Here is a 72,089-nt window from a genome sequence, read left to right as displayed (position 1 = left end):
CATCATCCTACTAGCCATGCCTTCGGAGCCGATGGAAAATGAAACCCTTCTATTTTCCCTTGGTGTCTACATTCTTCTTCCCTGGCTCCCATATCTGGTCTGTTGGGATAACGGAAACAGCTACCCTTTATTGAGCACTGTGCATGTGCTACCCATCATCCTCTTGTATCTGTACAGAAGCCTTGGGAGGTAGGTATTATTATCTCCATTTTACAGACTAGACAACTAGGTCTTTGAGAGATATGAGTGGCCCAGGGCTACAGGGCTGCTGAATCCCAGAGCCCAGGATGCAAACCCAGATCTAAATGTTTCTGCACTCTTTACTATCTGCTGGAGGCCAGAGTCAGTGCCTGTCACCAATGCATGTTCCCTGTCACCAGTTGTAAGTCACCCACAGACAGTGGGCTCGGTGGGTCCCTTTCATCCTCGTCCAGGTTGCTGCCTAAAGTTTTGAAGTCCCCCAGGGCTCCAGATCCAATCTGGTAAGGACAAGTCTGACTAGGCTGGGTAGAGAGAGCTTGGGGAGTGGGGATCGTTGAGTGACAGAAGTCACAGAGGAGGGGAGGAGAGGGACTGGGAGGGACTGGGAGGGAGTCTGAAGCCAGACTGTCTGGCATCAGGACCACCACCCACTGGCTCTGTGACCTCCAGGTCTCAGTTGCTTTCGCTGTAAAATGGAGAATCAAATCATGGAACCTACTTTATTGGCTGGTTGTGAAGATTAAGTGAGAAATATTATAAAGTTTTTGCTGCAGAGCTCCATCTAGGCTAGCCATTACTACTACTACTACTACTACTACTGCTACTACTATAGTTTCCCAAGCATGGTCAGTGACTGCTTTTCCTTCATCAAAGGCAGAGCTAAGGCACAGACTGCCAGCTAAGGGAGAGCGGGGGCTGGCAGCAGAACCACCCCCCACTCGCCTTCTCCTTCCCTGCTCTCACCCACTCAGAGTCAGGCCTCAGCTCTCACCCCTGCTTCTCCAAGCCCTGGTCAGGCACGCGCGCCTCAGAAATGCCACATGCGTTGCCAAGAAACCACCTTCCCCGTCTATTTTAAAACCTTGTCAATCTTTCTGTTTAATGTTTTAAAAGGCTGTGTTCTAAAGAGGGACGTGGTTAGGTAACTTATGGTACATCAACCTGATGGGATATTAAGCAGCCATTAAAGTGATAATTATGAGGATTGTGTAGCAAGATGGAAAATGCTTATAGATTAATATGAAATGGAAAAACAGGATAAAAAAGTGGATCACACAGTGATTGCAACTAATCAAAACTACATCCCTATGAACAGACACAGGAATATAGTAGCATCCCTTGTCCTTCTTTTATTGCTGTTTTCCCTTCATTTCTCCTTCCCTCCCTCCCTCACTCCTTCCTTCCTTTCTTCCTTATCTTTCGCTTCCTTTCATTCAACAGCAGTTTACTGAGCTCCTACACTGTGCAGACACTATGCTCATTACCCAATTTAGAGAGGTGAAGAGACAGTTTCTGCTCTCTAGAAGTCTAACAAGAGAGATGAATCTGCAAACAAATAATCTCGACAGGTCAGAATATAAATTATTCAATGTGACAAGGAAAGTAATTAACTGCTGAGGGGAATCAACAAAGCTTCCCTAATTGGTAACCCACTGGTTGAATTGGAAAGCGTTCAGTTGGAGGGGAAGAGGGTTCCAGGCGGAGGGACCAGCATGTACAAAGGCGAGGAGATGTGGGAGAATGGGGTTCACATCTCTTTGGACCTGTGGTCCACTGGCTCCTGGGCTCTGTGTCCAACAGGGAAGTGAAGGGATTGTACTTCCACCTGACATTACTCTCATGGGTCAACCCCATAACTGTATTTAGGATCCCATCATAACCCTGGCATTCAGGAATTTATCAGAATCATGTGAATCCACCTGATAGTTTCATAAGCTCTGTGGATGTGAGCATGAGCTCCTAGACCCTCTGTACGTCCCCATCACCCAGGAAGCTAGTTGGAAATAGAAGTTCGCCTCCGTTCAGAGTGTTTGGGTGCTACAGATCAGGTTCATCAGCCTCATTTCAGGAGCGAGGAAACTGTAGCCCAGGGAGGAGAAGTCAGTGATTTATCAGTCACCTAGCAATTGACTGGCTTGAATTCGGTTCTTCTGGCTCCAAAGCCAGTGCTCTTTATTTCACCCATGTCGCCCTTCCTGCGGAGAACAGCCTAACCTTTTCCCTCCCGTGAACCAGCACTTCCCTGCTTGCTCTATTCTTACCTCTCCTCAACTTCAAGGTCAAGCAGCCCTTTCCCAACACTGTAAGGTGTTGTAGACAAGCCCTCCTCCTTACTCACAACCTTCATGCTTCCATCCTGCCCAACTTCCCCTTTGTAGGCAGTCCAATGCCTGATCCCTTCCATCTGCTCTGAGGAGCCACTTCTGGGTCCCAAGGTCACGTGTTTTGTCCCTCCTCTGCCTCCATCTCCCTGCTCCCTTGAGAAACCAGATCTAAGTAAGGCATTCGGGCTAGAGCAAGGAAAAGTGGCAAACTGGGAAAAGCCTCCAGAGCTCCCATCCTCCTTCCTTACCAAGAGAAGATCTTCCTGAATCTGCATCTCAACCTCTTCATCTGGCGATGGTGGGGCACTTCCTAGTGTTTGAACGCAAGGACCTCGAGTCTCACCAGTACTGGAAGTCATGTGACTACATTTCCGAGAGTCTGCATGTGGAGTGGTGAGGACCAGCTTCTGCAGATGACCCTGCCATCTTCAGTGTTGACCCCCATGCTCGGGGCGGGGCGGGTCACACAGCAGGGACCTGGGGGCATGATGTGGGCCAGCCCTCAAATGTCCTGGTGGAAACTGGGCTGTGAGGCAAATGAACCAACTTGGACCACAAAGAGTCTTTGGGCTGTTTGCCACTTGTTTTTCTGTTTTTCCACCTAGAAATGTGTTCCCTTGCTTTGGCATTTATGTGATGTCAGAACGCTATTATCTTGTCAACATTGTTCTACAACATCAACATTATCTCTTAATTACACAATTACCGTGTTATGTACTGTAGACCTAGTAATAAAATAGTTGAAGTGTCCAAGCACAGATTGGATTTTGAAAAATATAATTTGAGTCAAACCAGCTTGTAAAAACCACTAATAAGTGTCACAGTCAAAAGAGACCTTGTGATGTTGTTTATTCCCCCATTGAAAGGAGGGAGAGACCGAGTTCCAGAGAGGACATGGGGCCTGCTGTTGGCCACACGGGGAGTTATTAGAGTGAGTTTGCAGACACAAGAGCCCGTGAGAGACCCTAGATCACAAAGCAACTGAGCAGAGTTGGTGGCTGCAGTTGAATCCTGGTAATTCCTGGGCCACCTCATTCTTCCCATTTTCAAGAGTAGGTAAAGCAACTTTTCCAGGTCAGCCGGTCAACATCGAGTTTGGAAGCCAATTCCTAAAGAACAGGTTTCCTCTGAGGACCAGGTCCCACTTCTCACAGATGCTCAGTGATTGAAGGAAGGAACACGGTAAAGTCCCAGGGGGCTCCATCTTGCCTCTGTGTCAAGGAATTGTATCTCCAGGAAGCTCCTGTTAAGAGGCTAATCGCCAGTTGCAGAGGCGAGGCATGAAACCAATTGTGCCATTGGCAACAATTAGTCTATCAGGGAGTTAAGCCTGAGGGCACATCACATGGGACAAGTGAGGGCGGTTGAGGGAGGAGGAGAAAAAAGATGCACAGGGTGAGGTGCCCTGGGGAAGGCAGGCTGAGTTGGAGGGTAGCTGAAGATTTTTTGGAGCTGGGAACAGCAGAAGAATAGTCCCCAAAGGGACAGGATTTACCCTTTGATGAAATTCATATTTCATCCCATCACTTCCCGTTACTTGTGTCCCAAGACTAAACCAGGCATGGCAGACACTTGGCATAATTCCCCTGCCATGACGCTGGAGGACCTTGCAGATCCTTTCTTTCCTCTGAGCTTGGAAGCAGCCCCAGAATTCTCCTGAAAAGAAATCTCTGCGGTCTCCATCTTATTTACCATCGGTCTTGAGCTGAACTGTGTTCCCCCAAAAAGATATGTTGAAGTCCTAACCTCCAGTATCTGTGAATGTGACTTTATTTGGAAATAGAATCTCTGCAAATGTAGTTAAGTTAAGATGAGGTCATATTGGATTAAGGTGGGCCCTAAATCCAATGACTGGTGTCCTTATAAGAAGAGGGAAATGTTGACATATGAGAGGTTTGCCATGTGATGACAAGGGCAGGGTTTTTGGAGTGTCTACAATCTCAGGGACACTAAGGGCTGCCAACACCCACCAGAAATTGAAAGGAGCAAGAATGCATCCTCCCCTAAGTCTTCAGAGAGAGCGTGTCTCTGCCAACACCTTGAATTCAGGCTTCTGGGCTCCAGAACTAGGAGAGAATTCACTTTTATTGTTTTAAGCCAACCAGTTTGTGGCACTCTACTATAGCAGCTCTAGGAAACAAATATACCACCTCTGGAAATCGTCTCATTCTGTCTGGGAGTTCTGTCTATTTGGCCTTCTCTCCCACTAAATGCCTCCCTGTTTTCCATCCTTGGGCCACTTCTTTTCTGTCCTCCTTTCCTAACACTCATTCGTGTCATCTCCCTGTCCCCAGCTGTCCTCTTCCTAAACTATACCTAAGACCCTCTTGCCCACCCAGGTCCAGCATAGATGGGTCTCTTCCATCACGTCTTCCACAAGTCTTTCCGAAATGTATCTGTCTTTCATCTGAACTGCTGGGGCATAATCGCTTGAATCTCTATTTAGTTCCCATTTCAGAGGGGGATCCCAAGAAGCGGAAGGTGGGGGAATGCAGAAAAAGACTGTTCTGGTGTCAGAGTTCTGCCTGGGAGGTGATGTTGGGGAATGTCATTCCTTCAAAGCAGGGAGCTGTTTCTTCAGATCCAGGCCCTGAAGTATCACAACAGTATTTTAAGAGCACAGGTGGCCTGTCTTCTTTCCCTCAGTTCAAGGTATTTCGGAGTGAATCAAGCATGGCTGGGTCTACCTCTGAGCCCAGTATTTCTGTTTGGCATTTTCCAGGTGGATTTGGTCAGAAGGATAGACTGCTCTCTGGTTAGGAACCACAGACGTGATGCTTGCCGACATCAGGGTTCAGCCCGCGAAGATTTTCTCTGTGCATCCTCACACCCGGGGTGTGGAGAGGCTCAGGGAGATCACAGACACACATACACACGCACACGTCTTGTTGGCTCATCCTGCATCAGATCAGCCTGTTCTGTGTTGTATCATCCAAGTGTATGGTGTACCGTGACTTTTCTCAAGCCCTTTACTGCACGAGGCGTTCTCTGCCTGGAACGTTGTTCTTCATCAAGCATAATCCTATGCCCCCCTCAAATCTCAGATCAAATGATTTCTTCTCTATCAAACTTTCCTGGGGCTCCTCAGACTGAACCGGTCACCCCTCTTCTGTGCCCCAGGGCGCTGGATGCCCACCTCTCTTTTGCATCCATCACGCTGCAGTGCTGGGTCTTCACAGCCTCAGGGACTGCACCGCGGCCCTCCCGCAGAACCGGCACAAGGCGCAGGGTGGAGGGTAGATCAACTTGTTGAATAAATGAATGAATGAATGCATGCATGTGTTACACCTTTCACTCCTCTGCTCAAAACTCTGCAATGATTCCCTACCCCACTCAGAGGAAAACCCAAGGTCTTTAAAGGCCTGTGGGCCTCATCACGCTTGCCCCATCAGTCCCTAAAGCCACCTCTTCCTCTCTCACTGCCATTCTCTCTGGTCCAGAGAGAATGGCTTCCTCACTCTTTACCATTTTCCTTCCGTCCACAATAATAAAATACATTGTTTTGCACAATTTTATGAATGTCTTATAAGTAAAGTCATACTGTACAAATTCTTCTGCTATTCTCTTGATCCATTTTATATTCCCAAGATTCATCCATAATATATGTAGCTATAATTCATTCATTTTCACTCTTGTATAGTATTCGAGGGTATAATTACACCATATTTTTAAGGATAGTGTCCTGCTGTTGCTTCAGTTGGTTGCTTTTATTTCCTGTTTAAACAGGGCCACCATGAACATTTTGTCCAGGTCTCCTGGGGCACATGTACCTGCAGGAGGGCCATAGGTGTGCACGTCAACCACATGCCTTTTCACACTCAGGGCCTTTCTATATGCTCTTCCTTGAGCTTGGCCTTTCCTCCTCACTGTCCTTCTCTTGTCTGCTAAACTTAAGGCCAACTCCTATCACATCTTCTTTGTGAATCTTCTTCCCCAAGTCTCCATGTTATTGCTTTGTCTGTGCTGCCACTGAAATGCTGCTTTGTCCTGGTCTCAGCCTATCAAGAATCCATGTTGTGGTTGGACGGGTCCTTCTGGTTCTTATTATGATTGCAAGATACCCTTCAGCAATAACCACCAGGAAACTTTGAAAAAATAAGGGTTTATTACTTATAGGACCACAGCACACCTGGGGCCACACAGTGAGGTCGCAAGAAGTGGGGGCAGAGAGCACACACATGGGGCCTGAGGTCTGGCCTATATTGTGGTTGAGGGTTGGGGGCTAGGGCTTTGCAGGCTCACTCTTTATTGGTGAATTTAAAACCTAAGAGCAGAATTTAAAGCACGGGAAGAGGAAACACAAATGGCCCAAGTGGTCAGTTATCAAAATCAACCAAGATCTAGAAAACAAACAAATGTCTCAGTGCGGGGAGGTGGCCTGGCTCTTTTTCTAGTTGTGATGCTGCATCTCTAGTTGTGTGTTTATTTGAGATCATCATCTTTGAAGTGGATGCCTCTTTGAAGGCAGTCAAAGTTTAAGTCAGGCACTTGCATGATAGAAAAGAAAAAAAGCTAACGTTTATACTGCAAATAGCTCTCACTCTATACATTAATTATAGTGATGCCTCTCTTAACCATCTCTGCTGGACTAAAGTAGACTTTGATCCCCTCTGTGACACACACTAATCAGTGCCTGAGGCCCCCTGAGCCCATCTGCCTGCGAGACTACCCTCTAGTTCTGCCTACTGATTTACACACTTACCAGGAGCTGGTTGTGTTTCCTCCAAAACCCACTTAGGCTAATTCTACTTGTTACAGTAGTTACAGGAATTAAGCAAGTATGACACGAACCAATGAAATACATGTGTGAGAGGAGGGAGAGTCTATGTTGAAAGCTTCAGAAAGATATGAAGAAGCTGATGTTTGAAGGGGTTTGAATGAACTGATGTTAATGAAAGGCTGTTATCTGGTCACATCTGTGTCCACCCAAGATTTAACTCGAGGGCAGAGACCCCATCTTTGTGCCTTGAGTTCCAACCCAAGGCCTGAGATAGAGTAGGAGTCAATGAATGTAGTTTGATCAAAAAAAAAAAAAAAAAAAAGAAGAAGAAATAAATGTTGAGGTTTTAAAAGGGAAAACAAGGGTCCCTACAGGTGAGTCATGAAAACAAGCTGCTGGAAAATTAGGTGTGGGTGAAACAACTATAGATTAGAAAAAGACCTGTAAACATCTGGAAGGATTCTGCACTTGGATGGCTTTAACAAGGGTCCTTAAATTCTTGGTCCAATTGAAAGAAGAAGAAACTGGCAAAATCTTAGTCTCTATGTGATGGATGTTGTTTATACATGAAAGATGATGTGGAACTTCAGCCAGCAGACCCACACTCTGAGAAAAGGGCTTGGCTTCCGCACTGAATAAGAGGAGAATTAGTACACTTGTACGTTTTAAGATAAAAAAGGAAGTGTGTTGGTTGGTTTCAGCAGGAAAAAATTGGTGTGCTCAAATGAGATACTTTGAAGAGATTTTAATAAAAGGACTGTTTATAAAACTGTGAGCAGAAATTAGGGAAACCACAAGGGAGAGGGCCACAGGTTAGAGGCACCCAGGGTTCCTCTGGACAGCAGCTGGGTTTGGGGTTAAGAGAGGGAGCTAGGGAATAATACCCTGGTTTCTAATTTCTCCCTCCCTCCGATCTCCTGCCAGTGTCTCCCATTGGCCAAACCCAATAGAGAGAAAGAAGGCAAAGGAGTCCATTGGTATAGTCTATGCAGGTAAAACTCCCAGGGTGGGCAGCAGATGGGGAATGGACAGTGGATCAGGGGTCAAATGGAAGACATCCAGCATGGTATCATTTTTTAAAACATAATTCTCCACTTGATATTTTCAATTTGTTGACAAAGGGTGACTCCCAGTCCTGCCAGATTGGAGGGCTTCTACTTTATTTGTTTACATATTTATCTCCTCCACTAGATGGTGAATACCTAGAAGCAGGGGTTCTGTCTTGGGCAGCTTTGGATCTTCAAGCCTGGCCCAGGGCTTGACATGTGGAAGAGGTTCAATAATTCATTGAATGAATGCTGGTGACACTGTAAGAAAAATTATTTGTCAAAAAAATCAGTGATCTGCATGCTTATTCATTTATTTAACAAATGTTTATTGAGTGACTACTATGTGCCATGTACTGCTCTGAACAAAGAGGACACAATAAACAACAAGGTTACAGCTTAGGGAGGAAGGCAGTCAACGAATTCTTTCACCCATTCAACAAACATTTATTGAACTATGTGCTGGGCACTGTCCTAGGTGCTGGAAGTTAAACAATGAACAAGATAGGACTCCGCCCTCATTAAACTTGCATATGAATGGGCATTGGGCATGTTCTGCCCTTAAGTAGCCATCTTTAAAGCTGGATGGAAGCAAATGGGCACTGCTTTTTAAAAGGTAATGAGAGGCTGCCCTGGTGGTGCAGTGGTTGAGAATCCACCTGCCAATGCAGGGGACACGGGTTTGATCTCTGGTCTGGGAAGATCCCACATGCTGCAGAGCAACTAAGCCTGTGCGCCACAACTACTGAGCCTGTGCTCTAGAGCCTGCGAGCCACAACTACTGAGCTCATGTGCCACAGCTACTGAAGCCCGCATGCCTAGAGCCCATGCTTTTCAACAAGAGAAGTCACCATAAAGAGCAGCCCCTGTGTACCGCAACTAGAGAAAGCCCCACGCGCAGCAACAAAGACCCAGCGCAGCCAAAAATAAATAAATAAATTTATATTAAAAAACCAAAGCTAACGAGGTCTGTGGCTTCAGATAGATGAAAGGCAAGCAGGATGCCATTTTAGGTCATGGAAAGACAATCCTTGGGGCTGGAGGGAAGCCAGAGCTTGGGGTGAATGTCCTTATGGGGGAAGGATGTCCTTGTTGAGCACATCTGATCCTCTGGTTGGGATGGGTCCCAAGTAAGAAAATCTGAGCTCTTCACACTCCTCCAATAGCAGGGCCTTACATGGTAAGTCTTCAAGTAGTTCCAATTTTCTGTGGAATTAAGTAGACTCTTACCAGCCTCTTATCAAGATGTAGTCTCCCCAGAAGGTGTGCTTGGGAGAGGAAGGGCCAGCTGGCAGCCCAGTGGAGCCCTGGCAGGGAAAGGGGGATGACATTGCCTTATTGAGCTGCATGGGATTATTTTAGAGCCTGTGTCACTTGGCTCTGTACGCTGGAGCCAGCCTTTTCTGGGAAGCTAGCGTGGCTCAAACCTAGCTTATCTTATTAATACTCCCCAAACTCCTACACTCCCGAGCTTCGGGAGTCTGAATTCCTCTGATGTGTAAACACCAAATTGCGGGGGAAATGGTATTTCTCAAGGGCTGGAAGGCTGGGTTCGGGTGCCACATTCCTCCCATCTTGATGTGAGGCCCTTGGAATCAGCTGAGTGCAACAATCTCTTAGGGTCCCTTTCAGCTTGGCCATTCCCCCTTCGAGAACGATTCTCTCTTGCAGGACTTTGGCTGCCACAGATAGGCTGCCCCCTCTAAGCATCCTTGGCCATCAAACGAGCTCCGATGAATCAGCAGGATCGGCCTTCAGCACTGGTCTTTGGAGACAGCTGCCTACCCAGTGTGTTTTCGCAGGCTCCAGGGAAGGGACTTTCTCCCCTACGCATGTCCCAAAATACCTCCTCTATCAGGCTTGTGATGTCTGGGATTGCTTTCCTGTGGACAAAGCCTTCCATTCCACAATGAAGGCCCTCAAAATAGAAGTGAATGCACATGTGTTTGGCATTGCCTGCAACAAGCTGTTCTTGGCCTTGTGCTCCTATCTGTGCTGTTCCCTCTGCCAGGAATATCCTCCCCGTGCCCTCATTTCCCTTACACTGATCCTCTAAGAGGCAGTTCAAACGTTTCTTGCCCTAGGGGATGTTGTAATTGGTTTCTCTAGGTTGCAAGAAACAGACTTACTCAGACTTGTTCAAACACAGGCTGGTGACGGATGGATGTGGCAAGGATAAAAGCGGAAGCAATAAGGAGGACTGGACTCCTGGACATCTTGGAGGAGAAGACCTAACTGTCTGCCCCGCATAGACTGACTGTAAGAGCTTGAAAGTAGGGACTATGCTTTATTCATGTTGGAAACCTCAGACCTAGCACAGAGCCCAGTACCTAGGATATACCCAATAGTTGTTTGTTGAATAAATGAATGAACAAATAATTGAATCCCAAGTATGGGTAGAAGATGTCAGCTTTGTCCTTGAGGTACTTATGGTCTAGTTGGGGAACTAGAAATCAATGAAAATGAAATAATACTAAGAGAGAAACAGTGCAAAACAATGGTTAAGACCTGACACAAAGCTTGTAAGATGAACACATCAAGGGTGCCTTAGGGACAATGAGATTTAGTTAGCAAATAGCCTTGACAAAGACTTTAATTCACACTAACATTCCACTGGCTGATGTTAAGACTTTTTCTGAGTGCAGACTTATAATGGGGAAATTTAGAGTGAACATTGAGCTAATGTACAATTTCATATAGGGCCCCACAAAAGACAGCCAGGAATGGTGCTGGAGAAGGCAGGAGGGACACAGAGATAAATCTCAGGAGACCTTGTAATTTGGCTGAGGGCTGGTCTGCAATATTGGGGTGCATTTTAGAAGGTACCATCCCGACTCCCTTGGGGTCCATGAGCGACACTGGGTGGTGGATCAGTGATCCCCATTGGTCTAATTGGATTGGTGGATCCAACAGAAAGAGCAAGGCTGTGCCCCGTGTCTGCTGAGTTAGTGCCAGCTGCTGGTAGTGAATAAACGGGAAGGCCCCTGGGTGGCCGTCAGGACTCCACAGTGAACCAAGAGAGCCATCCAGATGCTTCCTGACTTTATTGATTTAAATCAAAGGCCAAGACGGAGGAGGTCTTTGCAGCTCTCTGTTTTACATAGTGGCTCCGGGGTGAGTCCCGTACCATTCCCTCTTCTGTTTGGATGTGTTTCTCTGAAACTTCTCATCATATTTGTTGCCCCCAGACAAGCTCTGCCAGCTTGCCAAGGATAAGCAGTGAACAGTTGTGAGGGATTCCTGGGGTCTCTCTCCCAGGAGAGACCGTCCGTCCCATGTATCTGGACCTTCATCTTTTCTTGCACTTACAATGGAGTAAGTGGCAACCCATCTGAACCCACTGAGCCCAACTCCATCTGTGAGAAAACAGCCTCAGAAAAATCCATCTTTCTCTATATTCATCTTTCTCTATATTGAGTTTAACCTGTTTCCTCACATATGCTCACTTTCTTTTTTTTTGCATTTCACTAATTAAATGGCCCTTTATGGAGGGCTTATCCTGTGTGGGCGGTGTTCTAGGCATTAGAGTGTATGGGATGGACTGCAGGTAATAAAATGCTCACCTGATCGTGGCTTAAACAATACAGACACTCATTATCTCATGAAATAAGAAAAAATCCAGGGCTGGGGTCTCCAGAAGCTGTCAGCTCATCAGCGCAGCAATGTCACCAAGAACCCAGGCTTTTGCCATCCTCCTGCTCTGCTAGTCCTGATGTGTCAGTGATGTCTCCCATCAGATAGTGATGGCTGCCCACCCCCCGACAGCATCCTAATGTCCAAAGACGGAAGGCAGGTCGGGGGCCTTCACCTCCCTCTTTTTTTTTTTGGATGTTTAGAGCAGCTTTATTCATAATTGCTAAAAACTTGGAAGCAGCAAAATCTTCAGTAAATGAAAGGATAAATAAACTGTGGCACATTTGGACAACAGAATATTACTCAGTGCTGAAAAAGAATGAACAGGGCTTCCCTGGTGGCGCAGTGGTTGAGAGTCCGCCTGCCGATTCAGGGGTCACGGGTTCGTGCCCCGGTCCAGGAAGATCCCACATGCCGTGGAGCGGCTGGGCCCATGAGCCATGGCCGCTGAGCCTGCGCATCTGGAGCCTGTGCTCCGCAACGGCCCACATACAGCAAAAAAAAAAAAAAAAAAAAGAATGAAGGAACAGAAAAGTTTCTTAGGAAGTCACTGGTTGACATTGATACCTTCCTTCTGGACTATCTTAAAATTCTGCGTATTTTTATTTCTTTGGGCCTGTTTCATTTGGGCTAAAAGTAAGTGGTACAGAAGACAATAGTATTCATAAGAAATATTAAGAACAGCTTCACCCCTCTTTTTTATGAGGAAAGAATATCTTTCCTAGAAATGCCCAGCTGACTTCTTTTTTGTTGTTGTTGTTGCTGTTTTTGCGGTACGCAGGCCTCTCACTGTTGTGGCCTCTCCCTTTGCGGAGCACAGGCTCTGGACGCGCAGGCTTAGTGGCCATGGCTCACGGGCCCAGCCGCTCCGCGGCATGTGGGATCTTCTCGGACGGGGGCACGAACCCGTGTCCCCTGCATCGGCAGGCGGACTCTCAACCACTGCACCACCAGGGAAGCCCCAGCTGACTTCTTTTTATGCCCCATTGGCCATACCCTGACCACACGCCCATTCCTAGACCAATCACAGGCTAATGGGAATGTGATGCTACCAATGACTGCCATGAGCTAATTATGACGCACCACTCACAGGAAAGGCAGTATAGCATCTCCATTAAGAACACAGACTCCGGAGCCAGATGGCTGGAGTTTAAATCCTGACTCCACCAATTCTTAGTTACATAACCTAGGACAAGGTGCTTAACTGCCTCTCCTCAGTTTTCCCATGTGTAAAATGATGACAATGACACCTTATAGGTTAATGTAAAAAGTGGTTGAGAGTCCGCCTGCCAATGCAGGGGACACAGGTTCGTGCCCTGGTCTGGGAAGATCCCACATGCTGCGGAACGGCTGGGCCCGTAAGCCATGGCCGCTGAGCCTGTGCTCCACAACGGGAGAGGCCACAACACTGAGAGGCCCGCGTAACGCAAAAAAAAAAAAAAAAAGTGCTTGGCACAGTATTTGGCTCACAGTAAGTGTTAACTATTAATACAACAGGCCTCCCCAGGGCCGAGCACTTCCCTGCTTGATAAAATCAAGACAAGGGGTAACAGATGTTTGATAGGTAACTCAAGTTTCTGCCACATGGGGTTGCAGACAGTAAACAGGCAATGTTAAAAAATCCTGTGAATGATGCCAGGTACAGGATAGTGAGGGCCCTGAGAAGGGTGCCTGGGTCCAGACTCTGGGGGCGTCAAGGAGGGCTTCTCAGAGGAGGTGGCGCTGATGGACAATTTCAGGATGGGTAGCAGTTACTCAGGCAAAGGTGGGGTTAGGGTGGGGTGGGAAAGGAAGGTTTTCCAGGCAGAAGGAATAACGGGCTTAGCGATGCTCAAATGTGATAGTCCATGGGATCTGCAGGACAAGTACAATTTATTGTGCTCAGAGAATTAAGTGGGGCCGGGGTTGGTTCCAGAGCATGTGCTGCCAGGCTGGGGAGGGCCCTGAATGCTGAGATAAGGAGATCCAGTCTTCCTACAGGCTAGGCTTGTAAGCTGGAAGTAGCCCTGGATTTGTAGTTTTGGTCCATGACTTTGGTCCATGACCCAGGCTGCGGTGGGGAGGGTGGATGGGAGGGGATTGGGACCTAGGTTGGAGGCTATGGCCATATTCTAGGCGGCAGGGTAACAGCCTGAACTAGGGAAGCTCTCAGAGGTGGGAGAGGAGAGAAGTATTGTCAATCAGCAGGATGCGGTCATTAGATGGGGAGGGAGAGAGGACAGCACAGTAAGACCTTAAGATTGTGGCTTGGGTGAGTGGAAAAGAGAAAGAGAGAGATGGGGGGTGGAGAGAGAGAGAGAGCGAATACAGGCAGGAGGATGCAGAGAAAAAGGGGGTGGTGCATTCAGGTTGGGCCATTTGGGTCTGGGGGCAGCTGGAGATGTTAGCATACCCTCCAATGCACAAGGTCTGAAGCTCAGGAGACAGACCTAGGCTGAAGACGGCAGATTCAGGAGTGACCAACACAGAGGAAGTAGAGAAATACTTGAGAGAGACAAAACTGTCCCAGGAAGACAGAAATACAAGCCAGGGGCGGGCAGAGCTGCAGGTCTGAGCATCTGTGGATTGCCAGTATTCTGTTTTGTTTGGGCACTTTGTTGGGCCACGTGAGGGTTCAAGGCCTGTAGCCAGACAGGGGTTTTCCTTGGTTGTCACACTTGCAGAGACGGTTTAACATGCAGCCTGCTGTATGGATTTCTGCACACACCCTGGCTTACGCAAATTTGCAAGCCCTGGTGTAGAGTGACAAGAGAAGTGGGCTGAAGATGGAGCCCTGTTGAACCCCAACATTTAGGGACCAGTGGAGACCAAGAGCTTGAGAGGGAGATTGAGAGGAACATGCGGAAGGAGGAAGGGACACACTAGAACGTCCCAAGACCCAAGAGAGGTCACGGAACCCAATTCATGTTGAAGGCATATTAATATTTCTCTTCTGTCCCATCAGAGTGCCAGTGCCAACTATCTTCTCTATATTAAATTAAAAGAGTCGGGCATCCAGAGTGGAGAGGATGGGGAAGGAGGTTATCTTCCTGTTGGTACCCCATAGGTGGGGTTAACGTCACAGGCTTTGGAACCACACGAACCTGAGGCTGAGCGATGGGCAGCTTGCTCGGTGACTCTGCGCCTCAGTTACCTTGTCCATGAGACAGAGGCTCTAACATCTACCCTAAGCATGTGGGGCGGGGTCAACGGCATACTGTGTGCTCATAGGCAGCACATACAGACCCTGTCCAGCAGTGAGCGCTCGGTAAGTGGTGCCCGGTATGGGCCCCAGGCCCTCATTCAGCCCCTGGCACACAACTAGAGCTCAAACATCACGTTTTGAATGAAAATAGGAACATAATTTTGCTAGTGGAAAAAAATACTTAGAGCTGCGTAGGGTTGCCGAGAGCCAAGGGAGCAAGTTAGGCCTAGGATATAAAAGGTAAACAGATCACGTGGGCAGGGAAACACTTTTACAAAGAAGCCAGCAAACAGACTCTCAACAAAAACCAGCCTGACTTCAGGAGGCTTGTTATTATGGAGAGCTCCAGAATGGGTGAAGAAACCAGTATGAACACACTCCAAGTCTAGGTTTTAGAACTGTTCTGTATCTTTGCCATTTCCAGGCTTTCTGGAGTCTGCTTCCTTGAGCATCCTCCTGCTTTCAGGTGGTTGCCATGGTGGAAAGAACATGGATACTAGAGTCAGGGAATGTCAGATTCTGCTGCCTGCCCTGTCACTTTACCACCTGTGTGATCTTATAAAAATGACTTAACCTCTCTGTGCCTCAGTTCCCTCATCCGTAAAATGGGGCTAACCCACTTCAACTGGTGATTATGTGGAGTAAATGAGATCAGTGTACGTAAACCAGCTGGCATGGCACCTGGCACATAGTAGGTACACAATTACTATTTTTGACTTGTTTTTCCTTACATCCTAAGTAAGGCGGATTCTATTGCCCTCAAGTAGAGGGGCTTAAAAGTGTATCTTGACCAGACAAAGAAGCCCACTCTGAGGAGGGAATAGTTGTGAGGAAAGGAGGACTTGGAAGGATCTTGTCTTCTGTCCCAGGGCTGAAAGAAAGAGGCCCAAGCTCAGGGGGAAGGGAAGGGTCCAGGACCCCACCCCAAGGCAGTGGTTACCAGCCGCAAGCAGCAGGCCCAGCAGGCCTGTGAAACGCCGGCATCTATCTCTCCAGCTCTAAGGCGGTGTCATAACACAGCCTCAGCCCTTGGCCCTCCTCCCCCGTCTATACCCAGGGATCTTGGGGCTGGGAGGTGCCCTGAGTCTCCAGGGTATCAGGGCTCCAGAGCACCTCCTCTGCTGCCTCTCGGAGGGCACCTCCGGGATGGCTGCCTGGCCAAGCGCTCTCCTTCCAGGACACAGATGGCTTTGGCCCCTCTTGTCCCACCTGGACCTAAGTCAATCCTAGAGCCTGGGGGGTCTGGAGGAAAATCTCTCAGGCAGTTCCTCCTTCCCCTCTTCCCCCCAGTATATTTGTGGCTCACGACTGTATAGCACTCGAAAATTCTCAGAAAGCTCTTACATCCCATAATGCAGGCAGGGAAGCAATTTCACAGAGAACGGAAACGAAGGCTCAGAAAAGTGACCTGCGTAAGATGGCATGGCTAATAAATGGTGGGACAAGGACTGAGGGCCCATGTCCCATCCTTTTGGGTTTGCTGGGTATGAGCCTTACTCAGGTTTTGGTGCTGGCCGGGTGTCTCTTCTCCCCTATCATTCCTCCCCCACTCCCACTGTTTCCTTGAGTCCCTAGAAGGTGTCTGAAGGACACAACCCCACCCTAATCCCCCCACCCCCTACCTTCCCCGCTGCATGCCTCTGTCTAATACTCAAGTTCCAGGAAATGAAGCTGTTTCCCGGCTTATTTAATGGCATTGCCTGGAGCTCAAGAGAGCCGCACTTTCAGGTGACTTATTGTTATACCCATCTACGCGGACGTCTCCTTCCCCTCTAACTGCATCTTCCACAGCAGCAGCCCAGCTCCAGTGGCAGGCAGAGAACGTGTCTGTTGCTTTCCATTAAAGAGCAGGAAGAAGTCGTCAGCACTGACTGAAATTCTCAGGTAGAGTGGATCTGGGTGGCATTTGAAGAGGGGAATTTAATTCGATAGTTTATATTCCACTGAAGTCTTCCTCTGCCTGACTGCTGGTAAACAGCTATAAGCTGCCTGAGCTGTCTTGCGGTAGAGAGGAAATAGTCTGGAGAGTAAAATGGTGATGGCGGGACAGGATGTCAAGAAGATGGACCACCCCAGGGAATCAGGACTAGATGGCCTGGTACGTGCATAGGGCCGGGCCCCAGGAGGAGGGGACCCCATTCACTTCTTCCTTCCTGGGCCTTGGCTGTGAAGTGATGGGCTCAGAATAAATGATCTCTCAGGCCCCCTGCTGCTCTGAACTTCGCACTCGCAGAGGGAGCTCAGTGGTGTCGTGGAGGGAACGAAGAATTCGGAATTGGGAAGTCAGGGCTCGCATCCTGTCTTGTCTCTTACTTCCTACAAAACCATGGGCGGGCAGGTCAGCTGACCCTCTCTGAATCTCTGAGGGTGAAGTGGCATTGCACGCTGTTTCCCTCCAGGGGTGCGGGGAGGTCAGAGAGGAAGTGGGAGACAGTCCCGTGCGCCCTGGAGGCCCGGGAGATGTTGCCATCGTTACTGGAACAGAGGAGCGCCACAGCCTGCTTCTCACTGGTCCCTGGCCCAAGGGCTGCAGCTCAGATTGTCTGGGCAGGAGCTCCCTCCTGGAGGGGGGCCAGGCCTGTGCTCAGTAAGCTAAGTGGGCAGTTATCCTGAGATTTGAAAAGTGCTCACACTATCCCCGACCAAGCCCCCAGCAAAGCTCGTCCTCAGAAGATACCCACCAAAGAGCATCAGTGTGTCGCCTTGAAGGGGTATAACACCCATAACCCCCAGGCTTCCTTCTCCTGGCCATTGGTCAGGAAGCGCTCACCCGAGGAAGCAGAGAGTAGACCCTTGGTGGGAGTGGGACCCAGGATGGACAGTGTCATCATTGTGGCGATCCTCGGTTACTTCCTCTGTGTCCCGGGCACCGTGCTGGGTGGGGAACGGGGCAGCCATCCTCTTGTGTCTCCACTTATTCCTGCGTCCATTTGGCAGACGCTGAAATAGCGTCATCTATGTCAGGAGTGTGGACAGAGAAACGATGACACGGTGGGAGCTTGGGAGCTTTACGTCCAGGTGAGGGGACAGACACACACCAAGGGTCTGAATCCCCAAGCTGGGCTTAGCAGCTACACCTAACCCACAAGCGGGACTGCCCACTGGCATTTCAGCAACCTTGCCATGATCCGTATCCTGCTCACTCCTTTAGAAAAACATATAATTGTAAAAAGAAAAACCCCACGATCTATTTAATACAGCTTCTAGTTCACTGCCATATAATTATCTCCTGCTCTTCACTACCATCGGTAAACCGTGATGTCTTTCTTCCATAATGGCGGCCTATATGTTGACAAGGTCTCTGGTTACTTTTTTTTTTTTTTTGCGGTACGCGGGCCTCTCACTGTTGTGGCCTCTCCCGTTGCGGAGCACAGGCTCCGGACGCGCAGGCTCAGCGGCCATGGCAAACGGGCACAGCCGCTCCGCGGCGTGTGGGATCTTCCCGGACCGGGGCACGAACCCGCGTCCCCTACATCGGCAGGCGGACTCTCAACCACTGCGCCAGCAGGGAAGCCCTCTGGTTACTTTTTGAAAGTGTCATTCTGGCTAAATGTGAACAGAAAGGGGAGGAGAGGAGCACACAGCCTCTCTCACTTCTGTCCCGAGGATGTTCTGGCAGCCCTGATCTGGGTGTCTGGTGTGTGAGAGAGGTGTTTGATTGAGAGAGTGTGACATGATTGGTCCAGCACCGCCCCCTGGGGACTCAGAGTCCCTGATCATAAAACTTCCAAGCTTTTGCAACAACGAAGGGGCCATGCCAGCTTCCGTAGCTGATGGGGGTTGAGGAGGGAGATGAGGGTGTGGGATGGTCTGACCCTCCTCTCCCACCCATCCACTTCTTGCCACCCTGGCTGTGGTCCCTCTGTGTCCTAAGCATCCTGTGTCATCTGTGTGGCTACTCTTGCCTACCCATCCCCATGGACATTGACCTGATCCCCCCTTTGCCCACACCCACCCTGCTCTCAGCTCCTGGAAGCCCACCCTGGGTCAGACCTCTGGGCCTCCCACCTTCCTGGATAAGCACCTGGGAGAAGCAAGGGGAGTGTGATGGTGAGAGACCTTCTCACATGTGGATGGCACTAAAGAAACTCTTCATTACTCTGTGAACGGGACAGACAAAACCTAGATGGGGAGAAATCTCCAAGGAGATGATGAGAGCTGAGGTCAGAATATATAAAATATAAACTCTTTAAATGAAAGACTCTGAACACTTCTCCCACCCTAATCTCAGCTACCATCATTATACACCGGGATCATGGGACTAGCCTCCCAGCCTGCCTCCCTGTTCCCACCCTCATACCTCACAACCGGTTCCCTGAATATTACTTTGACCTCATTCCCCACCATTATCCCCTTCCTCATTCTGCTCCACCACTGGGTCTCCCTTGGCATATCAGGCACACTGCAGCCCTGCCCCAGGCCCTTTGCACCTGCCGTTCTGAGGGCCTAGATTCTCCCTCCCTCTACTTCATTCAGGTTCCCGCTCAAATGTCACCTCCTCAGACTTTCTCTGAGCACTCCACCTAAAATCAGACCTGTCACCATTATGTCCTCAGTGTCTAGAAAAATCCTGGCACATAGTAGGTAGTTAATGAATATTTGTTGAATGAATGAACATGTGAATGAGTGAATCGTGGTAGTCTGAGGGGAGTGGAGAAGAAGCCCGCAGTGCCCAGGAGCACAAGGTTGCGGCAGGATGGAGGACTGGGGCAGTGGGCATTTGTCTGACTGTCCTCTGGGCGCTGAGCAGGGAGCTGGGGTCATGGGTGAAAGGTGGGGAAGGAGGGACATGGGGTGCCCAGGTCAGCCTGGCCCACTCTCCAGCTCTCCCCAGGGCTCTCCTAGCTGAGTTCCTTCTCGCTTCCCCACTTTCCCTTCATGCTTCTTTCCTTTCCACCCTTGCCAGTCCCTCCGAAGGACTAATGAATAATGGCAGGCCTGTAATTAGACTGACATCCGAGCCTTCCCTGTCCTAGGCAGTGAGCTTCCCGAGTCAGAGATCTGGTCTCCCCTCCCAGCCCCGGCCCAGTGGTCTCTCACTCCACAGCCCTGCTCACGGCCTGGTTGAATGTAAAGCGACTTGCTTTCCAGGCTCCTGAAGAGTCAGAAGGGAACCAGATGGGATGTGCTGGGGACAAAACTGGGGAGGCCTGGAGCGCCTTTCAGCTGGTGGCAGCCTATTGTGGAGAAAGACTGAACGGGGAGCCCGGGCTGGGGTCCCGGGGCTGTCATTTCACCTCCTGGGTTTCAATTTTCTCCTGCACAAACCCTCAAAGAGCTGGACAAGATCAATCGTTTTTACACTATGTTTGGAATACCCTGGGGAATGCAAATGACATTTGGATTCTACGTGGAATGAGAGAGGAATGAAACCATGACCATCACCTGGCCGAGAGCTCCTTGCTGGGGTCTGTAAACACCTGTGGGGCTTCTGAGTGGGATGGAGCAGAGAGAGGGCCTAGCACCTCCCCTGCTTCAACCAGGGCAGCCCTCCTTTGTCTGTTTCATGCCCCATATTGAATAATGATTGACATTTCACTTGAAGAAGGGCTTCTCCCAGGTCCACAGGCCTGTTTTGTTTCTCCTGCTGAGTGGGGTTCACAGTTGGTGCTGCAGGTATACTTTGGAAACGGGGGGGTGCAAGACTGTCAGGTGCCCCCAAGGGCAAGTCTGGCCCAGGGCCTGCACAGAGCAGGTGCCCGCTCGCTGCTGGCTGAGCCAACCTGGAGAGCCAGAGCCACAGCCTGAAACAGCATTGCAGCTGGAGGAAGGCGACAAGGCTGCTGGAAGCCTGGGGCCTTTCTGCAGATGGGCAAGTGTTTGGCTTGACTCCCTGACCCCGAAGGCATCTCTTGTGTCCCCTGGGAGAGGCTTTTAGCAAGAGCAGCAATTAGCCAGAAGTCCTGGAATGCTCCGTCCCAGCCACACCCTCTCCCCAGCCCAGGGCTAGACAGCTCCTGAGTCTGAGTGAAGGCTCACTCAAATGGGAATGAGGCCTCGGTCTCAGCCAGAGCCCCAGGAAGCACTCATTATCTCCCGCTCCCGCTATCAAAGCCTTTTCAAGTCTCTGTTGAGCTCCCCTGGTCTTGGCCTTGGTGGAAAAGGGGCTGGAGTGCAATGGCCAGCATAGTAGCGGAGGCTGGCGGGGAGCTGGTGCTGCCAAAAGCCAAGAGGGAGAGATGGGGAGGAGGGGCCAGAGTAAACCCCGCTGGGAAGAAGTGTTCACAGACACGAAAATGTACCCTGTGGGAAAAGGTGCCTCCCTGAGGTGACGAGAACTTCAGAACTTCGAGCGCTACCCTCTTGTGTGTGATGGACCTTAGGTCATGTATCTGTGTGGCTGCAAGTTACAGAAGCTGAGTCAAACTGCCTTAAACAACGAGGAGACCACAGATTTATTGATATCTCCCATAAGGAGACGTGCAGAGAAAACTGGGTTTCAGAGTCACACCGCTGTGAAGGAGCAAAGGCAAGATCTGAACCAGAGCTTGTGACTGGTCTGCAGGGAGTTCTCAGCTCACCCTTCCCAGCGAGCTCCTCCCTCTGGGCCCGGTGAGGAGAGTGCAGCATCTTAGCCTCTGGGGAGGTCAGGCTGGCCTGGGGTGGCGGTGGTGGTGGGGGCGGGGAAGGGTGGGGCTGGTGGTCTGGCCTCCCAGCTGCAAGTCTGGCTCAGAACGAGGGCGTGATGGGGGCAGTGAGGGGGAGGCAGCCTTCACGGAGGTCTGGGGTGGGAGCAGAGACCTAGTCTTGAAGGGAAGCCCTGTCCAGAACACGGAATAAGAGGGCTATTGGGACAAAGGGTGGAGAACCCAGGCCTTAGGGCAGGACAGGGGCCTTACACATCTGAGGACCAAGGAAGAAGGAAATGAGTTAATCTTCACAGAAGGGCAGTCATTTAATATCAACCACTTCCTTTAATCCTTAAACAACCCCGTGAATTAACAGAGGCAGAAACAGGGAGAGAGAACCATTGACTAATTTGTCAAAGGCTATTCAACTACAAGGTAGGAGAGCTGGGATTTGAACCCAGGTCTGTATGGCAGCAACATCCACAGTTTTCCATTTGCCAGATTGGTGAGGGGCTCAGGGGAGGAGGCTGCTCAGTGAATGTGGGCACCTTTGAAACTCGTCCCAGGTGCCTTATGTGCCATGGCTGCAAGATTGACTGCACCGGTGGCCAGGTGGGAGCCTGATGCCGCGTAGGCTGCCTGCCTCCCCACACTGGGCAGGGCTGGTGAAGGTGGCAGGAGCTATCAGAACCATTCTCTTTGTTTCAGGAAAGGGGTCTGTGCATTTTGTGAGCTCCTCAGCAAAACAGAGACCTGGATCAAAGGTGGATTTTCATTTCTTCTCACAAACCGTGATCCAGTTTCTATTTAATTTTCGTCCAAGTGCAACCTTTTCTCAGGCTGCTTACACAAGCGACATCCGGCCTTTTGGGAGTTGCGGCATGCTGTCACTGTTTGCTTGATTTCTCAACACCATTCTCTTGCCTGAAGGGTCGCCTGACAAGGATTTTTAAAAAATTATATTACTGTGATTTCCCCTGCTCTTTTATTCCTCCCTCTTCCTGCATGAAAGGAACTATAATGTCTTTACTTTGTGTATTTCCCCCCACCTCTCGCCTTGTGGGCTGCTCCTTGTCAAGTCACAATTGTCTCACACCCCCAGGGGCTTCACCGGAACAGCAGGAGGTCGAGTCCCTGGATCCCAAGAGCCCTCCAGTTTGACACGAGAGGCTAGAAAACATTCCAATATAAACAGAAGCCACCTCGCCGCTCTAACAGGAGTACCTACAGCACAGACACGCTCTCCAACACGGAGAGATCAACGCACAGAAGAACCCGAATTCTCAAGGGTAGACGATGCTTTTAGAAGGAAGCCGTTTACTGTTTACCGTATGCATTTTAAGGATTTGCAGGGAAATGATGCTTCTCCAGCAGTTAGACTGTAAAACCAACCAGAGCACGTCTCTGTCATAGGACTCTATGGGATGCTCCCCGGAGCAGAGGAAGCCTAAGTAGTTGTGAGTTTGGGGGTGAGGGAGAAGGAGAGAGTCTGTGATCATTTGTACCAAAGGTGTCCAAAGAATTTAGGATTTTAATAATTTTACGGTAGTAAAGAATGTATTAGTTAGGCTACAGGCTAAGCTGCTGTAACAAAGCGACCCTAAGAATTCAGTGGGTTTACTTTTCTCTCATGTGATCATCCTGAGATAGGAAGATGGTCCATGGTGGGTAGGTGGCCCAATTCTGTAAGGTCATCAAGGGTCCCAGATTCCTTTTCTAGAATACTGCCCTCTCCCACATGGTCACTGCTGATTCATGGGCGCTATGTCCAGGTGATAAAGGGGCATGAACATCTAAACATTTTAAGGGCAAGATCCAGAAGTTGTGGCATCATATCTCCTTAAATCCCCTTGGCAAGAACTCGGCCCCATAGCCCCACACAGCCAGCTGCAAGGGACACTGGGAAATATAAGTCATTGGAAGGCCAGACTAAAACACTGGGATCGTATCGCTAAAAGGTGGAGGGGAGAATAGATACTGGGCACTAATTAGCAGATTTGACCACCACCAAAAAAAAAAAAAAAAAAAGAAATCTTCCAGATGATTCAGTCAATCCCGGACTTCAGGTTAGTCTTCAAAAACAGCCACAACCCTCTCCCTGCAAACACCACTTTAAATGAACCATTGCAGTGAATTGAGCTGGCTTCGGAAAAAAAGACGTGTCATGCCCCCTCAAGCTAATCACTAAAATGTGCAGCCCCTCCCCTCAGTTTTTCATTGCCCCAGGAGGCCGCGATCTGAGTTTTCCCCTCCAAGGAAGCAACAGAAGCAATACATAGCACACCAAACAATGCAAGTGTTATTCTGTAAAGGCATAGAAATTTTACCTGGAGGCCTCGCTGACAAGTCTTCCCAATCTCTCCTGAGATTTAATACAGGAAATAAATTAAATTTCAGCATTTAGTGCCTGCCTTGTGGTGGGCTCCCTGTAAACGGCTCTTGAATAAATGCTTTAGAAAGTGGCCGTCTCCATAATGTCTACGGATAGCTCGGAGGAGAGGGAGGCTATTTTCACGAACCCAATGGCTTTTCTTATCTTGTTTTTGCCAAGAGAATGGGAAGTGTGGCTTTGTTTGCTCTGGCCAGGCAGCCCCATCCCCAGGGGTGAGTCCAATCCCTCGTTGGAATCACTGCTATGCTCATGAGGGGGTTACAGGGGGCAGTATCTCTGCAAAGTCTTCCTTTATCTCTCAATCACTTTAGTAGCTGAAAGGTGGGAAAATCAGTATCACAAACATTGCTGTGTTCTGTCAATTTTTTGACAAGTATATGGAGGGCCTTGAGATCATTGGACACTCTTTTTTTGTGGTACGCGGGCCTCTCCCTGTTGTGGCCTCTCCCGTTGCGGAGCACAGGCTCCGGACGCGCAGGCTCAGCGGCCATGGCTCACGGGCCCAGCCGCTCCGCGGCGTATGGGATCTTCCCGGATCGGGGCACGAACCCACGTCCCCTGCATCGGCAGGCGGACCCTCAACCACTGCGCCACCAGGGACACTCTTTAGGTCCTGTTGGACCACGGTTCTCAGAAGGTGTTGGTTTGGGGCAAGGAGGATGCCAACATTTAGAATTAGGCAGGGGAGCCAGAACTGCGAGTTGCCAAGAGATGCCCAAGAGATAGGGGAATGTCACCATGAGAGGGGAGGGCCAGCCAGGTGCTCAGCTCAGGAAAACAGGGACTAGGTGCTGTCTGCAGGTGCTCCTGGGGCAGAACAGGGGCTGCTCAGGTGTCCGGGAGACAGGTCTGTGAGAACACGAAGGATAATAATAACAAGGGAAACCACATTTGTCAAGCATCCAGCTGGGCGCTATCCATGCAGTATGGTACTTAGGAGGTTAGTATGATTACCACCCCCATTTTACAGGTGAGGAGAGCTTAGAGAGGTGAAGTAAATGTCCAATTTTACACAAAAACCTGGCGGCTGAGCCAGGACTTCACCCCAGGTCTGGTGAACTCTAGAGCGTGAGGAAGGCTGGAGCAGAGAAACCATACATGGGCGAGGACCGCTGAGCTGACAGCAAGAAAAAAGGGCTTTGGACGTGGAGGCATCCCTCAGCTTCCTGAACAAGAGCGGGTCCACAGACAGGTGCGGGAGTCGCCTGGCAGGAATGGTGAGGGAGGGAACTGCGACAGTCAGCGTTAACCCAGCAAACCTGGAAACTTGAGTGGAGCATCACTAGGCAGAAGTTGTAGGAGGGCAGCTGGTGCAGAACAGGCAGGAGACCGGGATCATGTGTGGGCTCTTTGTGCTAGCAGCTCCCTTAGACATCAGTGCTTTGCCAAGACACTGACCTCAGCTTCCTTCTCTTCCCTTCCCTCCTCTCCCCTCCTCCTCTCCTCTCTTCTTCTCCTTTTCCTCAGGGTGATCTTGTCCATCCTCTGGTTTAAACCCCTCCTTGGAGCTGCAGTCTTGCACAGCCAGCTACTTGTGAAACATTTCGCCATGGCTGTCCCACAGTGCAAGGTGTCCAGATGAATCTCTCCACTCTCATCCCCCTAGTCCTCTGACTGCGTGCCCCATCGTGGCTGAGAGATATTACCAACAGGAAACACAGGAGTCACCCCGAACACCTCCCTTCAACCCGACCCTAAGCCCTAAATCTCTCCAGAGACCCCTTCCCACTGCCGTGCTTTAGTTCACACGCTTCTCACTCCCACCTGAACCCTTGCAATGGCTGTAACTTGCTTTCGCTCATTTGGTCTCCCCATCCCGGTCCAATCTCTACAGAGAAGCCCAAGGGAGCTGAGCAAAACGTGTGTTTCCATCTCTCCACGCCTCCCTTGTCTGAGATTCTTTGGTTTCTCCCCTCACCCCCCAGCATCCTGGGCTCCTGAGAACAGCACTGCCAGCTCTGGACGATCAGGTCTCTGTTTCTCTCTCATGGCCTCCTCTATAAGGAGGGATCCCACCTTCCCTTTCCTTGCTTCCTGGCCTGGCCAGTGCTTATCCTTTTCTGAGCTGAGCCTGGCCATCAGAGCAGGACACCATCCCTGAAGCATCCTGTCTGGTCAGCAGTCTACGATTTCATCCACTACTTACTTGTCACCTGCATTTCCTCCCTCCCTCCACCCCTTCCTTCCTTCCTTCCTTCCTTCCTTCCTTCCTTCCTTCCTTCCTTCCTTCCTTCTTTCTTCCTTCCTTCCTTCCTTCCTTCCTTCCTTCCTTCCTTCCTTCCTTCCTTCTTCCTTCCTTCCTTCCTTCCTTCCTTCCTTCCTTCCTTCCTTCCTTCCTTCCTTCCTTCCTTTCTTTCTTTCTTTCTTTCTTTCTTTCTTTCTTTCTTTCTTTCTTTCTTTCTTTCTTTCTTTCTTTCTTTCTTTCTTTCACTTCTATTGTGAAGATTTCAAACATACACAAAATAGAGAGAATAGTATAATGAACTCCTACATACCCATGATCAGCTTCAACAATCGTCAACTCACAGACAACCTTGACTCTCTCTCTCTCACACACACACACACATGCGCACACACACACACACATACACACACACACTGGGTTAGTCTGAAGTTATCAGCTCATTCATGAACATTTTAGTATCTATGTCTAAAAGATAAGGACTGTTTAAAAAAATAAGCACAATGTAAGTACCTTAAAATTGCTTAAAATTATCGAATAGCCACAAATGTTCACATTTTTCTGATTATCTCGTAAATGCTCTTTTTAACAGGCAGGTTGTGCAAATCAGGATCCAGATGCGGTCTCACATTGCAAGTGATTGATACGTTCGTCCAGCCCACTTTAATCTGTAGCATTTCCCTCCCTCTTATTTTTGCCCCTGGCAGTGTATTTATTGAGGAAACCAGGTCTTTATCCGATAGTTTCCAACTGTCTGGATTTTGCGGGTGGTGTTCACCTAGTGTCTTTGAACATGACCTCCGTCCCACACACCTCCTATAAGCTCTCCCACTCAGTATTCTAACCGTCCACATCTCAAAGGTGGGAGTCATCTTCACCTCTGCATCCCTGGAACCTGGGATGATACCTTCCTTAAGGGAGGCACACAACGACATGTTCTGGTGGGAAGGAAGGAAGAAAGGAAGGAAGGAAGGAAGAGAAGGAAAAGGGAAGGAAGGGAAGAAACAAGAAGTTACGGAAGGAAGGAGCAGGTGTGACTGTGGGCCAGAGTTTCTCAGTGTAATCCATAGGCCAGAATCACCTCTGGTCAACCTGTTAAAAATGATGGTTCCTGGGCCTTATCCTAGCTCCACGAAAGTCAGAACCTCTGAGTCCTGGGCCCAGGAATCTGCATTTCGAACAGACTGCATTCTTCTCTCTCTGTGGGTCTGAGTTTCCCCATCTGTGCAGGGAGGGACCCCTTCACCAAGGCCCCCCACAGCCCAGCACTCTGAGCCCAAGTCAGGCTTCTACGGTTCTGAAGAATGGGTGACTTCGCTTCAATTGCTCTGCATTTGTAAAAGCAAAAACTTAGCTCAAGACTTGGTACCTGGCTTTGTTCCTGAAGTCAATCGTATAAACGTATTTATTTTTTAATAAGTTTACCCCATCCAGGTTGTGGGTTTCTTCAGGGTACAGCCTCCAGTTTCCCAATCTCTCTGGGTAGGCGATGTGACCCAAGAGGTGGAAAGCCAGGGTGGACCCCACTGCCTGTCAGGCTCCTGGTCAAACCCTTCGCCTCCTGAAACAGACACCCAGCTCTGTTCCTGCACCTCCATGCACTTCTGAGTCTGACAGAAAAGTCAGGCCTTCCTCATCTCACATCACGCCCCTCCTTTCCCTACCTCTGGGCTGTGGGCTTTGGTTTTCTCCTTTAATCATTATTTGTTTGTTTATCTTTCCACTGGTTTTCAACCCCAGGGACAATTCTCCTCCCCAAGCCAGTTTGAATTAATTTTGCAGGGACAATTCCACAAAACAATGTATCAATTGCTGTATTAAAACCAAGATGTATTGCATCTCTCCTATCCTTCCCGTCCCTTAATTTCTTAGTTCCCTCAAAGGCACAATCAAGTGTGTCTGGCATAATTTGTTCTTCATAAACCCAGACTGCTCATTGCACGCACTTGCAATTTTAGAAAGATTTTTGGCACTGTTTTATTTCCATAATACTTCTCTTTATTGTATCTGATGATTGAATCTCAGTGATTAAGGTGACAGCGAGGTGGACCTCGGGACCAAGCCCTTTCACTGAGACCTTCTCCCAGATTTCTTCCACCCCTCTCAGTCCTCTGCCCTCTGGCTGTGACCTAGTCACACCCACTGCTGATGGGTAGGGCCACCAAGAGCAGCTGGGGACATAAGCTAAAGGGTGCTCTGTCCAGGATGCAGTGGACAAGCTCAAAGGATGAAAAAAGGACATGCAGAACAAGGGCCCGTGGAGAATGGAGGGCCAGCAGCGAGCATGGTGGTGTTATGGGATGAACTGTGTTCCTCAAAATTCATGTTTTAATTCATATTTTAACGTTGCAATCCCCAGTACCTGTGAATGTGATCTTATTTGGAAGTAGGGTTCTTGCAATGTAGTTAGTTAAGATGAGGTCAAGGGAGTGGACCCCAATCCGATATGACTGATGTCTTTATGAAAAAGGGATATTTGGGGAATTCCCTGGTGGTCTAGTGGTTAGGACTCCACGCTTCCACTGCAGGGAGCACGGATTTGATTCCTGGTCGGGGAACTAAGATCCTGCAATCTGCACGGCATGGCTGAAAAAAAAAAAAAAAAAGGAGACATTTGGACACAGAGACAGATGCACAGGGAGAATGTCATGTGAAGATGAAAGCAGAGAAGAGGGTGAGGCCTCTACAAGCCAAGGAACCCCAAAGATTGCCAGAAATCACCAGAAGCTAGGAGAGAGGCATGGAAGACTCCTTCAGAGCCTTCCAGAAGGAGTCAACCCTGCTGACACCTTGATCTCAGACTTCTAGCTTCCAGAACTGTGAGGCAATACATTTCTGTTGTTTAAGCCGCCTAGTCTGTGGTACTTTGTGATGGCGGCCCCAGGAAACTAATACAATGGGTAAGAATGTGGGGCTTTGCCCTCAGATAGGCCTGGGTTTGAATCCTGGTTCCACATTTCATTGACCGGTGGCCTTAGGCAAGTTGACGTAACCTCTTCCAACCCCTATTGCTTCATTTAAACTGGAGTCATCCTCATGCCTTCCTTAGTGGATTGGGAGATGGGGCAGATGCTCTTGGTATGCTGCCTACCTCCCCTCAGCCTCCCTGGAGGTTACCTGCATGTGGTGCCCCTACCTGCCCCCTGCTTTCGGTGTCTCTCTGCCTGACAGTGTTCTCTTGGGGCTGGAAGTGTCTGGGCTGCAGGAGGCGGGAGATGCCAAGGGGTTGATGTCCTGTGAACACCCCGCAATGAGGGACAGAAACTGGTAGCTAAACATCCCAGCTTCCTCTCCTCAGGGTGAGACCCTGAGGCTCATTGCACGTGGTCTCACAGAGGCCCCTGTGGGCACCAGCCCCCGCTGCCTGGAGCAGTAACTCTGTCATGAACACAGTCCATGGGCTCCTCTCCCTTTGCTATCATACTTCCCCATTCCTGTATAGTCATTGTTGGACCACTTACCAACCAAACTACTTGCTCCTAAATTTTGGCTTCCAAATTTGGCTTCCAGGTTTGCTTTGGAAGGAAACCAAATAAAAAGATGATGTATTGAAGTGCTTAGTATAGTGGGTGGCCCATGGGAAGCGCTCAATCCATTCTCGTGGGTAGATGAGCCACTTGTGCTCAGAAGACGTGCCACCTACGGCGCTGGTAAGTGGGACTGCTTCACGTGCACCAAGCGTCTCCAAAGCCTTGTCCATCTGGGTAGTGTGAGTGGGGCGTCTCCATAGCCACGTGCACCACGTGGTTGGTGGTCTGCTCCTGTGACCTCCTGCAGCATGTGGGAACAGTGACTATGCAGGCATTGGAAAGGGTACACGGGTGTGCAGCAGGGATGATGTGTTCAGATGTCACTGCAGGGAGCAGACCACAGGAGCAGACGCACCATATGTGAATATAGTTGTGCAGAGCGTAAGGGGCAGAGGGTCACCCACCAACATTCCCAGCCCCAATGGCCAGACGTGAGCATTGGGAGGAGAGCTCATGGACTCCTCTCTATCAGCGGGAACTGCTTGGTGTATTGTCCCCTGTCTGGCTGCTTGGGAACTGGGAAACAGCACAAGGCATGCTGCCTGCTTTGAAGAACTGTCTCCGAAGAAGAGAACACATATTAAGAGAACTGGAAGGAGCCTCAGATTTCATTTGAGTTGACCCGTCATCACACTCAAGAGAAAATGAAATGACTGTGCTAGTCCCTATAGAGTAGTATTGACATTTTGCATAATTCTTTGTTGAGGGGCTGTCGTGCACATTGTAGGATGTTTACCAGCATCTCTGGTCTCTACCCACTGGATGCCAGCAGCAGCCCCACCCCAAGTTGTAACAACTAAAAATATCTCCAAGCATTGCCTATAAAAAACACATTTACCGGGCTTCCCTGGTGGCGCTGTGGTTAAGAGTCCGCCTGCCGATGCAGGGGACGTGGGTTCGTGCCCCGGTCTGGGAAGATCCCACATGCCGCGGAGCGGCTGGGCCCGTGAGCCATGGCCGCTGGGCCTGTGCGTCCGGAGCCTGTGCTCTGCAACGGGAGAGGCCACAACAGTGAGAGGCCCGCGTAACGCAAAAAAAAAAAACAAAAAAAACCACATTTACCTGTAAAAAATACAAATATATGGAGGCTAGACAGTGCGGTACTAAATAACTAAGAGATCACTGAAGAAATTAAAGAAGAAATTTAAAGATACATAGAAACAAATGACAATGAAAACACAATGACTCAAAACCAAAAGCAGTTCTAAGAGGGAAGTTTATAGCAATTCAATCTCAAGAAAAATCTCAAATAAACCATCTAACCTTACACCTAAAGCAACTGGAGAAAGAAGAACAAAGAAAACCCAAAGTCAGTAGAAGGAAAGAAATCATAAAGATCAGAGCAGAAATAAATGAAGAAAACAATAGCAAAGATCAATAAAACTAAAAGTTGATTCTTTGAGAAGGTAAACAAAAGTAATAAACCTTTAGCCAGACTCATCAAGAAAAAAAGGGAGAGGACACAAATCAATGAAATTAGAAATAAAAAAGGAGAAATCACAACTGACACCGCAGAAATACAAAGGATTATAAAAGACTACTACAAGCAACTATATGCCAATCAAATGGACAACCTGGAAGAAATGGACAAATTCTTGAAAAGGTACAATTTTCCAAGACTGAACCAGGAAGAATTAGAAAATATAAACAGACCTATCACAAGTAATGAAATTGAAACTGTAATTAAAAATCTTCCAACAAACAAAATTCCAGGACCAGATGGCTTCACAGACGAATTCTATCAAACATTTAGAGAACAGCTACTACCTATCCTTTTCAAACTCTTCTAAAAAATTGCAGAGGGAGGAACGCTCCCAAATTCATTCTACAAAGCCACCCTGATACCAAAACCAGAAAAAGACATGACAAAAAAAGAAAATTACAAACCAATATCACTGATGAATATAGATGCAAAAATCCTGAACAAAATACTAGCAAACAGAATCCAACAACACATTAAAAGGATCATACACCATGATCAAGTGGGATTTATCCCAGGGATGCAAGGATTCTTCAATATATGCAAATCAATCAATGTGATATACTATATTAACAAATTAAGGAATAAAAACCATATGATCATCTCAAAAGATGCAGAAAAAGCTTTTGACAAAATTCAACACCCATTTATGATAAAAACTCTTCAGAAAATGGGCATAGAGGGAAACTACCTCAACATGATAAAGGCCATATATGAAAAACCCACAGCAAACATCATATTCAATGGTGAAAAACTGGAAACATTTCCACTAAGATCAGGAACAAGACAAAGATGTTCACTCTTACCACTCTTATTCAACATTGTTTTGGAAGTCCTAGCCATTGTAATCAGAGAAAAAAAATAAATAAAAGGAATCCAAATTGGAAAAGAAGAAGTAAACCTGTCACTGCAGATGACACGATACTATACATAGAAAATCCTAAAGATGCCACTAGAAAACTACTAGAACTAATCAATGAATTTGGTGAGGTTGCAGAAGACAAAATTAATGCACAGAAATCTCTGGCATTCCTATACACTGACAACAAAAAAATCAGAAAGGGAAATTAAGGAAACAATCCCATTTACCATTGCAGCAAAAAGAATAAAATACCTAGGAATAAACTTACCAAAGGAGGCAAAAACTTGTACTCAGAAAACTATAAAACACTGATGAAAGAAATCAAAGATGACATAAACAGATGGAGAAATATACCATGCTCTTGGACTGGAAGAATCAATATTGTGAAAATGACCATACTACCCAAAGCAATCTACAGATTCAATGCAATCCCTATCAAACTACCAATGACATTCTTCACAGAATTAGAACAAAAAATTTTACAGTCTGTATGGAAGCACAAAGGACCCCGAATAGTCAAAGCAATCTTGAGAAAGAAAAATGGAGCTGGAGGAATCAGCCTCCCTGACTTCAAACTATACTACAAAGCTACAGTAATCAAGACAGTATGGTACTGGCACAAAAACAGAAATATAGATCAATGGACCAGGATAGAAAGCCCAGAGATAAACCCACGTACCTATGGTCAGCTAATCTATGACAAAGGAGGCAAAGGATATACAATGGAGAAAAGACAGTCTCTTCAATAAGTGGTGCTGGGAAAACTACACGTAAAAGAATGAAAGTAGAACACTACGTAACACCACACACAAAAATAAACTCCAAATGGATTAAACACCTAAATGTAAGACCAGACACTATAAAACTCTTAGAGGAAAACATAGGAAAAACACTCTTTGACATAAACCACAGCAAGATCTTTTTTGACCCACCTCCTAGAAAATAAAAACAAAAATAAACAAATGGGACCTAATGAAACTTCAAAGCTTTTGCACGGCAAAGGAAACCATAAACAAGACAAAAAGACAACCCTCAGAATGGGAGAAAATATTTGCAAATGAAGCAATGGACAAAGGATTAATCTCCAAAATATACAAGCAGTTCATAGAGCTCAATATCAAAAAAACAAACAACCCAATTAAAAAATGGGTGGAAGATCTAAATAGACATTTCACCAAAGAAGACGTACAGATGGCCAAGAGGCACATGAAAAGATGCTCAACGTCACTAATTATTAGAGAAATGCAAATCAAAACTGCAATGAGGTATCACTTCACACTGGTCAGAATGGCCATCATCAAAAATCTACAAACAATAAATGCTGGAGAGGGTGTGGAGAAAAGGGAACCCTCCTGTACTGTTGGTGGGAATGTAAATTGATACAGCCACTATGGAGAATAGTATGGAGGTTCCTTAAAAAACTAAAAATAGAACTACCATATGACCCAGGAATCCCACTACTGGGCATATACCCTGAAAGAACCATAATTCAAAAGGACACATGTAACCCAATGTTCATTGCAGCACTGTTTACAATAGCCAGGACATGGAAACAACCTAAGTGTCCAACGATAGATGAATGGATAAAGAAGATGTGGTACATATATACAATGGAATATTACTCAGCCATAAAAAGGAATGAAATTGGGTCGTTTCTAGAGATGTGGATGGACCTAGAATCTGTCATACAGAGTGAAGTAAGTCAGAAAGAGAAAAACAAATATCATATATTAACACGTATATGTGGAATCTAGAAAAATGGTATAGATGAACCTATTCGTTGGGCGGGAATATAGACATAAACATAGAGAATGGACATATGGACACAGTGGGGGAAGGGGAGGGTGGGATGAATTGGGAGATTAGGTTTGACATAAATACACTACCGGGTGTGAAATGGAGAGTTAGTGAGAACATGCCAATAGAACAGGGAGCTCAGCTCGGTGCTCTGTGATGACCTAGATGGGTGGGATGCGGGGTGGGGTGGGAGGAAGGTCCAAGAGGGAGGGGATATAGGTATACACATAGCTGATTCACTTCATTGTACAGCAGAAGCTAACACACATTGTAAAGCAATTTTACTTCAATTAAAAAAAAAAAAAAGGATGTTTACCAGCATCTCTGGCCTCTACCCACTGGATGTCAGCAGTAACCACACCCAAAGCTGTAACAACTAAAAATATCTCCAAGCACTGCCTAATGTCCCTGGGGAGCAAAAATCACCCCAGTTGAAAAACAGTGCTGTGGAAGCAACACACACATGTGTAGACACAGAGAATAAACATGGGTGAACAGAAATAGACAGGGTCACTTCCTAATTAGTCCTGGATGGAGTCAGCTCACAGCGTCATTGAGAACAGAGCTCTGTAGTGATCAGTATCTGACTTCAAATTTCATTTCTCATTCACCAGCTTTGTGACCTTGGATACAAAATGAAAATCAGATCATTCCACTCCTCTGCTTAAAACACTCCACTAGTTTCCCATTGATCTTAAAATGAAATCCACACTCTTTACCATCCTCTACCAGACCCGAATCTCTTTTTTAACCACTCTCTGCTCTCCGTTGCTCTGTTGCAGCCACACGGAACTCTCTTTTGTTCCCTGAGGGTGCAAAGCTTCATTCTCACCACGAGGCTTTTGCACTTGCTGTCCTCTGGCTAGAACATCCTTTCCCTAGATCACTGTGTGTCTGGCTCCCTGTCATCTCTCAAGTCTCAGCTCACATGTCACCTCCTCAGAAATGCCTTCCCTGACCTTGGATCACCCTAACTAAAGTAGCCACTTCTGCCCCGTAACTCTCTCTAGCACCCTGTCTCTTCGTTACACTTTAACATGCCCCGAGTGTGTATTTTTCTTTGTTTCTTGTCTGTATCCCCACAACAATGTAAGATGCATGACAGCAGGACCTACAACAACATTGGACCAATAATACGTTTTCATTCATTTATGGGGAAGATTAAGTGAGATAATGATAGTAAAATAATAACAATAGTAATGATAAAGCATTTACATGCACATGTCTGGAGTAAATACTCAGTATCTGTTGATTTTAACTTATTATTTTTATCATGCAGTTTAGACATGATCTGTCATTGTGGCTGCCCCAAGTCACCTGAAGTCCTCTTCATGTTTTGACAGATTCCCAGTGTAGAATCCCAAAGCACCACATTTCCTACCTACAGTGACCAACACATTCTGGTTTGCCTGGGACTTTTCTGATTTTAGTACTGAAAGTCCTGCATTTTGGAAAACCCCCAGTTCCGGGCAAACTATGATGGTTGGTTACACTATTTCTAACTCCAATATGAGTGCTAATTAGGTGCAATGGCAGCTTTGACTGGGGACTGAGTTAAGTGAGAGATGGGGTGGGGGGGACGCCCATTTTGCTGGTGTGGTTTTGTGGTTCAAGGTGATGGCCGCTTGCCAATTGTTACAGAGACATAGATCCCCTTAGCAGGCCAGGTCTAAGGTTTGTCCCAGGGTTTGTTTCCAGCAGCTGAGTTTAAGACTGTTTCTTAAGCGCTCCTGATTTTGTGAGCTTTCCATATCCTTACTAAACTGCTCTCTGTCTCAACTACCTAGAAAGGACTCTGTTGTCTGCAACTAAGAGGCTCCATCAACACATACAGTAATTATACAAGTCTCTTCAGTGAGGTCTACACTAAGAGCCTCTTAAGGGATGCTCGAGAAAATCAATATCTGGACCATCAAGGGGACTTCTCATTGCCAGCCCATTCATTTGATAAGGCAAATGCCAGTGTCCACCATTCCAAATGCCCCAGACATAGTCTACTGCACTGTGTGGCGAGATGTACCTTCTATCAGTACAGTGAGGCCATGAACACAGCCCTCTTGAACCCTGGGCATCTGTGCCTGGGCCCCAGCAGCCTAGGGTATCAATTACGCTGGATCCTGAGTATCTGTCAGCTAGCCAGGAGGGTGGAGACACACTCCTCAGGCTGGGAGTGGGCTTGGGAAACGGGTTGCCCTGGAGGCCAGATGGTCCTGGTTTACATGCCCACAGGGCATGCAGATCTCATGGAAAGTTTGGACAATCACATGTACCAGGATATTTGGAGTTAGTAAAAAATATTCCAAGAAAAGATTCAATTCAGAAGGCAAGTGGGGCATCCGGTCACCCCGGGAGCCTTGTTCACGGACAGTGGGGAGGACTTCAGGGACCTGAATTCAGCCCAGGGAAATGAGTTCAGTGGGTTCTGGGTAGGAATTGGGCCCAGCCCAATTGGGCCCAGACACCCCATGTCTAAGGCTTAGAGGAGAAGTCAAGTCAGAAGCAGAAATTAGGATTCCCTGAGGGGCGATCTAGTTTCCTTAGGTTAGCATGAATCCTTATAGAAATGCAATGTTGCTCTGTATGCATACGATTTTATACACAGAGTACAGTGTTATGGACTTGTGTTTCACTTTTTTAACTCTTAGCCCTGATTTTTTTAAACTTTTGCTTTTGGGTAAATTTATTTAGTGATGTATATGGTAACATGCAAAATCTTAAGTGTACATCTCAATGAATGTTTTATAACAGCTTTATTGAGATAATTCACATTGCACAAATTCAGTTTCAAAGTTTCAGTAGTTTCAAGTATATTGTTGTGCCACTGTGCAGCCATTGCCACTATATAATTCAGAACATTTTCATCACTCCAGAAAGAAACCCTGGGCCAATGAACAGTCATTCCCTGTTTGCTCTTCCCTGCCCTTTGCCCCCTGGCAACCATTAAGCCACTTTCTGACTCTATGGGTTTCTGTATTCAGGATTTTAAACTTCATAGAGGTGGAGTGAACTCTTTTATTTCTGGTTTCTTCCACTCAACACAATGCATATGAAATTTGTTCACGATGCTCTTTTCGTGGTTGTTCTTTTTCGTTACTATGCAGCGTTCCATTACCTGAATATACTGCAATAAGTTTACTCATTCTACCACTGAGGATGTTTCTAGTTTTTGGCTATTAAAAATAAAGTTTCAGCACTTTGAAGAGTCTGTCCATACAGCTGGTCTCTCCAGCACTGCCGGTCAGCAACCTGGGTCCCAGATCTGGTTGGTCACAGAAACTCGACGGTGGAGACACACCTGAGACCCCAATAAGACAAAGAACAGAGTCTATAATGCAACCACCTATGTGCAAATTCAAATGACATAAACACGAATACAACTCCAGGGTATACCCCGAAGGATGAAGCGATGGCCTATGAAGGATGGGGCGCGGTGGGAGTGGGGAATGTGGACAAGAGAGAGGCCCTGCATGGGCTGATGATGGTGAGTGCGCTGTGACTGGTAATACACACGCACACACACACACACACACACAAGCACACATGGCAAGCAAGGGAGGAAGGGAGAGAGAGAGAGAGAAAGAAGACGCTTCCTTTCTCTGATTTGTTCGAAGACAGTCCTTGAGTTAGAGGCAGCCAGTTTAATGGTTAAACTTGAGCCAGGACTTTCTTTGGGGGTGGGGAAGGCCAAGCTCCCCAGTTCCCACAGCCCAAAGAGAAAGGAGGGAGCTATGCTCTCCTCCTGCCACTAATTGAGCCCTCACTGGGCTGGTCTGGGCTTTATTAAGTTTCCACTTCATCAAGGTTAGGATGAGATTTCTCCTCCTTCCTGTGGAGCCAGTCGAGATTTATACTCTGTACCGAGCAAAAAAAATCTCTCTGGGCTTCATTTTCCTTTCTGGAGCTCATTTTCTTTAAATAGGTGGGTTGGGCTCCATTCCCCAGAGAAATTCCAAAGCTGAGAATCCTCCTGTATTCCAGGCTCCAGGCAAGAGTGTCTCGTAGAAAAGAGCTTCCATCTCATGTCTCTGCCTCCAGGTGCCCCGTCCCTCAGTCCTGCCCCGCCTCACCAACCCTCAGCAAGGTCCCCACTCAGGCCCCCCGCCATCCAGGGGTGCTGGGCTCGAGAATGGGGGACAGCACAAATGCTTTTCCAGGGCCACAGGCAGATTCTTGCAAGAACACGTGCATAGCTGGTCATGCCTACCAGTGAAGTTCTGCCCAAAGAAAGTGGGCTACGGAGCCACAAAAACGGGACGTCAAACGTGAGCCACTAAGAGAGCCTCGGACAGGCTGCAGTGCTTGGAGCGCTTGGAACCTCTGCCAGGAGCCCCCAAGAGGCAGAAGGAGAGAAGAGGGGTCTGTGGACTTGCAACCTGGAGGCTCTTCCTCTCCCTTAAGCCCATTTCCCTAGAATGACAGAGTGTTGGTGCTGGGAGATGACATAAGAGCATCTATTCCAGTACATAGGAAGTAGAAAAGGAAGAAATGTCCCCGAGGCGTGTCCCCAGGGTTAGATGCAGAAACAGAGCAGAGCCAGGTCTGCTGTGGTGGGCAGGCACCAAGGGCTCCTGTTTTGACCTGACCCTGGACTGGTCCTGCTTGAGGGAGGTGGGAGGGATGTTCTAGCTCACAACCCAGTCCTAGAGCCCAGGGCTGCTGGGATTTGTTTAGGAAGAAAGCAGGTGAGGGAGAGAGATAAAGAGACAAAAAGACAGAGGCCGAGCCTTCTTGGCAGAGGTAGAAATTATGGCAAGATGAGGAAAGAAGAGTGGACACAGGGATGGAGAGAGTAAAGGAGAAAGAAGCGAGGAAGGGAGGGGTGAAGGGTGACCAGCAGAGGAGGCGGCCCCCCCCCCCCCCGCTCACCCTCGCAGGGCAGCTCTCTGGAGGGACTGTTCTTTCCACCCTCACACCTGCCCCTGGTCCACAAGCCCCCGGCCCAGAGTGGGTGTCAGCCAGCCCAGGGCTGGTGCCCCCCTCCAGTCTGTGCTGGGCCTTCCTTGCTGCAACCCAAGCTCTGTCTGGTCACATGAAGGCTTGGGGAGGGGCGGGGGGAGGCCTGTGGGAGCCAGAGGCTGGAGATGCAGCAGGAGATCCCACCTTCACTGCCTTCCTAAGTCTGAGACTGAGCAAGCCAGTGTTTGCTCTGCTCCCAGAATCCCAGCTGGGGCAGCAAAGGAGACATGAAGAGAGAGCTGGGGGAAGTGTGGCCCCGTGGCTTCAGCACCCTGTGTGATACATAGATCACAGCTGGCTCTTGGAGAATGGCCAAGAGCTATTTCCTGCTGGCCTGCTGCATTGGTTAAACCGGTTCACCTGAAATGGCAGAAACAGAGAAACCGGGAGCAGTGCCCCTGCTGCCACCACCTCCAATACCCCAAGAGTGAGGACCGGACGTAGCAAGGCTGCTCAGGCTGGCACTTGGGCCCAGACACAGCACCAGGTTCACAAGGGCCAGATGCCTGCATGACTGACCCAACTCCACCACTTATAAGCCATGTCAAGGTAGGTGAGGTACCTTGATGCCCTGGCCTCAGTTTTCTCGTCTGTAAAATAGATTGAATAGTAATAGCCACCTCACAGGTTAATTGTTATTTAACAACATTTTCCAGCGATGTTCCTGTTATATAGTTGACATTCCATCCATAGTCTTTCCCCCATTTCCAATGAGAAGGCACTGAGTTTTCTAGACGCTGTGCAGAAGCCCAGACATAGCAGCCAGGATCCTCAGACAGAGAAGCAAAGCCCTTTAAGTTCTCCACTGCAACTAGACTTACCTGGGTGTTCAGAGGGTAGCCAGGACTCCCCAGACACACCTGGAGACACCCAGGGTCACGACCGGGAAAGCACATATTCACCTTTAAATTTATGTGTTATTAGTTTCCTAGTTTAATGGAAGGGTAAACTGAGGCAGTCCATGGGGAAGCAACAGATAACGCTGGGTGGGCAAGTCTCACTTTGAAAAACACGGTTTCCCTGCTTGAAGAGGGTCAACGTCAGGCAATCCCACACTGGATGTGGTCAGGGAAAAGGGGGGAAGAACCTCGGGTGGGACCACGCAGCACAGAACACCTGGGAAGGTCTCATAAGCAGCTGTCATGACTCCCCCCAGCTGCACCCCCAGCCCTGAGGCTCCTTCACACGCTCCTCTCTTGTTCACTGCCTGTCTTCATCCCCAGCTGTCAATTTGTGTGTCTCAAAATGACATAAGTTAAACATCTTGAAGAACTAGGGATTCATCATGTGACAATGTCGACTCAGAAAGCAGTACTTCTTCGAGCCTGTCACAAACCCAGGGGTTTTTATCTTGATAGTGGATGATTACAGGGTCTTTGGTGCTATTAAGGACCTACATTCTTATGTGTTACCGTCTGATGAATAGGTGATTTTATGGGTTGAATTAAGTCCCCCCAAAAGATATATTAAGTCATAACCCCTGGGGATCTGTGAATGTGACTTTATTGGAAATAGGGTCTTTGCAGACGTAATCAAGTTAAGATGAGGGCATTAGGGTGGGCCCTGATCCAATGTGACCAGAGACCTTATCAGAAGAGGAGAAGACAGAGGGAGGAAGGTCACTTGAAGACGGAGGCACAGATTGGAGTGATGCTGCCACAAGCCAAGGAACACCTGGAGCCCCAGAAGCTGGAAGAGGCAGGAAGGACCCTCCTCATAGGTGTCAGAGGGAGCGTGACCCTGCCAATATCTGTGTGTGTGTGTGTGTGTGTGTGTGTGTGTGTGTGTGTGTTCTGCGGTATGAGGGCCTCTCACTGTTGTGGCCTCTCCCGTTGCGGAGCACAGGCTCTGGACGTGCAGGCTCAGCGGCCATGGTTCACTGGCTTAGCCGCTCCGCGGCATGTGGGATCTTCCTGGACCGGGGCATGAACCCGTGTCCCCTGCATCGGCAGGCAGACTCTCAACTACTGCGCCATCAGGCTGCCAATATCTTAATTTCAGACTTCTGGCCTCCAGAACGGTGAGCGAATACACTTATCTTGTTTTAAACCACCCAGTGTGTGGCACTTTGTAACAGCAGCCCTAGGAAACGAATACAGGAGGAAAAAGAGTGTACCATTTCAGTGGAGACAGCTGGGGGGTGGTAGGAAGGAAAGTACTTGATTTAAGGGGACCCTGGAACCCCCTGTCTTTGTCTACCCAGCAGGTCTTCCTCTCTTTTCTTTCCTCTACCTCCCTTCAACTCTGTAGCCAATGGATCCACCAATCATTAATGACCAACACTGGCAACCTGCCCCATGCACCTGGCTTTGTGCTGGAGGCCGAGAGGGACACAGCAACATCACAGCTGAACTCATGACCTCCTGGGCCCCTGGGGGGCGTGGTAAAGGGTGTGGCCTCCAGGGTTAAGCACTAAGGCACCAGGCCCTGATGTCAGGGGAAGGAGTCTGGTCTCTATTCTGAAGACAGTGGCCCTCGTGGAATTTAGAATAATACCAGGGGCCTCCAAAACCTGGGGGAAGATGCTTCAGAGCCAGGAAGTTGAGCAAGGGCTCACTAATCCACTCCAGTGACAGCGAGGGTCTGAACCAGGATGGGGTGGAGAAGAGGATGGGACAGATTGGACAGTCATGGAGCTAACATTGAGAGCACTTGATACCTGGGGGAGAGGGGGCTATGGAGAGGAACATGTAACATGATTCCTTGTTTTTTTGCCAGAGTTACCTGGAAGGACAGTAATGGGAGGGTGTTAGACTCCATCAAGGCAGGGGCTCCCCACGTCCTTCCCCAGCCACCTCCCCAGCACCTCGCAGGCCTGCAGGAGGTGGGCGCTCAATAAATGAGCGGCAGGGAGGGAACCACAGGAGTGATCGCAGGTTTGGAGGGGTGCTAATTAAGCTTAAGAGACCGTGTGGCAATCATGTCAAACTGTCCAGAGGGCTGCTGGAAATGCGAACTTGGATAGAGGAGCAGAAACTTGGGGGCCAACAGCGGCAAAGTGAAAATGATAGCCCCACCCAGGTTTAAAGCCCAGAGATGGCTCAGATCTTCAAGCAGCCTGCGGGTTCTGTGAGATTTGTCAAAACAGTGATTTTAGAGACAATATCAGTGGCTGGTGGGGAGGGAGCACAGTGATGGGCTAAGGTAACCAAGGATTCTCACGGCGACCTTGAGGAATAGGAGTGGGCAAGTCCATTTCCTGCTGGAGTCTCACGTGCCCCAACCTCGCCTGCACGGCTGGGGGGAACACCGGGAATTCCGTCCTCCTCTATCGCCGCTTTGAAATGTCAGCATGAATACTTTTCTCATAGAAAAAATGATTTTAAGACTTTAGTTTTAAAATCAAAAGGGGTTTTAGAGCTGGGAAGCCGTGCTGGCCATAATGAGACGTGTGTTTTTTGGGGCCATTAACGGGCACTTGGAGGTCAGTGATGACCTATAAATGTATTCATGCATTCAGGCCCCGGGCAGCTTTCCCCGACTGCTTCCAGGTGCCCTGGAGACAGCGTCTGCAGTCAGGAGACAGCCGGCCATGCCCACCAGCCACAGTGACACGCACCTGCACCTCCCCACCTGCACGCTCCTTCACGCTCACCCCTGCTGCTGTGGCGTTGACCCCGGTGTTTCAGTATCTCTCGGAAGCTCTGAGACACCTTTCAGGAACACCACGGGTCCTAACCCAGGTTGTCATTTTCTCTGTCTCCTCTACAGGATGCCCCCAGGCAGCCCAGCACCCCAACCTCCTGGCTCACCCCATCCCCCCTCCATAATCGCTTCATGCTGAGGTTGTAGCATCTGGAGTCAGTCTGACCTGGGCTCCAGTCCTGACCACTTAGATCCTGACCATACACAGCCAGACTCTCAGGCCTCAGCTTCCCCATTTGTGAAAGGTTCTCTCCTTGTCTGTACCCTCCTGGGCCCGGCGTGGTGCCTGGCCCGCATCTCATGCTCCACAGACACCGAGTGGGTGTGTGAATGTGTGCTTCCTGGGAGTGCTGTATGGACGGACGCACACGAACGCGTATTGCTTGCTCAGTAAACGTGCTCAGTGATGTTTAAGTTGGCTTGCAGATATTGGTTATATTATACCAGCCTCCTCCTGGTGTCCTGCTTGGTTCCCCTCTGAAAAGCCTTTGCCCATCTTCACGAGGACCAATCGGCCTCACTCTCCGGGTCCTGGAAGACTTCCGCCTTCCTCGTGCAGGCTTCCCTGGCTGTCCCCAGCCTGGGTAACTTCCTCACCCGGCTGACGTCTGCCTTTTGGTAAGTTCCTCTGAGTTTGGGACTTGCACTAACACTGCAGCACCCACCCGAATTCTAAGCCCTACAAGGTGCTTTGTTATCTGTCTTTGCTTAGTAGATACTCCCAAAGACAGGTGGGCTGGTCAGTGGGTCACTGATTCAGTCACCAGAAAGGAATCCTGGATTAATCACATTGGGGCATAATCATAAGACACTGACTGTGGCCTGAGACCGATCCAGGCATTGGCAGTACACACAGGCCTGCACACACATGTGCGCACACTTGCACGTGCCACGGCATACTTGAGGAGGTCGTCTTTGCTTTCCAGTAAAGCTCCACGGAGCTGTGTCCCAGTGGGGAGGGCCCGGGTCTGAGCATGGAGGTGGCCCACACCACACGATGCGAGGAGGCTCTTATAGGTCCCGGGGCTGGTTCAGTGAGATATGGCTGCTGCTCCACTACTGAGAGGGCTGTCCTGGGAAGAAGAGAAAAGGGACAAAGTTGTGCAGCCCAAAACCAGGCGGGGACGCTGCTAAGCCCGGGAGGTGTGGGGATGAGAGGGGTGCACAGGGGTCCCAGCCTGGGGTTATTTCCTAAGGCAGGTGGGCTGACATCTGGCAGTAGAGTTTGACTTCAGGTGAAAATATACTCACACACACGGACACCCATTCATGTCACACACAGACACACACACACACCCCTGAGGTAGTAGGTACATAGTTTCCTAACACACCCTGCTTACACGCTGGTAGAGTACAGGCTCTAGCTGGTTTCTCTTGACAAAGAAGTAGGAGCAGGGAGGGGATGTGCCCTTAGAAGGGAAGTGGCACATACACAGTGTGCAAGCTCGCTGAATGTTGAGTGATTGGTACACTAGCTCAGCAAATATCTACGTATTTACTGAGACCACAGTGTGCCAAACACTGAGCATACCAGACACACACACACACACACACACACTCACTCATATATCCACAGACGCCCAGGAGTGGCCAATGAACTCTATCCTATCCCCCCTAAGAATAGCAAAATGGGAAGCTCATAGTCTTAACGGCCAGCTCCAGGCCCGATACTATTTCCCTAGTTACCTCTCCTGGGGCTGGGGGCCAAGTGTCATGTCACCCACACAGCCTCCCATGATGTAGGTCCTATTATTAGGCCCATTTTACAGATGAAGAAATAGAGGCATGGAAGGCAAGTTGCCTGAGACCATACAGCTAGATAGAGCCACTCAGGTAATAAATGCTGGCATCTGGGAGAATGTGTGATTCGCTTGCTGGAGTTAATCATGCCTAAGTAATAAACTGACATCACCTTTTGTACCTCGATCTCTTCATTAGTTGCTACCACTCACTTTCCCTAGACCCAGCAGAAGAGGAACCCCAGAACAGAGTGCTGGACTGGCATTAGGACAGCTCCATTCTGCAGCCAGCTCAGCCTGTCCCTCTGTGTGTGATCTTGGGCAAGACCCTCCCTGACCCTGGCACTCAGTGTACACATCTGTAGGAGGAGGAATTGGGACTAGCTGGCTTCCAAAGTGCCTCCCAGTCCCGCCATCCTGTGGCACATCAGTCTGCTGACTCCACGGAGGGTGGGGGATCATGTAGAAGCTGCTGTTTGTGACTTTTCCAGGGCTCCTCCTACCTGGGCATCGCCCCCAGGTTGGTTCTGTTTTGCAGTGAAGCCAGCCGTGTAGGAGTGCCTAGCTGCCTGTCTCTTTTGAGTTGTCCCTTTTGGGATGTCTTTTCACACCTCCCAGTGCTGGGTGGGAGTAGATGAATGCCACATGTTTGCTGGGACGAGGCCCCTTCCTTCCCCTCCGTGGGATGCTTTCAGCACAGAACCTGGGGATGGATGCCTCTGATCTGACCTTCTGTGAGCTGCTAGGGGTTGTCTGCATGGCAGCAATCCATCACTGTCTCTGTGTGAGCCCTTCTTCTCCGATCCCCAAAGGCCAGAGGAAACGCCTCCTTTGCCAGAGCTGGTTCCTGACTAACGGAGGAAGTGAATTAATTACGTAGCCTCAGGCATGTCATGGTCCCTCTCTGGGCCTCAATTTTCACAGCTGTACAATGAAAGGATTGGACCAGACAGTCCCCCAAGATACTTCCACATCTGATATTGTACGGTTTATTTCATTTCTGTGTTTGTTTCACGTTCCTCCCAGTGCCCTCGTAGTTCCCATGTCTTACATACATCATATCTGCTGGTTGGGCTTTTAAGCTGCTTCCAACACTCCACTGGAGGGACATAGCACACTGGGCTAAGTGCTGTTTTGTCGGACTAACTTGCTATTCAAACATGGTTAATATTGAGGTTTTGTTTATGAAGTAACACTGCATGGAAAAGGCAGAACAGACAAGAGGATGCACATGTTGGTTAGAACGTGGGGAAAATGTCTAACGTCACTTGAGAAGGAACTCCGAGAGATGCGGTGTTTGAGTTTCATACTCAGTGGATTATTCTGCCTGTAATGTTGCTTGAAGTTAATAATTTCTAAAAAATGTGGCTGATGAGACTAAGTGGCCTTCCAGATTTCGTCAAGGAGCCTATGGGGCTTCCCTAAAATTTCATTAGGAAGAGACTAATTTAAAGATTAACTAATGGAAGAGATGCAGTTATCTAATTAATTGTAGCAGGCGCCAGAGGTAATGTAGAGAGAGAAGTTCCAGGCAAATGATAGAGACCAAAAAACAAACAAACAAAAAGAAAAAAAAAGAGTAGAGCTGACGTGTAAAGAATCGTCAGTGTTTCTGTGGCCCAGAGTGGAAGGTTCCCTTTCCAAATGATGAGTCCCAGTACCCAAAGAGTGATGCCCTTGGAATCTGGACCCCTCTATACCTATGGGATGAAAATAACCTTGAGATGACATTCAACTTCCTTTCACTTATTCAAAATTCCTCAGCAGCTTTTTAATCAAATTTAGTCTCTATGCAAACCTGCCCAACAGGAAGAAGCACGTTGCAAATATCACTGCTAAACAGCCAGATAAATCTCTCAGTATAAATAATAACAGCAGCTATGAGTTACAGTGCCTTCTACGTAAAAGGTACTTCACACACATCTAACTATAATTTTTATAATAACCCCGCATGGTGAGGATTAATATTGCAGGGCTACCATGTACAATCATGTAGCTGGCACACTGCACAACTCTGGGGACACCATTCACACTGGAGTCTTTGTGAATGGTAGCTTTGGAAGTTGTGCAGTGCACAACCTGTACTACTGTACAGGTTTAATCATAATATAACAAGACTTCTACGGTGTTCTGTTCTGTTCTAAGCACTTACATGCACATATGTCAGGTCATTTAATCCTCGTGCCCACCATGCAAGGTGTCTGGGTTCAAAATATACCTTTCTGTCATCCCACATTGCCACTTGGGCAATTATTTTAATACACTGTCACATGGTCTCTGGTCAGCTTCTCTGCCTGTGACTAATATGCAACTGTCAGAGGGTGACTGTATTGAGTTCCTGAACCTGAGAATCTGAGAACCAGGCCCTCGATCTCAGTGACCCACCAAGGCAGACATTCTGGGAGGCCCTCCCAAGGTGACCGGGGAGCCATGTTCATCGATCACTACGTTTACCATGCACCACTGTCCCTTCCTGAGGAGGGGGCACATGCTCCACATTTTTGTAGAATAAGAACACGAAACATTTTGAAAGACTGAGTTGACTCCATAAGAAGAAAAAAGTAGAGGAACAATCTGATGACCACTGGTACCCCAAACCCTCACATCTGAGGTACCAAGGAGGGTGACAGGACAATGCTCAGATCAGTAGGTTTCTAAGACTGACCTCTGGCTGGGTTTGGCACATTGTGTCCCAGAAGGAGAGAAAAAGACAATGGTGGTCCTGTCGAGAGCCCTGGTCCTAACTCCTCCTTTTACTCACATGCTGGTATGATGTGTCTGGCCTCACAGATGGCTAGAGAAATCCTTTTGTGGTTAAATGGGATGAGGTATCAAACAGTCCCTCCATGAAAAAGGTGTACCAGTTCACAGACATGAATCGTGAGGGCCACAGCTCACCCCCTGTACATACGTGTGAGGTGGCTGCCCCAGGTCTTTCTTCTCTGCAACCCCTGTCAGCCAGTTTTCAGTACAACCGTCACCCTCTCTCCCTCGGGTAGGGAGGACTTCTGTCCTCCACACCCGCATAGCCCCCGTGGATTTCAAGTAATCTTGCTGTTGCCATAGTAACTCGACCCAGCCTGCTTGTTGCAAAGAGCGGAGATTGCATTCTGTCATCTTGTCCACATGCCTGGGCCAGCTTGACTAGGGAGAGGGAGAGAGGGATGGTGGCGTTCAGTCAGACTGGACAACTTCATGTCCCTCGGTCACTTGGGCTTGGTGGGAAAAAGCAGATCAGCTCAGCGTGGTTTCTCACACCCGATTGCCCTTTATATCCCATCTACACTGTGGAGCATTTCCTGCTTAACTTCCCCACATGTTCTTCCTCTTCCAGAATGTTCCCCAGGCCCCTCCCACATGTTACTGTCATCCTTAACACCAACCCATTTTCCCAGAGGCCTCCAGTCCCTCCCATGGATCAGACCCAGAAGCAGGTGTGGGGCTTTGTGTCAAAAGAACTGGAGAAAGAACCCAAGCCAGAAAACCTGGTCCTTTGGGCAAAACTCCAAACTCCTCAGCCCAAGATCCTCTCTTCACAGGGTCAACGCAAATGGAATATACAGGATATAGGAGTCACCGTCTTTAACTTATCCCAAAAGGTTAGGGAGAGTCCCCCAAGATCTCTAATTTTCCTTCAGTCATTGCCAGGATTTCTCTGAGCTATCTATATTAATCCTGATTTTTCTCCCTCAAGGTAAGTATTTTGTCATAGTTACCTTGCTAAAAATTATTTCTTTTTTAAAAAACTCTTTCACTGCGATATTCAATTGTTATGATTCTTATTATAGTCTGTGCTTAATTCCTTACCACTCCTCAGAACCAAGGCAAGTCCATCTCTCCTCTTGATCCTAAAGTGACCTGTTTAGGCAGCCCCTTGCATCTCAGGAGGCTGTGAAGGTGCTGCTGAGGGTCTTTTGAAAGGACTCTGCACGGTGGCTTCAGAGCTGGTGTTGGATGTTCAAATTTGCAGTCCAGCAGCTCATGAATACATACTTTGTTAATTTATTTGGTTGTAAAATTTTTAGTTCATACATATACGTGTTTTTTAGCAAAGATTTTTTTTTTTTTTTGCGGTACGCGGGCCTCTCACTGTTGTGGCCTCTCCCGTTGCAGAGCACAGGCTCCGGACGCGCAGGCTCAGCAGCCATGGCTCACAGGCCCAGCCGCTCCACGGCATGTGGGATCCTCCCGGACCGGGGCACGAACCCATGTCCCCTGCATCGGCAGGTGGACCCTCAACCACTGCGCCACCAGGGAAGCCCTCCTGGTCCCTTTTAACTCCGCTAAAACTGTTCTTGCTAAGGTCACCAATGACCTCCTTATGGTAAAAAATTAATACGTTTTCTTTCTGGTACCTAATGTCCAGTCTGCTTCATTTGATCTCTTTAGCCACACTTCTTTTCTGCAAACTTTGGTCCCACAGAATCATACACATGGAACACACTATTATTCCTCTGTGGTCTCCTCTTTCATGATCTCAGGGCTTCGGGACTCAAAGGGTTTTAAGCACCTGTTGTAGCAGTGCATTGCACAGCTATAAATGGCAGTGTTGCTATTTCCTGCTGCTGTTCACCATTCCCACGAGACTTGTGGGCTTACTCTTTTCGTGTATTCCCCAGCAAGCCTGGTAGTGTGGACTTTCAGTTGTGAAACGAAGGAAAGTGGAAAGGAAATGAAAAGGGACATGAGAACGATCCATGTAAATGACCCTATTGGTCAGACTTCAATCCTGATGCTCTAGGAGAATAGGACATGTTTATCTGCACTTGAAAAAATGTTAATAAAATACTTAAAATACTGTCTGTTCTACAGATACTGTAATCCCTTGAGTCACAAAGCCTCCTTTGTGACCCAGGACAGCATCAAAATATTCCCTGGAAAGTATTTTGAGAGGGAGATAGTGAAAACAAAAGATCTGGACTAGACAATCTGTCCCCACATCCTGTCCATAGACACCTTTCAGTCCTCCTTTTCTAGCCGGAAGAGCTCTCCAGAGGCAGAATTCCATTATCTCCATTACCCAACCATCTTTTGTGGATCTTGTATTTCATATGGTCCATCTCATAATGGCTCTGCCTCTTCTGCCCCCATCTAGGTTGTATGTGCAAAAAGCCCATCAGAAATAACCCTCATCACATGCAGGGATTCTCAGTGACTGCCAGGAGGAGAAGAAGACCTCCCCTAGCTGTTATTTTTTTAAAAAAATTGGTGGCTGGGAAGCATAAATAATTTTAAAAAGCTACTTCCTTCTAACAGATTCAAACAATTTGTCCGGTCACTGAATACAGAGGAATTTATGTTTGAACAAGCATTTCCTGGAAATACTTTAACAAATGTTATCATCTCTGGTAGCTTAGGTGATAAAGAGCATAGATAAAAAATATGGGAGGGCTTCCCTGGTGGCGCAGTGGTTGAGAGTCTGCCTGCCGATGCAGGGGACACGGGTTCGTGCCCCGGTCCGGGAAGATCCCACATGCCGTGGAGCGGCTGGGCCCGTGAGCCATGGCCGGTGGACCTGCGCGTCCGGAGCCTGTGCTCCGCAACGGGAGAGGCCACAACAGTGAGAGGCCCGCGTGCCGAAAAAAAAAAAAAAATATATATATATATAGATAGATAGATAGATAGATAGATGTAGATATTTGTATCTTGAGGGTAGATGTCTCTTTGATATTTATAAATCATGGCTGTTTCCAACTTCTTTACATTCAGATCCTGTTCTTGTGTCTGGTCCTTCTAACCTTGCCTCTACCAGCTATGATCTTCCCTCTCTCAGATTCGTGTCCCTCTTATCCTACTAGGGCAGGAGACCCTGACCGGACAGGGGAAAAAACAGGGCCTCGAGAGTTTTTGACATTTGTCGATGGCTTTCCCTCTGCTACCACTCTTGGATTCCTCATCTGCAGTCTCTCTACTGCCGTGTGCAGAGGAGAAAGTTTTAATATCCTTCATCTCTTTACAAATTAACACTGAAATTCTGCTGACAAGCCTTATCCTTTCCAAGGTTTAAATCCCAGGGCTCTTGAGCTGTGACAATTTAAATGAGCAAGATTTCCAAGAACTGATGAGCGAGGCTTTAAATGTCTCATAGAAGCAAGCTGCCAGATCCTCCTTTAAAGACTTCTGTAGAGCAAAGTGGTTGGTGAGCAGCTGCCTGGGGAAGCATGCATGTGCTCTGCAGTGATGGTGGGGAAGATGCTTTTAAGAGTACTTTTAAACTGAAACAGCTGGAAGAAACCTTAGGAACGAATTCACCAACAAATACATTTTAAGGATGAATCAAACAGACCTAAGGAGGGTTAAGCTGTTTTTTCAAGGTGATAGTGTCAACTTCAACTTAAGTCTCTTAAGAGTAGGGCTAAAAAATATCTAAAGAAATAATGGTTGAAAATTTCCCCAATTTGGTAAAATCATAAGCATAGAGATTCAGGAACCTGAGCAGCCTCAAACAGGATCATCCTAAGGAATCCTTACTAAGACACGTCATAATCAAACTTCTGAAAACTTGCAAAGAAGGAATCTTGAAAGCATCAAGTGAAACATGATACCTTACCTACAGAATAAAAACAATCTGAACGATAACATATTTCTCATTAGAGGCTCTAAGGAAGTGGTACAACATTTTTCAAGTGCTGAGAAAACAGATTGTCCAAGTGGATAAAAATACATGATCCAACTCCATGCTGTCTACAAGAAAGTCACTTCAAAAGTAATAGTATAGGTAAGTTGAAAAGAAAAGGATTGAAAAAGATATACCATGTAAATGTTAATCAAATTAAAACAAGAGTAGCTATATTATTATCAGAAAAACTAGACTTTAGCACAAGGAAAATTACCAGGGACAGAGAGGGTCATAACAGGATGATAAAAGGATCAACCCACCAAAAAGACATTGCAACTCTAAATGTGAATGGACCCAGGGACAGAGCCGAAAAATATGTGAAGTGAAAACTAAGAGGTGAAGGAAAAAAGGAGAAATAGACAAATCCACAATTATAGTTGGAGATTTCAGCACTCTCATGTCTCAACATGTGATAGAACAATCAGACAGAAAACTATAGCAATTATATCAACAAGGGTATGGAAGAACCCAACAGCACTACTGACAGGCAGAATCTAATAGACATTTATACAGCACTCGCCCCAACAAGAGCAAAGTACCCCTTCTTAAGTGCCCACGGAACACAGACCGAGCGAGATAGGCCACATTCTGGGCCACAGAAACGACATCAAAATTTTTAAAAAATTGAAATCATGCAGAGTGTTCTTGAGACTAAAAGTCAAAGCAGAAAGATGAAATGAAAATCTCTAAACACTTGGAACAGCTAAGTTATCCATGGTTCAAAGAGGAAAACACAAGGCAAAGTATATACATATATATAAAAAATACATATATTAAAAAATAATATGCTATAAAATATATATTATATTTATGTCCACTAAAGCAGTACTGAAAAATAAATTTATAGAACTTCAAGTTTATATTAGAAAAGAGGAAATGTCTCAAATCAATAATCTAAGCTCTTACCTTAAGAACCTAGAAAAAGAACAAAATAAACACAAAGCCAGTAGAAATAATAAAGAGCAGAAAACAATGAAATTGGAAACAGAAAAGCAATAGAGAAAACCAGTAACAGAAAAGTTGTTTTTTTAAAGATTAATAAAATTGACAAACTTCTAGCAAAATTAACAAAGAAAAAAAGAGAAAACTCAAATTTCTAACATCAGGAATGAAACAGTAGATATCATCACTGATCTCACAGACATCAAAAGGATAATATGAGGACACTACAAACAATTCTACACATGTAAATTTGACAATTTAGGTGAAATGGACCAATTCCTCACAAAGAACAAACTACCACAACTTACCCAATATAAAATAGATCATTTGAGTAGCCCTATCACTGTAAAGGAAATTAAAATTGTAAGTTAAAAACTCCTGAAAAAGAACTCTCCAGGCCCAGATGGTTTCAGCGGCGAATTCTACCAAACATTTAAAGAAGAATTAATACCAATTCTACAACCATCTTTTCCAGAAAATAGAAGAGAAGGGAACAGTTTTTAATTCATTTTAGAAGCCAATGCAGGGAAACCTTGTTTTATTTTTTATTTTATTTTATTTTATTTTTTGCGGTACACGGCTCTCTCCCATTGCGGAGCACAGGCTCCGGATGCGCAGGCTCAGCGGCCATGGCTCATGGGCCCGGCCGCTCCGCGGCATGTGGGATCTTCCCGGACTGGGGCACAAACCCGTGTACCCTGCATTGGCAGGTGGACTCTCAACCACGGTGCCACCAGGGAAGCCCAAACCTTGTTTTATTGAACTCCATTTTATTGCTCTTTGCATATACTGCATTTTGCACAGATTGAAGGGTTTGTGGCAACCTGCGTTGAGCAAGTCTATCAGCACTATTTTTCCAACAGCGTGTGCTCACTTCGTGTCTCTGTGTCACATTTTGGTAATTCTCGCAGTATTTCAAACCCTCCGATAGCAAAAAGATTATAAGTCACTGAAGGCTCAAATGATGGTTAGTATTTTTTAGCAATAAAGTATTTTAAAATTAAGGAATGCACATTGTTTTTTTAAGGCATAATGCTATTGCACATTTAATAGTGTAAACATAACTTTTATATGCACTGGGAAACCAAAACAATTGTGTGACTCGCTTTATTGTGATATTTGCTTTGCTGCAGTGGTCTGGAACCGAACCTACAATATCTCCAAAGTACGCCTGTATTACCTTGACACCAGACAACGACAGTACAAAAAAAAGAAAACTAAAGACCAGAATCCCTCATGAATGTAGATGCAAACATTCTTAACAAACTATCAGCAAATAGAATTCAGCAATTTATAAAAAACCAACCTCAAAAGGTCGCATACTATCTGATTTCACTTATATAACATTTTCAGAATGACACAATTATAGAGATGGAGAACAAATTAGTGGTTGCCAAGGGTTAGGGATGTGGTAATTGTGGTGTGTGAGGGGGTGTAACTATAGCATGGAGAGCATGGGGGAGAGTTTTGTGGCAGTGGAATAGTTCTGTATCTTGACTGAGGTGAAGGTGACACAAATCTACACATGGGATAAAATGGCATACAACTATATCCACATTGTTCCAATATGTTTCCTGGTTTTGATACTGTATTATAGTAACATTAAGATTTAACCATTAGGGGAAACTGGGAGAAGGGTACGTGGTGCTCTGTACTGTCTTTGCAACTTCCTATGGATCTATGATTATTCAAAAACAAAGAGTTTAAAAACCACTTTGTCCATATCTCAGACAACAGACTCAAGATGCTAGGTTTTGGTCTACCTCTGGCTAGGTCCCCACGCCCACACTACTGCTGTGTCAGTTTCCTAGGGAGCGTCAGTTCCCACAACACGTTTCCTCAAGTCTTAATATTTGCAGCTCCTTCTGCCAGTTAACAAATTATAACCCTGCACCAAGGTACCAGTGAAGCCATGATTTGGTCCTTAGCTTCTAAACTCAATGTATTTTCTGTCTCTCTTTGGTCTCTGCTTCACCATTTGGGAAATCAGAAGCAGAAAGATGGTAGAGAAGGTTGGCTTGGTAGCACCAGGTCTTGTTGGCTGGGCATCTTTTGTCCCTCTCCCAGAGACAGCCCTGATCTGAAGCCAGAGTTAAGAAGGCTGGACTTGGAGTCTCAGCTCTGAGCTGGATGGTGAAGAAAAGCCAACATTGCTGGCTGGAGAGAACATACTGGGAGCGCAAAGTGCCAAAGCTGGACTGGGGATGGGCCTGAGGCAGACAGGAGCCCAGGAACACCAGGTGCAGATCAGAACCCAGTCACTTCTGGAATGAATCTTCTTATCAGGGCCTTACTTGGTCTAAGAATGGAACACTGAAAGTGGCAGCCTCCTACAAGGCAGTCTCATTTATTTCTAACAAATATCCTGGAAACTTTTACATGTATGCCATGTTATACAAGGTAACGGAATCCTTGCCTAGACCCATGTGCACTTGAGTCTTCCAACCCATGTGCACTAAGTAACCAGGGTAGAGTCAATAGCTTAATTAAATGACCAAGGTCAAAATTGATCACACGAAGAAAATTCATGAAGATTTGGGACAGTGTAGACAAAGGTTTCTTTCCACTTCAACCACTGCATTCACTCTGACCTTGCCACAGTGTTCTTGGAGAGAAGGGAAAAATGAATTCACAGTGGGTCCACAAAGGCTGACCTTTGGAATCTTTATTCCACTGAAGGCTGATTCACGCCAATGCTCCATTTGAACCATTCGTGGCATATTTCCACTAAAATAGCTTCTTAGAAGTCAAGCTCATCATATACCAAGGTACCTCTCTGATATCCTAATTCAGTCTAGGGCTTTTATTTTGTTTGTTTGTTTGTTTGTTTACTCTTATACCTCAAAGCTTGTCTGTGCACTGGAATTCTGTTGTCAATCACCCTCCAACCCTCAGAGCCTAGCACTGCACTCCTGGGCAGAGGAAGGGGGGACACACGTATGGTCAGCCTTATTTTTGCCCAAACTGGGCAGTGGAGCAGCCCATCCAAGCCACCCCTGGGTGACTTGGTCCTCTTTTACCAGCAGGTGGACTCTTGTCCACCATCTCATTACAAGTTAGACTCAGCTCAGTAACTGGTATTCAAGATCTTCATTTCCTCACCTCAGCAGAAGCTTAAGACTCAACTTGCGATGCTGAGTCCCTCCTCTCTCTAAGCATAGGAAATGAGCTGGCACTGAGCCTGGAGGATCAAACTTAAAAGTCTGCCAGCAGAGTACCAGGGCATTGAAGCCACGAAGCAGCCGAAGCCAGTTTGAAACAAGGCATTTTTCAAGGCTCAGTAATGAAACTCCAACTCCCAAGAATAGGGCTAAAACACTAGCATCTTAGGAGTTCCCCCGGAAATACCCAGTGTATTACTTGGAGACATCACAACTCTGAAACATCAACTCTTTCACAGCATTTTCAGCATGTCTACCCTTTCTGATCTCAAAATTTTGTGAGATTGGGCAAATTCAGCACTGGTTCGTGAAACACACTCCAGAGTTTATGAAGAATGCTCACACATGCCACACTCATTTGATTCCCAACCAATCCTGTGAGGTAGGCAGAACAGGACTGTAAGAATAAGAACAATGCCCACCGCAGAATGCAAAACGTCATTATCTTAACAGCGAACACAGTTCTTTTCACCCCCTCCTCCAAGATTAAACCCCTTTCTTTCTTTCTTTTTTTTTTTTAAAGAAGATGTTGGGGGTAGGAGTTTATTAATTAATTAATTTATTTTGGCTGTGTTGGGTCTTCGTTTCTGTGCGAGGGCTTTCTCTAGTTGTGGCAAGCAGGGGGCACTCTTCATCGCAGTGCGCGGACCTCTCACTATCACGGTCTCTCTTGTTGCGGAGCACAGGCTGCAGACGCGCAGGCTCAGTAGTTGTGGCTCACAGGCCTAGCCGCTCCGCAGCATGTGGGATCCTCCCAGACCAGGGCTCAAACCCGTATCCCCTGCATTAGCAGGCAGATTCTCAACCACTGCGCCACCAGGGAAGCCCCCTTTATTTATTTCTTAAGGAGATACGCTTAAATGCTAAACCAAGAGCTATCCATATTGATCCCAGATTCAAGGAATTTTGTTTATATATTGTTCTCATCTAATCAGAGAATCATGAAAATCACTTATAAGTGGATTTATTTCTCATTATTTCTTTTCAATAAACATCACCAAATAACTTAATTCATCATTAAGACTTTCTAAGTGATCAAATTGTGCCCAGTAATTTGGGTTTCAAAAATATCTGGCTTCTTTTTTGTAGTTTTAGAGTCAATAGAAACCAGAAAAAAGTCGAAAGGAAAGATGCTTAAATGCAAACTCCAGAGCCCAGTGGGTAGAAATAAACATAAGTAAAATCGCTCCAGGCAGCTGCTCAGCGCTCCTGGCACTTCTACTTAATCCCAGGAAGTACAAGGACACAGAACTTCTCCTACACTCAACACTTACTTTTCAGCAGTCTTCAGAATATTCATAAAAGACACAGGGTGAAGGGGGGAGGCTGGTTAAAAAAAAATGTTCTTCAATTCCTTTGTTAACTTCTGAGTAGGAAAAAACTCTTTAATAGCCATAATGTTGTAAGCAGAAATGCCAAGTTCCTGTTCAATTGCACATCCAGGTAATTATCATTCAATGAAAAGTGTGCTAACTATGTATTAGGCGCTCTTCTAGACATTTCAAAGTCTGACTTAAAATAGTCCCTTTGGAATGAATAATTCATGATTAAAATTTCAAAATTTCAAATGGCCAATTCATGATTGAAAAATTGAAAGTATACAGTGGAAAATCTTGCTGACCTTGAGTTTCCCATCCCAGAGGACACTAGCATTAACAGGATCTTTTGTACAGATGTGGAAGGTCTGGAGCAAATATAAAACATTTTCTTATCCACCCACCCCCTTTTTACAAAATAATAGTTATTTTACAGATGAAAGGTTAACTACCACTCTAACTTGTATCCTCTACTTACTGTATCTTCATGATTTCAAAGTGCTTAAAGGAATTCCTCCTTCTTTTATGACTGTATAGTATTTCACTGTATGGATGTACCACATTTTAACCAGTCCCCTATACATGGCATTGTTTTAATTTTCTTTTTTGCTATTGTAAACAAAACTGTGGTAAATTGCCTCTTACTTGCATCATTTTGGAACATACATGTCTTTAAGATACATTTTCAGAAGTGGAATTGCATTTGCATGCTTGTAATTTTGGTAGGCATTGCCAACTTGCCTTCCTCACCAAGTGTGCTGATACCAAGTTGTCAATCTTTTTTTTTTGTTTTTTTTTTTTGCGGTACGCGGGCCTCTCACTGTTGTGGCCTCTCCCGTTGCGGAGCACAGGCTCCAGACGCGCAGGCCCAGCGGCCATGGCTCACGGGCCCAGCCGCTGGGCAGAATGCGGGATCTTCCCGGACCGGGGCACGAACCCGTGTTCCCTGCATTGGCAGGCGGACTCTCAACCACTGCGCCACCAGGGAAGCCCCAAGTTGTCAATCTTGCTGATTGTTGGCATCCCAGAATGCTCTGGTATGGAGGAAGTCCATGACCAACTTTATCATACAGTCTAACACAAGGTGGCGCATCTCATCACGCATCTAAGAATTCTCACATCCTCAAGAGCAGTCCACGGAAAACTGAGCAGAATGACCAAACAGAAAGAATTCATATAGGATATGGCTCCCAACTTCAGAACAGAGACCCGCAAGGATGGCATGTGATATTCTGACTAGAAATTGTAGCTACATCTCTGACTCAGTCCAACTGTCTATATACTTTTAGTAATGCTTTAGCAGGGACATAAGTATGCCCCTTAAACATTGTCTGGAAATTGGTATTACATTTGCTTTCAAAGACCATTCATAAATGGCAGGGGACTTCAGCTCCTTACTCTTAGTATGTAAATGTGCCTCACTGTTATTTTGTCTGCAGAAGATAACGGACTTGTTTAACCCAAATGCTCAATTGGTATGCAGTTGCTCCAACATCCGGAGCAATTCTGAAGTTTCCATCCACATAGCAGTAAAATGCTCCTTAAATTGGGACGATGAACTTCAACATGCATGTCTTAAGGCCAAAAATCTTAAGCAGACTTTCCTGTCTTTCAATTCCTCTGTTTTCTTTTGAAACAAGGATGTCTTGGCAATATCTAGCAAAAACTTTGTGAGCTTGTTCTTTCAGAAGAATATTGGTCTCTTTATATTGGAAAGATCAGGAGCTCACATATAGCTGATTTGCTTTGTTGTGCGGCAGAAACTAACACAACATTGTAAAGCAACTATACTCCAATAAATATGTAAAAAAAGAAAAAAAGAAAGAAAAGATCTGGAGCTCTATAACAGATGCTGGGCCATGTCCAACTATTGCAGAGGAATTCACATTTTCGGGTGTAAGAAAAGCTTAATGGTGAAGCCACAAACAAATGCAATAGCATTCTCATTTAAGAAGTGACGTCATTCAAGTTGTACTTCTTCTATCTGCCTTCACTGCAGGGACACCTGGGTTCCAGACTCGGTTGGTACGGCTTGTGTATCTTCTACATCACTAATAAGTCATTTTTCTAAGAAGTCTGATTGTGGGGTATAGATGCGCTTTGAGAATCTTGTACATTCCCATGTGGACATGGACATATTCCTGCAGCATTTTAGGGATGTGAGCACAGCTATTGTCTCCATGGTGAGCCCAAGGCTGGGAATAAAGAGTTTAAATGGTGTTGCTTGAGCTCTGACCTAATGTCCTGATTCATTCAGTTGAGTCTGTCAAATGATCTGTCTCTCAACTGCTAGCCAGTGGGGCTAGGCATGCAATCTTGAATTCATCTGGCTTTAGGTTGCCTGGCCAGGTCACTTTCACCTGGGACAGTTTCAGAGGTGGTAACAAATCTAATCTTTCAGGGACAATATAGTTTTGTTTATTCTTTAGTCACTTAAGTTTTAGTTTGTTTTTTAATGTAGCCACTCCATCCCTTTCCTCAAGGCACCTGGCTCCTCTGTCTAGAAGCAAACATAATCAATTTTTAGTGAATCCTTCCAGAAACATTCTGTGCGTATACAAGCAAGTACACCCCTAACCCAAAGCACATTCAATAGTATTTTAGTAATCTTTTATCAATTCCCTCAAATGTCTGTCATTAGTACACTCCTTTGGGGCACACTGGCAATAGCCAACAAAATTATAACATTTACTTTAAAAGCTATATGTTACATCAATAGTTTTCCTCTAAAGAGACTTAGGCTCCTTCCTAGGATTTTGGCAGTTCCTATATTATCAGGAACCCGCTTATAAAACATCTCCTAGGTGGTATCTCCTGAGGATACTTAAAATATTTTTATTATGAAAACTCTTAATCATATACAAAAGTAGAAAGTTTTATTATTAACCTGTATCCAATCTTGTTTCTACTATACTTCACTGGATTACTTAAAAGCAAATCCCATATCATAATGTATCTCGGGATGACCTTTTCAAAAATGAGTAAGAATACCCATTTCAGAGGGTACAGTTTACTAATATCTTTCCCAAGGCTGGAACCTTACCACGGCCAGTCCCACAATCACTGTCTTCCCTTCTCCATATGGTCACTATCATAACCCTGTCTGTTCAGCAGTTCATTGTTGAGATTTTCTCCCTAGAATACAGCCAGAAGGGACTCAGCAAAAGGGTTAGAAAGGTTGAAGGTGGCACAGAGGACCAAGAACCAGCCTACACAAAGTGTTCATAGGAGATGTCCTTTTCCCCATACAGACTTTTAGAGAGAGTCCCCTTCTTCCCCAGTTGCCTGACCTAAACAGGCTGGTCATATCAGGCCTTCTGACTAATGCTTCTGCCTCTTTCCAACTCATATAGCCACATAGGAGATCTTTGCCATTTTAGATTTTTAAAAATGGATTACTAAAAACAGAAGCTGGCTCATAAGAGTCCCCGGGAATCTTTCCACTGAAGATACTAGGTAGGAAAGATAGGGAATAGTGAATACAGACGATATCAAGACTAGAGATTTAAACACACACACACAAAGGCTTGAGCTAGACAGGTTGGCAAAGGTGATGCTTAAATCTATGGCGGGAGTACAGAGGTATGCGTTTGGCTAAATGTGAGCATGGGCAGGATGGGTCAGGGGCTGACCCTGAAGCCTGAACCAGAATGTTGCCACAATAGCACTAGAAACCAGCACACACTCATATAATGCTTAAGTACTTACATGGATATTTTAACAGAAGAGGTTTGTGCTGGTTGAGTGAGACTTGACAAACAAGATAGTTGTACAATTGAGTTCCTCGCTTTTTATTATTACTTCTGGGAAGGTATATCCCAGAATGGAAATTGGTTCTATCTGGAGTCCCAATTTTTCAAGAAATATATTAGGTAGATTAACTCTTACAGATCTATCCAAAGCCTAAGAAGTCACCTTAGGGAAAAGATGAGAGTATTCTAGACTCCAGGGCATAACTAAAAAAAAAAATAAAGGAAATTAGTATTGAAGAAGGAAATAAGCAGAAAGAAATAGTCTCGAAGACATTGTCTTGCACCAAAAAAAACATTTCTTTTAAAAAAATTTTTATTTATTTTTTTGGCCGTGCCCTGAGGCTTGTGGGTTCTTAGTTTCCCGACCAGGGATTGAACCCAGGGCCCCAGCAGTGGAAGAGGCAAGTCCTAACCACTGGACCTCCAGGGAATTCCCTATTTTATACAATTTTTAAGTTTTAAAAATTTTTTCCATTTACAATTATTATAAAATATTGGCTATATTCTCTGTGTTGTACGATACATCCTGAGCCTATCTTACACCCAGTAGTTTGTACCTCCCACTCCCCCACCCTTATATTGTCCCTCCCGCCAAGCTGGTAACCACTAGTTTGTTCTCTGTAATCTGTGAGTCTGCTTCTTTTATGTTATATTTACTAGTTTGTAGTATTTTTTAGATTCCACATGTAAGTGATATCATACAGCATTTATCTTTCTCTGTCTGACTTATGTCACTTAGCATAATGTCCTCCAAGTCCATCCAAGCTGCTGCACATGGCAAGATTTCATTCTTCTTTTTAAATGGCTGAGTAGTATTCCATTGTTTACATACACCACGGCTTCCTTATCCAGTCATCTGTTGATGCACACAGATTGTTTCCACGTCTTGGCAATTGTAAATAATGCTGCTATGAACACCGGGGTGCACGTCCCTTTTCAAATTGGTGATTTAGTTTCTTCAGATATATACCCAGAAGTAGAATTGCTGGATTATATGGTAGTTCTGTTTTTAGTTTTTTGAGAAACCTCTATACTGTTTTGCACAGCAGATTCACCAATTTACATTCCCACCAACAGTGTACAAGGGTTCCCTTTTCTCCACACCCTTGCCAACATTTGTTATTTGTAGACTTTTTGATGGTGGCCATCGTGATAGATGTGAGGTGATATCTCACTGTGGTTTTGATATGAAGAAAGCATTTCTGAAAGGAAATCTGGAGGCCAGAATGGTCTAGGATTCAGAACAGGAACCCAGCCAAGGGAGCTGGGTCCAGCAAGACAGATGTCCAGGTGGAAGTAAATGGGAGTATCTGACTCACAGAGGGTCAGAGAAAGGTAGTCTGAAAAAACATGCTCTCCTTTTGTTAAAAACAGTGTGTTCACTAATAACTCTGTAATAACAACTGTAAGAATTACTATAATTTTGTAGATCTTAAACCAAAGGAGGTTGCTTCCAGGTATGGAAATGTAGAGTTGAACGAAATCCTCATTTACCTGCCCCTTCTTGGAAAATGTCAGATTCTGCATTCTTGGTCATTGGAGCCTATTAAACAACTTAAATTGGGGGGTGGGTGGCACAAGGGTAGGTTTAAAACAGAAATTAGAGCTTGTTGGTGATTCAGAGATCAATGTGTCTCCAAGAGGACTATAGTATTTACTGGTTGTACCAAGCACTGCCTGAAGTGGGAAGGCCAGACAAATATTTATTCATGGAAGAAATAATAATTATGAAAATGAATTATGATCTTGTTGACACAGCACAAACCATTCTGGCTAAAGGTATTCTATGACCTTGGCTTCGATATTACATGAGCTAATTCTTCATCCTTGAAGTATTTGAGAACTAAGTGTGAGTATTTGTGTAAATTACCCGTTCTTCATCTTATTTGTTTAAATGTGCTGCTCTTTTTAGTTTTGAATTTTGATAGCAGGGACATCCCCAGCACCACAGCTGAGTCAATCCGGAGTTTTTACTTGCCTCTTTCTCTAAGGAAAAGCATCCTCCAACAGGCTCACATACAGTTCCATTCTCAGGTCGTTTGACGTTCTAGCAGGTGTTTTTATGGGAGGTTCCAGGACTACTAGCTGATGCCCATCATCTTCAAAATAATAAGCATAGTTCTCCCACTTCCATGGTAACAGGTTCAAGGTTGGTGACATCTCTAGTTACTAGAGATCATTTTCATCAAGCTGTTTTCTGTTGACAGATACCTTAAAGTTCCTCCAAACCTTTCCCAAGAACAATCCTTAAGATGACTAATCCTTTAGTCATCTATGTGGAGGCTGGTGACATTGTCAGATTCCAGGGAGGAGGGATAGTAAGTAGTCCTCTTACATGTGTTTTGCTACCTGAGTTTGGGCAGTTTCTGTGGCAAATTTAACCTTCTTAGTTGAAAAGATGCACTTTGCATCAGCCTCATGAATACATCATGTTCCCTCATCAACCTCCCTAGTGAGATTGGGGGAGAGTGACCACAGCTGCCATATTCAGTCAACCAGGCAGACAATGTTCCAAATTTTCAAATGTTCCAATTTTATCAACAATATATCGAGGTGACGACAGACACCAGGTCATCTTCCTTCTCTCTAATCATTGTAGACAGAACCCATTTACACTGTAAACACAAAAATGCAGCTCTTTCCTTACGTCAACATGGTTCTTTAGTTGCGTGCGTGCACTGACATTTTCTGAAGACTGGCATTTTGAGAAATTTTTGTCTAATAATCCTAGTCTATTTCTTTAATGACACCTCTTGAGGTCATCCCAGTGGCCTTTGGTATATGATGTAGGTTCAGAAATGACCACTGATTTGGGGGACCAGAAATAACCTTGATATTCCTCCATCAGGTCTCAAGATCTGGGTACACCCAGAGTCCAAACAAGATGTGACATCCTACCAACTGACATGGACATTATGTTTTTCAGAATTTTCAATTTATGGTCACTCAGCCAGAGTTAACTGACTTAAAATTTGTGATGAAGCTGTGGTTGCACATAATAAAATATTTCAGCATAGCAATATAGTCTCTCTATGCTGCCCTGTCAACTGGTCTTTTAAAAAGTGTGAACCTTTGAAGAGTAATCTATAGATCAACCTAAGTGTCCCAAGGCGGTATTGAATTTTTGTAATCAAGCTCTCTGCATTTTGGTTATTTTAAAAATCATTTGGGAAACATTAATCAATGTATTCAACAGGGTGCCAAAATACCTCAGTTTTCAGGGAAAAAAAGCAACAATTTAAAATAAGCCTTGTCACAAAGCACAGGGAGATCAGCTCGGTGCTTTGTGACCACCTAGAGGGGTGGGATAGGGAGGGAGACGCAAGAGGGTAGGAGGGAGACGCAAGAGGGAGGGGATATGGGGATATATGTATATGTATAGCTGATTCACTTTGTTATAAAGCAGAAACTAACACACCGTTGTAAAGCAATTATACTCCCATAAAGATGCTAAAAAAAAAAACTCAAAAAAATATAAAATAAGGCTTGTAAACAGGAAGAGATTGAAATTTATTCCTACAAAAGTGAGAGAAGAACTGAGACTATCAGACTGGCTATAATAAAAAATAGTGACAGCACCAAGTGCTGGTGATGATGTGGAGAAACAGAATCACGCATACATTGCTGGTGGGAATAAGAACTCAGCTCACAAGATTTAATTCTTTAACTTTTTTATTTTGAAATGATTATAGAGTCACAGGAAGTTGCAACAAATGGGCAGAGATGTTCCATACACCTATCTTCCTTCAATGGTAGCATCTTTTTTTTTACATTTAAAAAATTTTATTTTATATTGGAGTATAGTTGACTTACAATGTTGGGTTAGTTTCAGATGTACAGCAAAGTGATTCAGTTATACATATACATACATCTATTCTTTTTCAGATTCTTTTCCCATATAGTTTATTACAGAATATTGAGTAGACTTTCCTGCGCTATACAGGAAGTCCTTGTTGGTTATCTATTTTATATATAGTAGTGTATATATGTTAATCAAAAACTTCCTAATTTATCCTCAGTGGTAACATCTTACATAACCACAGTACACCATCAAAACCAGGATATTGACATTGGTACAGTCTACAGAGCGTATTCATATTTGTCTAGTTTTACATGTGTTCATTTAGGCACGTGTGTAGTTTTCTGCAACTTTATTACATGCGTAGCTTCATGGAACAACCATCATAGTCAAGATACAGAACCATTCCATCACCACAAGGCTGCCTTGTGTCACTTCTTTGTAACCACACCGGTTCTCTCACCCCCATTCTTAACCCCTAGTAAGCACTATAATTTTGTTATTTCAAGAATATAATTTTGTTATTTCAAGAATATTGTAGAATATGATTAACCATTTTACAATGTGCAATCTTTTAAAATTGACTTTTTTCCATTCAGTATAATTCCCTTGAGACTTATTTAAGTTCTTGAGTGTATCAATAGTTTGCTCCTTTTTTATTACTGAGTGCAGTCAGCCCTCTGTATCAAAGGTTCTGCATGCTCAAGTCAAAAATATTAGAAAAGAAAAAAATTCCAGAAAGTTCCAGAAAGCAAAACTTGAATTTGCCACACGCCAACAACTATTTATATAGCATTTACTTTGCATTAAGCATTATAAATAATCTAGAGACGATTTAAAATATACGGGAGGATGTGCATAGGTTATCGGCAGATACATTATATGCCGTTTTATATGAGACATTTTATATGAGACATCCTCTGATTTTGGTATTCCAAGCTGGGGGGTGGTTCTAGAACCAATGCCTCTCGGATACCGAGGGACGAATCTAGTAGTACCGACTGTACTGTGCTGACTCTTTACCCATTAAAGGACATCTGGATTGTTTTCAGTATCGGCAAATTTGATTAAAACTGCTACGAACATTTGTGAACAGGCTTTTGTGTGAACTTAATTTTCATTTCTTTGAGATAAATTCCCAAGATAACAATGATTGGGTGATACAGTAACTGCATTTGAGTTTTAAAAGACATTGTCCAGCTAATTTCTACAGCGGCTGTATCGTTTTACAGTCCTTCCAGAAATATATGAAAATCTAGTTTCTCTTCATCCAAATGCATCCAGCATTTGGTGATGTTACTATTTTTAATTTTAGTCATTCTGCTAGGTGTGTAGTGATATCTCATTGTGGGTTTAATTTGTATGCATCTAAGGGCTGATGATGTATGTCTCTACATGTGCTTATTTACCATCTGTGTATCCTCTTCAATGAAATGTCTGTTCATGTATGTTGCCCATTTTCTAACTGGACTAATGTTTTTCTTCTACTGTTGAGTACTGAGAGTTACTTATACATTTTACATACAATAACTTCGTTGAATATGTGGTTTGCACATATTTTCTCCTGGTCTGTAGCTCATCTTTTCATCCTCTAAAGAGAGTCTTTGGCGGAGTAAAGGTTTTTAATTTTGTTGTGGTACAGTTTATCATTTTTTTCCTTCTATGGTTCATGCTTTTGGTGTCAAGTCTGAGACCTTTTCATCTACCCCTAGGTCTCAAAGATTTCTCATTTTTTTTCTAAAAGTTTTATGGTTTTATGTTTTACATTTAAGGCCATGATACATTTTGAGTTAATTTCTGTATAAGGCATGAAGTTTACGTCAATGTTCATTTTATTTTTGCCTGTGAATGTCAGTTGCTCCAACACCATTTATTGAAAAGGGCATCCTCTTTTATTAAATTGCTTTTGCACCTTGTCAAAAATCAGTTGGGCATATTTGTGTGGACCTATTTCTAAGTTCTCTGTTCTGTTTCATGGGTCCATGTGTCTAGAAACCACCAAAACCACACTATCTTGATTACTGCATCTGTATAGTAAGCCTTACCATCAGGTAGAGTGATTCCTCCCAGTTATTTTGCTTTTTCAAAATTGTTTTAGCTCTTCTAGGTCCTTTCCTTTACATGTAAATTTTAGAATAAGCTCGTGTATGTTTATAAAACACTTTGCTGGGAATTTGATAGGAATTGTAATAAACCTATAGATCCATTTGGAGAAAACTGACACCTTTACCATGTTGAATCTTCCAATCCACAAATAGAGTATCTCTCTCCATTTATTTAGGTCTTTGATTTTTCTCATTTGCATTTTTCAGCAACAAATCCTATACCTGTTTTGTTGGATTTACACCTAAATATTCAATTTTCTTTGGAGCAATTATATATGGCATTGTGTTTTTTGTTTGTTTGTTTGTTTGTTTGTTTTTTTGCGGTACGCGGGCCTGTCACTGTTGTGGCCCCTCCCGTTGTGGAGCACAGGCTCCGGACGCACAGGCTCAACGGCCATGGCTCACGGGCCCAGCCGCTCCGCGGCATGTGGGATCTTCCCGGACCGGGGCACGAACCCGTGCCCCCTGCATCGGCAGGCAGACTCTCAACCACTGCACCACGAGGGAAGCCCTAAAGAGAAATTTGAAATATCACAAAAGTTCGGTGATTTGTGCTAGCCAGAAAAATTGCAGTAAACGATATCTTCAGATTTCTTAGAGAACACCCCCATAAAATAGAGTTTCTTATTCTGAGAAGCGATTTTGATTTCTATGATTACTGTCAGGAATGGATATGATCAAAGCTCAGTTAAGATAAAATGACACTGTGTACTCATATATGCCGTTTGCAATGCTTAATTCTATTACTGACCCCAAAGAAAATTTAAATGCAAGCCCAGTCATATCTGGTCTATACTGGTCTTCAGGAATTTTCCCTAGCAAACATGAAGTAGCTCATATAAATATGCTGACATCTTTCAACAGCTGGAAAGACTCACTCTGGATGTTAACACAGCAGGGAACAATCAGAACTGGAAGAAGAATAAGTGATTGACATGCTGACACACGGCTGTAAGAATTGCAGTGGGGAACAATTACATTGCTTAAAGAACACTTCACAATTGGATAGGAAGAGAATTATGTCAGCGCTGAAAGATTTCACAGCTGTACTCCACAACAAACCTGGAAATGCACATTATAGGTACTGGAAACAGAAGAGCCTATTATTTTGTCTTCTTTTAGATAAGCGGTAAAGTGCTGGGAGGTGGCAGAAAAGATAATTCTAAAGGGCTAAATTGCTAAATTCCTGTCAGTACCTGGGTCCTGCTAGTTGTCATTTCCAAATGTAGGACTACCTATCCCAAAAAACAAGGTTAGGCTTTGTGTAGAATGTTAGAATGAACCCAGTCTGAGAATTCTTTCCCTATACCCAGAGCAATTATTTTACTGTATTGATTTAAGGCTCAGAAAGCTTCAATTTGTAGTAAGACTTTTGGCATATGACTGAAGGAACAATAAAAACAAATCTGACACTGGAACACTTGGTGGGCAAAACAAATTTAACCCCTTCATTTAAGAGTGCTCCTAGGGTAGGTAATGGTGATAAGCAGAACAGAGTAACCTAACGTACTACTTCACTTCTCTCCCCTGCATTTAGATGGCGCATAAGGTGCAAGCACATCTTGTTTGGGTTCTTAAGCTCTGGTTCTAACTTCCCGACCAACCTTCCCACACCCTGCTGTGTGGTACTGCGCTGGGACCTTGCAAGCCGCATTTCTCCCTTGCCAACTGGAGAAAGTTCTTAGGTTCTGCCACTAGGGGGCACTAGAGGGAGACCGGAAGGCTGGCACTGTGCCAGGGGCTTGTTCAGTATTTTGGGTCTGGTTCCTGTGACTGTCATCCCAGCCACTGTTGTTCATCCCAACCGGCAGTCCTTGGTTCCAGTTCTTTCCATACTCCCAGAACCAGCCTCTCCATAGTCTCTCGGAACTCCCTCGTGTCTGTTAACCAATTCTTTATATTAAATTCTTTCCGTTAACAAACTGTGGCTGAGTCTCTTTTCCCGACTAGACCTTGACTGAAGGGCATCTATATCTTAACACAATTTCGCTATATACTGTTTCCTTAACCGTTGTATTTGATGCGTCTGTAGGTCATTTACGGCCAAGTGTAGCTATAAGACTTTGATGTATGCACACGTGTACGGAGCTTACAGGCATCATCATGTGAGCGACTTAGCCTGTGCCTCAGACCCCTCACAGTAAATAATGCTCTAGAGTGCTCAGATTCTGCCTGACCTGAAAAATTTGTCATTAGCTGAATCATTACATTATTACATTCCCTGCATTGATAGCACAGCAACTTTAGATCACGGCTTTGAACAACGTTTAGACTATCTTCGATTACTTGGGTATCCATTCCAAAGCTTAATGAATTACTATCTTGGGATAGCTGAAGTTAAATATGTGAGACACAGGGGAAATGGACGCATTAATCTGTACTGGAGAAAAGCTTCCAAGATCAAAGAAAATGCACTTTATTAACAAACAACCAGGGCGGATCATTCCTTGCAGGAGCATGGTGTTGTGGGAGATTTGCTCTTCCTGTTGCTACAGCCAGACCATTCTGTGATTTAACCCAGAAAGGAAAACCAGATACACTATAGGAAGTTTTGAACCAAGAACATCTTAGGAGCCTCTTGTAATGGCTGCAAGATGCAGATTTAACAGCAGTACTTTTTCACATGCATAAATGTGAAATAGCCAGTGCTCCCTCCGGGTAGAAAGTTTTTACTCACAGAAAGAACTCATGCTATCTCTGAGAGCTTTAAGAAAAACAAACTTATAAATTTGGACAATAAATCACAAACTTTGATGGAACACATATGACAACCATGAACAGATTCTTACAGATTACATGGCTTCCAAATTGAAGAGGCAACAATCCTGAAAAAAGCAGTGGGAACCCAGATGTTAAGGAGGTCTTATACACAAAGCAGATGCTGCACTCAAAAAATTTCACGTTTAGGGCTTCCCTGGTGGCGCAGTGGTTGAGAGTCCGCCTGCCGATGCAGGGGACGCGGGTTCGTGCCCCGGTCCGGGAAGATCCCACATGCCGCGGAGCGGCTGGACCCGTGAGCCATGGCCGTTGAGCCTGTGCGTCCGGAGCCTGTGCTCCGCAATGGGAGAGGCCACAACAGTGAGAGGCCCGTGTACCGCAAAAAAAAAAAAAAAAAATTGTTATATTGATTACATGTTGACAGGACAATATTTTGGATATACTGGGCCAAATAAAACATATTACAATTATTTCCCCCTGTTTCTTTTTGCTTTTGAAAATTGGGCTACTAGACAATGTAAAACTCACATGTGCCTCATTCAGGCAAGGCTGCAGGAGAGGAGCGTCCCTGTGTTGCCTTGGTACTTTTCCCACATCACCGTGGCCACACCTGGGGATTCCATTTTGACAGGGCTTCCGGTGCCAGCCCCACAGTGTCTGTGCTGCTAGGATCTAGATTGCCAGGTTTAGCAAATTAAAACGCAGGATGCTCAGTTGAATGTGCATTTCAGATAAACACCAAATAATCTTTTATTATAAGTATGTGCTACGTCATTCTTTGTTGCTTATCTCAAATTCAAATTTGACATCTTGCGTTCTATCTGTCAACTATGAGTCGGGCTCCACATTTCCTCCATGTACGTCTCTGGGCCGCACAAATGACAGCCCTCAGCAAGGGGCCAGGATTGCTGGTGTCAGACACAAATGCCCTTACAAAGTAGTCACTGTATTGCCTCTGAAAATCTCAGAGTATCCTGGCTGCCCTGGCCCCAGTGCCCACAGGACCCTGGGGCCACGCCAGTACCTGGGACCGTTCGCATGGCCTGAGCCTCCAGGGCCTACCCCAGAAGCTATTAAAAGGTTTTTGCGCTGCCTTGGTTTACTTAAAGTGTATTGTCTGGTTTGACAGATCTCACTTTCCTGGGTCAGCACTAAGGCATTAGACCTTGGCAGTGGTAGTCAGTACACTGACTTGGTTCTTCTGGGAGAGCATGGCCTCCACTTTGTCCACATGTCCTGTGTCACCAGGGCCACTTGAATGTCTCAGCCCTGTGGTAAGGAGCCTGGACCACTGGTACCAGTGGCAGAAGCCACTGGAGCCTGGTCTTGGCACGGCCTGTGTAGTTTTCAGTGTGCATTGTGGGTCAGCCTTCACATCTCCCACCTCACAGTAGTGTACGCCCATAAGCCATCGAAAAGTGGCCACCATCTCGCCCTGGTTCTCCTTTTGCTGGACCGGCTCCTCTTCCTTTACACTGCTAGGTTCACAGTGATTTATACCCCCGACAGGTGGCCCAAGTCTCCCTGGATCTCCAGGTGCGTGGCCCTGCAGTGCCCTCCTTCACCCTTGGTAAGGATAGTGGGCCAAGGACCAGCCTGCAGAAGGGGCTGCCTGCAGGCCTCTGCTGGCTCCCACTTGCTTCTGGCTGAACAGTTCTTTTCTTCCCACTCCTCACTTCTCTACCAGTAGACAGTGTGTTGATTCCAGCCGGCTCCCCCATAGGGCAGAGTCAGTGAAGACCTTCTGGGCTCCCAAGGTAGGTCCTGTGCCTGGCTGGCCACGCTCGAATGCTGGTCCGTCTTTTAAGCCTTGGCGTGCCCTGCTTCTTTGTTTTTATGTCTCACTCCGGGTTGTTGTTTCTGTTGCTTTGTTTTTCAGCCTCATTTCTAATTTCTCCTTTGAAGAAGCAATGTTTGGTGTTACGTAAGAGAGGGCACGGGGAGCGTAGCCGCTCCAGGAAGGAGGTTAGAACATCTGTTTTGACCATAGTAGCTCAGCTGCTGAGGTCCTCTGCAAATCTGGAGAAGTTTAGCCTCAGTTTTCTTTCCTCAAGTGAGAGGGGGTGTCTGTTGGTGCCTTCGCAAGAATGAGAATGATGATTTGAGTTCTCCCGAGATGTTAGAATGTTACTTTATGTATTCTTCCGTATCCACTTTTTGTCTTATGGGTCTGTTGTAGAAACAAGGACAGCCCCCCAGGGACACAGATGTGTGCTAGGAGGTAGAGGAAGCCCACCCACACATTTAAGACATCTTTAAAAATTCTGATGAATTGGGAGATTGGGATTGGCATATATACACTAATATGTAAAAAATGGATAACTAATAAGAACCTTCTCTATAAAAAAAAAAATTAAAAAAATCTGTTTATAATTTCTTTTGGAAGAGAAGTCTGAGTGGTGCCCTTCGCCTAACTTTCTCATACCTGGCACAGATTCCCACCTACCCTGATGTCTTTGCTTTCATCCCTGCTCTGAGTCTCCTTGTCCCAAATCTCAGCTGTGACCTAAAACTTTTTTCCCTTTACCATCAACACTGAAGCCAACACTTTCACGTGGCAGGAACCCCTCAGCCTTGGCTGTAACCTTTAGCAGACCTTGGAAGTTTTGTTTTGACCCGAAGAGTCTGGCCGCACCACCAGATTCCTTGAAAGCATTTAATAATGGTGTTTTGTATGTTATCACTGGGACTTGGTGCTGTGAAGTCAAAAGATCAGGGCCTGCGGTGGAGAGAAGCTGGGTTTCAGGGGCAGGTAGGGAAGGGAGGGTTCTGTCCTTCTTCGAGCTGGCCCCTGGGTGCTACGCCCTAGCCGTCCACTCTCTGTCTGAGTTGCTGACAGCAGTCTGCCCTCACGAGCAGAGAGCCTTTCTCTCGGTACCTGTGGTCTAGTGGGAGCACCCTCCTAAGAGGATTTCAGTTTTAATACGGGGAGAAATCTCATGCTTACACAGAATGAACCCACACACCAGAACGCCTGGTGCTGTGGAAAGTTGGGGGTCATGGATGTAGGGTCGTACGGTTGCTGTGCCAGCCCTGGGGGAAAGGGTCGTCAGGTAGAGGATGGTGAGACTGCCAAGGTGACAGTGGGTGCTGGGTGCTGGGTACCATAGTACCGATGTCTCATGGCCAGCCTGTGCTCTACAGCAAGGAGGTCTGGAGCTTTCTGAGATCCTCTGTTGGTAAAAGCCAGAACCAGGTATTCATCTGGGGCCACAGAGGATGTCAGCTGCCCTCTGTCCCTCCCCGCTTCCCTTTATTCTCAGAGCCAAGTAGAATAGAACCAGCTTGAGAGGAGGAAGATGGACATCCAGGAGACTTCAGCTGGAGCCCCAGTTAGAGCTCCAGCAGCTCGGGTCTCCCCTTGGTCTCTAGAGTTCTGTGTTTCAGGGTGAGGGACTGTCCCTCCCCAACCTTGGGTCCTACGGCCCTGGAGCTTGAGTCTTCGAGTGCTGGACTAGTTGGAATACAGACATGAGAATTCCCCCCTTGAGTAGCTCTTCTTTCTGGGAGGATTCTAATATTGAATGTGTTCATCATTGGTAATGCAATTAATACCACTTGGCACAGATAGGGACCAGGGGATGCCAACACCAGATAAGTAAGCCTACATGGGAGAATGCTTCTAGCTCTGTGATT

The sequence above is a fragment of the Lagenorhynchus albirostris genome, chromosome 10, assembly GCF_949774975.1.
Source record: "Lagenorhynchus albirostris chromosome 10, mLagAlb1.1, whole genome shotgun sequence".
NCBI classification, from domain to species: domain Eukaryota; kingdom Metazoa; phylum Chordata; class Mammalia; order Artiodactyla; family Delphinidae; genus Lagenorhynchus; species Lagenorhynchus albirostris.
The sequence above is the reverse complement of the archived record's forward strand: the minus strand, read 5'-3'. Positions refer to the sequence as shown.